The sequence below is a fragment of the Telopea speciosissima genome, chromosome 2, assembly GCF_018873765.1.
Source record: "Telopea speciosissima isolate NSW1024214 ecotype Mountain lineage chromosome 2, Tspe_v1, whole genome shotgun sequence".
NCBI classification, from domain to species: Eukaryota; Viridiplantae; Streptophyta; class Magnoliopsida; order Proteales; family Proteaceae; genus Telopea; species Telopea speciosissima.
The window spans coordinates 24,596,590-24,668,678 of NC_057917.1; the positions used below are offsets into that span (position 1 = coordinate 24,596,590).

The following is a 72,089-nucleotide window of genomic DNA, read 5'->3' on the forward strand; positions in this document are numbered from 1 at the left end:
CTGACTTTGGGGAAACTCACCCTTTGGCTTTTGGACACTATAGGAGGTTGGGAAATGACCAAAAAGCCCTTCCCCACATCTGTTTATGGTCAAGGAATACTTTGGAACCCTAGTGGGCCCCGCAGGTGAAGGAAACCCTACTGTGCTTGGTCATGCAGCATAGGCAAGCTGTGGATAGCACTGTGGACCTGGTCTGACCTAGGGTCAGGTACAACTATTGAAAATGACCATATTACCCTTGTGCCACTGACACTGGATAATGCACCGGGACATGGGTCTAAGACCCAGTGCAAGGCCCAGTGATCCCAAATGAGTACCAATCAAGCACCGGGTCAACCCAGTAAGCTTAGGTTAACCCTATGAGTACTATGATAGGCTAAAAACTTAATATGACAACTTTTGATTTATATCTAGGAATTGATTCCGCGCTCGAGGTCAACAACCAGACTGCTATTGGAGCTGAGTTTGCAATCGAGTATTTAGAACCAAACTCAGGTGAGTGAATAATACTATCATATGTGCATGTGTAATTATGATGTTATGCCGGCTAATAAGAATTGAATTATATATACTGTGTTATTTACTTGTATTCAAATTACTCAAATCACCGCATAATGACTGTCTGTTGATCAACACTGTGAATTCTTATATGATGATTGTGATTGTTAAACTAGATGCCATAGTCGGCTTGGAAATGAGGCCTGTGGTAGCCCGTAGAATGGGATGCGGTTGACACCACCCGACTCATACGATGCCATATAGACATGGGGTTAGAGTTTCATCACCCGTGCTACGCACCCTTGACAATAGGGGTTTAGGTGTTGGATGCTTGTGAGGGTGACCATATGTATATGAGAAAAGAAATGAAAAGAAATGAAAGAACACCGGAATGGTGAATGAAAAGAAATGAAAGAACACCGGAATGGTGAATATGGGATGTAAGCTAAAGAAAAGAAAAGAGGAAAGAAATGGATTGCCCTACAGGTTAATCACAAAGGGCTGGTCGGGTTGACCTTGGTGACTGATGCGGGGGCTGACTGGTCCTCTCCGACAACTCAATGGGTGTATCGCGGGAAGGGGTTAGAAGCCCGCACTAGGGATACATGTATTGGGGATTGTAGTAGCACTGACCTAACTTAGTTGTATTGTTAGAAGGCTAATAAATAATTTGGACTTGCATATCATGTAGGGACATATGAACTATGAATTATGATTGCATATGCATGCATGATTGATGTTATTTGCTCATGAGCTCAGTGGGGCTCACACTCTGTTATACATTGTTTTTCTTAGATGATTTTGCAGATAGATGTCAGTGTGGCCTGGAGGGTTATCTCGAGGAGGAGAGTCCTGGTTGTTACGATGATGTTGGTGTGGACCTCGACGGAGGTCATACCGATCCTACGTACTTTCTCGGTGGTCATTGATGAAGACCGTTGAGAAGTGCTTCTGATGCTTTTTGTTTTGGGGACTCCTTTTTGTTTTTGCTAGGAGTTCATCCCCGTTCTGACTGTGGACCGGTTGTAGTTTTTACTTTCTTTTCTTTTTGGGGTTGAGTATGCTCACCCTGTATATATATGTGTATATATTGGGGATTGTCAGCTTTGTTTTCTACTTTGTGGGTGGATGGGAAATGTAACAAAACAATCTTTCTTATGTATAGACTATCATCATTTCCCCGTATCACTATGCTTCCTTTATTTATTGAAATTGTAGTTTTACTGCAGCACTCTGATCTTACTTATGGTGATGAGATGAATGTGGTTCCAGCACTGCTTCTAGATCCGTGGGATTTGGCGGATTGCCGTTATGCAATTCGGTTCACCTACCCAATCCTCTTAGGGGGTGGTTTGGGGTGTGATAGGTCACTTCGTCCTTTTAGGCCAAGATTCTTCAATGATTAGGAATTGATCCCTACGGACAGAATCCATCCTTAATCTTGCATGTCCTTGCTCGGTAGATTGCCCAAGAAACAAACTTTCATCCTTATGCCCCATCATCTTGGATAGAGATTGCCCCAATAACAACCCGATTCCTCTTCTGGTATTCCTCTGGTCACCTTGCTGGTTAAAAGGGCAAGCATACTGCTGCTGACATTCTGCATCATAAATTCTCTTGATCTTGGTAGAAAGTTTCAAACATTCCTTTTTTTTATCACTGGGCCGCATCAAAGAGAGAGATACTGATGAAGAAGAGGGTAGAGTGGAAATATGGAGAATAGAAGAGATGGAGAAGTAGATGGACAGACGGAGGATTGTACATGTGGGAGGACCAAACTTGATTGTTCTTTTATCAAGTTGTCTACGTACCCTAATTAGGGATCAGGTCAAACGTAGTTCAGGACAAAGATGTCCCAATATCAAAGCCTTGATAATTAAGTTCCATCATAGCCAGGTGAGCTCGAAGCTGTGGATGAGAATCTCATCATTATTTAGACCGAGAGGACTTTACTAGGTTGTAATGGGGCTTAGGACTGGGTTCCAAAGGATGGTAAAGGCTCAAATGTGCCCCTAGGATCCAACCATGACTTGACACTTCTGCTCCCAAAATTCTACCAGGAATCCGGTAATCGAATTCTCTTCTTTTTTTTTCTTTGGGATTTTAACAATTTTTCTTTCTAGAAGTGTAATCGAGAAGTTAGGTAATCCTTCTCATTTTAACTGAGGGCTTTACCCTCGAAGATTGACTGACAATTTTGACAATATTGTCTCCAAAGGAAAAGTGGCAATTTTTACCCCATAGTCTAATTGCTCCCAATTGTTTGCAAGATCTTGAGCCAATGCATCCTCTCTTTTTCAAAAAAAAATTTCTCTTATTTTTTTTGCTCTTTGTTTTTTTTTTTAACTTTCATTTTTTTTGCTTCTCTTTTTCTTTTGTTTTTTTTCTTTTTTGAATTCTCTCTTCTTTTTTTTTTTGGACTCTTTCATCATTTCCTCTTTTTTTTTTTTTTTTTTTTTTGAACTCTCATTTTTTATTTGGCTCAACTTTGGTTTTGGAGACGGAGCTTCTTTTTGTTTTTTTTATCCTTCGGATACGTACGGCCTTTGGCCCTTGTGACATCTTTCTTCAACACGGTGACTCCTTCCGGTTGGACCCTAGAAGCTAGTGGGGCATTTGATGAGCAAGAGGATACATGGATAAAGAGGTGTAGGTGGGCGAAAGTTAGTTTTTTTTTTTACAGAAAAGGCTAAGGCTCAACTGGGGGACTGACGGATTTTGATGTCTCAGGATTTATTTGGGATGACTAGAGGCCAAAGGGGGCCTCCCTTAATAGGCTTTATAAGATGAAATCTTCATCTAAGCTTCCGGCTCGTTTGAAGGGGATCAGATGTATGGAAAGCTCAAGATCTTTGACCATCAAGACTTTGATATTGAAAAAGGGGTAACGGATTTTTTTTGGCTTTTTAACTAACAGCATGAGATCATCATAAACTGCCATTTGAATGAAAGTGAAGAGAAAGAGAACGAATTGATGGACAAGAAAACATATTCATTGGTAGCTAATGGAAAACACATGGTGGATGAGATTACAGAAGCAAATTTGACTGAATGAAAGACCTAAAGACCTAAGAGATACAGACCTAATGACGTCTTTAGTGCGATCCTATCTACACAAGAGTTAGGTATTGTCGCTGCTTTGTCACGGGACCGTGCAGTTTGTACCACCTAGAAGTGCCCTTCTAACTAGAGCTAGGTACTAGATCCATTTTAAGTCGGCCAACGAGACTGATGCTCATCAAGTTAATGACCGTAGTTTAACACCTTTGGGTGATAATGATGACCTCAATTAGTATCTGCCCCCGATTTAAACTTCCCTGCTTCCGGTTGGTCCTGGATAGCATGCCCGAGTGCAATGCATTCATCAGTAGGGTGCCCCTTTTGGGTGTGATAGTTGCAGTAGTGATCCGGGTCATACCAAGATGGTGGAGGATCTCTTACGGGTCACGGTTAAACTGTGCTCAAAAGCCCTAGTTTCTTCAATTCAGCATATGCCATAGACCTGGTGATGCCCAAATCAGTGAACTCACGCTGATTTGAATTTACCATATTCACCTCCGTGTTTTGGTTCTGATTTTGCATCATGTAACTATCTTGATCGTGTGCATCTCTAAACAATTTGTCTTCAATGCGCTTCCTTGTGGTCATGAGCGCTTCAAAAGTTGTGAGGTGTTGACAGTAGAGACAATCATGATATTCTCCATACAGTTTCTCTAAGATCATCTCCACCTATTCTGCTTTTGTCGGGCGCCTCCATATTTTTGCGGCCTTCTCTCTAAACCTCATGATGAAATTGGAGAACCCTTCATTCGGCACTTTCCTTTGTGTCTCCAGCTCTCGTCGTGTGATATCCAATTCAATGTTGTAAGAATATTGTTTGGTGAACTCCTTTACAACTACCGACCATGTCTGGGTTTGAGCTTCATCTAGTTGTGTCAACCATTGTAAAGCTGATCCAGCCAATGAATAGTGGAAGGCTTGGCCCATCTGATTTTCTGTGAGATTTCAAGCCTTGGCCACGGTGATGAAGATTTTCAGATGGGCTTTGGGGTCTCCAGTTCCTTCAAATTTTTCAAGCTTCCATTTAAAGTCTTCAGGTATTCTTCCTATCGGAAAGAAGACCAAACCATCCTTTGGTTTCACAACTGCCTTACCCTTCATGGCAATTTCCAGTTTCTTGACCTTTTACCTCATTTGCTTTTCCCTTTCAGTCTCAAGCGGATTCTGTAGGGTATTGACAACCACAACCTCCTCTTCTTCTGTCATGACTTTGGGCTGCTCCCTAGGTACCGTCAGTGTCATCCTAGGTTCTGCGGAGGTTTGTGCATTATCTCCTCTAAACTGGCTCTGCATCGTTTGAACCATTTGCGTGACCTATTGTTTTATTTGTGTCATTTCCTTCAGCATGCTGACCATTTCCTGATTCAGTACTTCATTTGATAGACTGGCATTTGACGGATCCATGGTGCCCACACTAGGTGATGACCTTACTAGACTCTGCCTAAGTGGAGGAATGGAAGTATGTAAGACCTCTAGGGATTTAATTGGACCAACTCATGTTAGCCCATTATCATGACGGGCCCACATGAGTAACAAGAATATTTCTTGTCGTGGATTGTGCTTTACAGAACTTATTTTAGGACTTGAGAAGATTTTTTTTTACATTTTTTTATTTATTTATACCAGAAGATATACATAAACAAATATATACAAACAAGGTTAGTCTGCGTAGCAATTTGCCTTTGACCTCTTGGTTCCATCTTACTCAGGTAATTAATGGTGTATTTATATCGACACCCAGGGTTAATCAGGGAAGGCCCTTATAATCTCAAAATTGATGTAGTGACACCATAAATCCTTCATTGTTCGATGGTTTAGGTCAAATTGGAATCGTTACACAGTAGCAAACAAAATGGCCTAATTGAGAATCTCTCAGCGGTCTATCCTTTGCTAATACGGGATGCCTCGTACCGCAAGATGATCAAAGCTCTATCATTGACATACCATACTAGATAGCGTATCATTCTTTGAGGGACAATCGAGGAAACTTTTTTTTTCGATACACTAGCCCCGATGGATATGTCATTTTTGACGAGGGACTATCGAGGGACGGATAGAGCCCCTCCTTACGAAATGCAATCCATATTAAGAAAGGTAGACCACCGAGAATCTCGTTTTCATCCCTACTATGTTAGTTTATGGTGTATCCTAATCGTATATGGTCTAATTTCCTGCATGATGCATGCAATAGGTAGGCTAATAGGATAGATCAAGGTTACCCTTGACAGAATCGATATACCTATCGCTCGTGGTTGTGAATTGTGGGTACGTGATCCTTTTGATATACCTGGGGAATAGGTCATGCGATCTCAGAGTAATCAGTGCCCTTTTTGGGTAGCGAAGTACCCTATGGTACACTAGTGAATACCCTCGTCGGTGATTCTAGATCCATACATTAAATATCAAGAGTTGTGGCTTCACCATGAGTTACCCATGACTACATATGGGGTCCAACGACTAACCACGAGGCTGTGTGTTTCCATGACGTGCGTGTGTACATGATAGTGGTGCAGGAAGCGGCTATCATCCAATCTCAAAGTACTTAGTATCATGTGCCCCACCTCCCCGAGGTAGAGGCACAATAGGGAGTACCCTCGTCGTTTGATTTCACTTAGAACACGATGCATGATGCAGTTAGTACAACAAAAGGGGTTAGCCAAACACATTACCAATCAAACAATGTGGAAGGAAGAATATTCTTATGTTCAACGGTAGTACCTAGTATCAAAAGCTTGACCATCATCCCCAGTGGAGTCGCCACTGTGAGGATCCATTCTGGAACCGCACATTCCCCGCTTGGTTCGGAGGGTTATTATGGTCCTCTATTGGAGAGAGAAGGAATGCGTCTTCTTGGGTATATGTCAATTTAGCAGGGGATGGGGGTCATAAAATTAAATGAAATGGAGTCGCCACCTAGGATTAGGGCCTATGACCCATTGGTGTAGCCCTGTAAAGGGCTACGGGACTTCGTTTGGTCTGGTCAGAGATCCGGGGTAAGTGGTCAGGTTACAAGAGTGGGAAGATGTTAGGTACCCACTTCGTCCAGGGGAACCGTACTAGATGCTTATTTTTGAATATTCTCCCTTTTTTAAATGTCCTATTCCCATATGTATGGCTAAAATGATGTGCAAACAGCTTAACTAATATTAATCTAATTACATTAACTACTGTACACTACACGAGAATAATTTAAAAGTCTACATTGTTATGTAATTCAAGGTTCAATGAAGAAAATAAATTATTGTTTGCTTTAACCCAAAACAATTATGCGAGACGGACCGCATCCCCCAGCTCAGGTGGAGGCAAAAGACTGGCTTTATCCTTCGTTGGGCAGAGTAACGGCTTATGGGTGTCAGGTGCAAGGACCTCGTACGGAATAACGGCGTCAGATAGCTTTGGAGTCCAAACACTCGGGTGTTGGGCAGAGTAACAGCTTACGGATGTCAATTGCTAAGACCTCAGACAGAGTAATGGCATCGAAAAGTTTTGAAACCCACACACTCGGGTGTCGGACAGAGTAACGGCTCACGGATATCAGGTGCTAGGACCTCAGACAGAATAACGATGTCAGAAACATGTATTTTGGACATCAGACAGAGGGGCTAGGCCATGGAGGATTCCCGGGACTTGGACAAAATGTGGTCGGGGAAGGTGGATTTGGGTGACCCAGACTTCGGAAAGAGGGACTAGGCTCGAAAACCAAAAATCGGATTGGGGAAAAGCCCCTAAACAAGGTGATGGGACAAAGAACCTAGCATCGCGAGAATGAGCTAGAGGGGTCGCGAGTCAAGAACTAAGACCGTGCCTAACTAAGTGCGAGCCTGCGAACTCTTGCGGCTCGAGTTGGATGCCAAGCTATGAGCAACATGCAGAGCGGGGAGCCTGGTCGCGCTCTAGCCCGTACTGCTGCTAGGGGCATCGCGCTCGCCCTCAGACGACAACGACCTTGCCACAGCCAGGTGTGCGAGGAACGACCTCCATACTTCGTGTAGATAACGCAGTGATTACTAGGGGCCAGCATGGCCCGAGATTCTCGCCCACGGTGCGTGGGAAGTTATGGATAAACATTATCCCACGCATCACTCCTAAATGTACTCACTCCACTCCGAGAATCTAGGTTTCCTATTCAGCCACGATTCTACCCCTCAACCACCTTAAGTAAGGGAGGTAACACTCATCACATCTATCTGAATTCTCTTTGAATCATTTGTTGCTCAGAGATCTAACTTAAGCATCGGAGTGAGATCACAGGCTTCTGCTAATCTTGTCTTGCAGGAGAGATCACTCCAGCAGGTTTCTTGACGCAATAGTTTGGCGTCGTCTATGGGAACGATAGTTGTATAGCCTTAAAACTTCTACCAGCCACCCAGTTCCAGATCAGGGCCGGCGAACAAAATGTTGTTCCTTCCAATACTGAAGTTCCACCAGCCGTGGAAAACCTGGTAATGCATCGGGTAACCAAGAACACCCGCGGTGGGGGACAGGCCGAAAAGCAGACCTTACGGTGAACCAACACTGCACCGATCGGATCCCAGTTACCAGCGACAAGAGTCGCAGCAGGGTCACAGCCGTCGGTGATCAAGACGGCTAGATAAAATACAGCCCGAGATCAGGGTCAATCCAGCCGAAGTACACGGGCGCTACCACCTCCACCTCTGTTACCTGAGGGATTTACCCCTGCAACCATAGATCTCAATGCACTGGCCAATGTGGGTCAGATCCAGGACCTGCAGTGGCAAGTTCTCCACCAGAACAAGTTCCTTAGGGATGTGGTCAAAGAGCTGCAAGCTTTAAGAGCAGCCAACCAGATAGCCGCCACAACCGCTGGCCTACCTCCAGTACCAGTCCTGCCCCCAACGCCAGCCAAAGATGACGCATGGACAACAGGGAGTAGGGTCGGATCCTCACACCCATCTAGGAGAAATTTACCTCCACCGAAGATCGTCCGTATCGAAAACCTGCCCACTAGAAGCAGGCCCTCGCGCATAGGGGAGCACTCAACGTCCACCAATCGGAGGACCCATAGAAGAACGGAGCGAACTCGCTCCAAAGCCTCCGATGTATGGACTGAACAAGTCAGCCAGCAGAGGTCACCCTGACATGACCTCAGGGATGAGTTGAATGCGCGACGCGCACGCGCTGACCCCACCACCAACCAGATCGTGGAGAGTGCGCTTGACCGTAAGCTCAGAGAGATGAATACCAAGATTGAGGCCCTAGAGAAGGGCAGCACCCCTGAGGAGAGTTTCAGGCCCAGCCAGGATCCCTTCACGGCCAAGATCAGGAGGGACGAATTCCCTAGGGGCTTCAAGCCTCCAACCTTTGAGGCTTATGATGGGAAGGGTGACCCTAACGACCACATCAGTTACTTCAATGCCATGATGACTGTATACGGTGGGTCTGATGTCGTGTCGTGCTGCTCCTTCCCAACCTCCCTCAAAGGACCAGCAACACTCTAATTCGCCAAGCTGAAACCCAACTCGATCAAAAGCTTCATTGAGTTGACCAGGGCATTCATGAGCCACTTCCAGAGCAGCGTCAAACAAAAGAAGACCGCTGCTAACCTCTTGGCAGTAAAGCAGCGACCTGATGAGTCCATCAGGGATTATATCACTCGCTTCAATGGAGAAGCTCTGGAGATTAAGGACCTGGATGGTGCTATGGCCTTCATCGCCTTGCATAACGGGGTCACCAACCATGACTTAGTGAAGTTGCTCGCCCTAGACCCAATCACCACCATGCCACAGTTGTTGGATTGCTACTACCAATACGCCAACATGTTCGATATCATAAAGGCACGAAAGGCAGTAGATACAAAGGCCACAGAGAAGAAGAGAATGAGCGAGAAGGATGAAAAGAAGAAAGCACCAAGAGGGTGAGGTCAGACCGAGACCAAAGCCTGGATTACACTCCTCTCAACACTAGCAGGACCAAGATCCTGATGGAAGTATATGATCGAGGCTTGCCACAATGGCCCAGGTCAATGTTCTCTAGGCCTGAGGACAGAAATAAGAACAAGTACTATAAATTCCATAAGGATGTCGGCCACGACACCGAAGACTATAGGCAGCTGAGGAAAGAGATCGAAGACGTGATTCAGAAGGGCCATCTGAGACGTTATGTCAAAGAGGATGGAAAGGAAAACTCCAGAGGTCGTGAAGCCATGAGGAAGGACCCTAGAAGAGATGACCGAGCCTGATGAGGAAATGACCGAGATCATCGAGAAGACCAGCACGACGACCAGAGGGGGGACAGGAAGAACCCAGACAAAGCTAATACCTCCACGGCACTTGCCATTCTCACCATTCTGGGAGGCCCAGGATAAGAGTCATCCCAAAAAGCGAAGGCCAAGGCATGGTTCGTGGCAGTGGCTGAAGTGCCCAAGAAAAAGGTATAAAAAGAGCCCCTAATCACATTCTCCAATGATGACATGGAGGGGCTGAACTAGCCACACAACGATGCTATCGTGGTTTAGGCAGTTATAGCCAACCAGCCCATTCACAGAATTTTGGTGGACACAGGGGCATCAGTTGACATGCTGTCATATGATGCCTACTTGCAATTCGGGTTCAAGCTAGGAACGTTGAAACCAGAGGCCGCACCATTATACGAGTTCTCTGGAGCACCCGCCCCGATCAAGGGGTCGGTAGAACTCTTGATGACAGTGGGGACCGCCCCTTGTCAAAAAACCATAAAAGTAAATTTTATGGTGGAACGAGTCATGATTGCCTACAATGTCATCTTGGGCAGGCCAAGCTTGAACGAGCTAGGAGCTGTGGTCTCCACCAAACACTTGAAGGTCAAGTTCGCTACCCTTAACGGCATAGGGGAATGCCAAACAGAGCAAAAGAAAGCCTGGGAGTACCACGCCGCCTTCCTAAAATAGATCAAGGGCAACTGTAGGGGAATGGCCTACACTATGGAAGTCGCGGATAACTGAGAGGGCAACAAGCATTATCAGCGAGGAGAGCCCGTTGAAGAACTTATTAAAGTCACAGATAACCGAGAGGGTGACAAGCATTATTAGCGAGAGCCCATTGAAGAACTCATTGAGGTCGCGCTGGATGACCAGGACCCTACAAGGATGGTGAAGATTGGGTCGCTATTGAAGCCGGAGGAAGCAAGGGAGCTCACCTCGTTCCTCCAAAAAAATAAGGACGTGTTTGCCTGGTCAGCAACTGACATGCCAGGCATACCACGCCACATTGCAGAGCACGCCCTGTACGTGGACCCAGCCAGGAAGCCAATCCAACAGAAGGGAAGAACTTTTACCCCGGAGAGGCAGGCCGCGATGAAGGAAGAAATAGAGAAACTCAGAGCATCTAGCTTCATCAGGGAAGAGTAGTTCCCTACCTGGCTCGCCAACGTGGTGATGGTACCCAAGCCAAATGGGAAATGGAGGATGTGTGTAGATTACACCGACCTCAACAAAGCATGCCCAAAGGACGAGTACCTGCTGCCAAGGATAGACCTCCTGATAGATGCGACCGTTGGACACGAGAGGCTAAGTTTCATGGATGCATACTCAGGGTACAACCAAATCCTGATGAAGGAAGGGACCAAAATATACACTACGTTTCACTCGGACCAGGAAAATTTTTGCTACCTGGTCATGCCTTTTGGCCTAAAGAATGCAGGGGCGACATATCAAAGGATGGTCAACAAAATATTCAAGGCCCAGATCGGTAAGAACATGGAAGTGTACGTGGACGACATGTTGGTCAAGAGCGTAAAGGCAGAGGATCATCTGGCCAACCTCGATGAGGCGTTTCAGACGCTATGTGCCCACCAGATGAAGCTGAACCCGGCTAAGTGCGCCTTTGGAGTTAGCTCTGGCAAGTTCCTGGGCTACATGGTCTCCCAGAGGGGGATCAAGGCCAACCCAACTAAAATTAAGGCCATCCAAGAGATGAGCCCACCCAGGACAGTTCGCGAGGTACAGAGGCTGAATGGGAGGATAGCAGCACTGGCACAGTTCGTGTCACAGTCAGGGGATAAATGTCTGCCATTCTTCAAAACTCTGAAGAACTTGAAAGACATCAAGGGCTTCGCATGGACCAAAGAATGTCAAAAGGCCTTTAAAGATCTAAAGGTATACCTGGCCAATCCACCCCTATTGGCATGGCCAATTCCTAAAGGAGAACTGCTATTATACCTAGCCACGTCGCCCGTAGCAGTGAGCGCGACCCTGGTGAGAGAAGAAAATGGGCTACAGAAGCCGGTGTACTATGTCAGCCATGTGCTACTAGACGCTGAAACCCGCTATCCGCAGATTGAGAAGCTAGCGTTCGCTCTGGTGAAGGCAACAAGAAAGCTGAGGCCGTACTTCCAGGCCTACCCAATTACGATAATGACTGATCAACCACTAAAGAAGGTCCTCCACAAGCCCGATGTGTCAGGGAGGCTGATCACGTGGGCAATTGAGTTGAGTGAGTACCAGATCGAGTATAGGCCCAGGACAGCCATAAAGGGCCAGGCCTTGGCTGATTTCGTAGTCGAGTACACCCAAGGAGAGAATGAGCCAGAGCAAGAAGATTAAATGGAAGTGGAGAACGTTCCAAAACCATACTGGACTATGTTCATAGACAGGTCGAGCAACTCAGAAGGGTCTGGGGAAGGTTTTATTCTAACAAGTCCGGAGGGCTTCAAAATCCAGTTTACATTGCGCTTCAAGTTCCAGGTGTCCAACAATGAAGCGGAGTACGAGGCGCTAATAGCAGGCCTAAGAAAGGCCAAAGCCATCCAAGTCAGGCGACTGACAGCTCGTGCCGATTTGCAGCTGGTCATGAATCAAATAAATGGAGACTAAGATACTAAAGATGAACGCATGGCAGCCTACCTGGCCATAGCCAAAATGCTGGTCAGCTCATTCAAAAAGTTTGAAATGAGCAAGGTGCCAAGGGGCGAGAATGAAAAGGCCGACGCACTCTCACGCCTATAATAGAGGTGCTAGCTCAGTTGGACGGGTCAGAATACGTCGAACAATTATCTGAGCCCTCCCACCAAGTTTGAGAGGTCACGTCGATCAAGGTAGAACCCAGTTGGATGGATCCAATTGTCGCCAACCTAAGGGACGAGATCCTCCCCGAAGATAAGATCAAAGCACGCAAGGTTCGAGGTCGCGCAGCGCAATATACCCTGATTGAGGGGGAGTTATACAAAAGACCAGTATCTGTCCCACTGCTAAAGTGCCTGATGCCCACTCATGCTTTAAATACCCTGACAGAGGCACAGGGGGATATGTGGTAGTCACATGGGAGGGCCTCATTTAGCTTACAAAGTGCTAAGGGCGGGGTTATACTAGCCTTACATGCAGAAGGATGCTATCCAGTACGTGAAAAGGTGCAAGCAATGTCAGAAGTTCGAGTCCATTCAGCGCCAGCCCGCCACAGAGCTAGCTTCCATAGTTAGCCCTATACCATTTGCTATGGGGAATGGATATACTGGGAAACTTCACCCCTGCCTCAGGAGGAAGAAAATATCTGGTTGTCGTGGTGGATTACTTCACCAAATGGGTAGAGGCAGAACCGATAGCATCGATCACGTGACAACAGATGGAGAAGAAGTTCTTTAGAGACTCGGTCATCTACCGGTTCGAGTTGCCAAAGATACTGGTGACAGACAACGGCCTTCAATTCAACAACCCGTAATTTAGGGCGTTCTGTGCCCAGTACGACATTGAGCTCAGAATGACCTCAGTAGCCTTTCCACAGGCAAATGGCCAAGCAAAAGTCACCAATCGCACCCTACTGGCCGGATTAAAAAGAAGGTTGACAGAAGCAAAAGCAAGGTGGGTGGATGAGCTCCCTAGTGTCTTATGGTCGTATCGAACCACTGTTCGAATGCCCACAGGGGGGAGAGCCCATTTCGGCTAGCCTATGGAACTGAAGCACTAACCCCAGGTGAGGTGGCAGTGGGCTCACTGAAGAGCCTTAACTTCAATGAGAGAACGTACCAGGATGGGCTCAGAGCAAATTTGGACTTCCTTGACCAAGTCAGAGAGGACGCTTTAAAGAGAAACGTGGCCTATCAACAAAGAAAAGCTCACTACTGCAACTCCAAGGTCAAGGAAAGGACGTTCAGAGCTGGAGACTTGGTACTATGCAAAGTAAGTGCTTCCCAACCACAACATCAAGGGAAGCTTTATGCGAACTGGGAAGGACCATATGTGGTCTCCAAGAAGATCAGGCCGGGCACATATCGCTTGAAGACCCCGAGGGGCAACAAAATACCACGACCCTAGAACTCAAAAAATTTGAAATTTTTTTACCAATGATGTAAGAGTTGCTCACGACATTATTAATACAATCCAGTTCGTGTTCATGGATTTGTAAGTTGCTTCCAAAAGACTAGCTCATAAGGCTGGCACAAAAGATCGACCTCTAAGGTCGGCATGAAAGACCAGCTCATAAGGTTGGCACAAAAGACCGACCTCCAAGGTCGGCACGAAAGACTGACCTCAAAGGTCAGCACAAAAGACCGACCTCAAAGGTCGGCACGAAAGACCAACCTCAAGGGTTGGCATGAAAGACCGACCTCCAAGGTCGGCACGAGAGTCCAACCTCAAGGGTTGGCACAAAAGTCTAACCTCGAAGGTTAGCACAAAAGCCCAAGGTAAAAGACCCGACCCTGAGAGAACGATCTCTATGGCTGGCACGAGTTAGTAACCTACATGCGCTCACGGCCTAACAGAATCTAAGGATTAACGGGGCGCGCACAGGCCAAGAAAGACGAGCTCCAACACTTTGAAAAAATTCTTTCATTGATGAGGATATTATTTACATTTCAAAAAAAAAAAAAAAAAAGAGAGGTACAACATCTTCATTTTTTGGCTGGTGGGGGGAGATCGGAAGCAGAGACCACGGCGACTAAGGTAGAATCAATAGGAGGAGAATCCGAAGAAGTGGTCGCATCAGCAGTGACCGAGACGGGAGCAGGAGGGTTGACTGGAGCAGGGGGTCACCCTCGGCAGCCTGGTCTTTGGGCATGGGAGCAGCAAGCACTTCTAGAGTCGCGGGCACAGGAGGGATGTAGTACTTGAAACCCGAGAAATCATAGCTCGGGGTCCCCTTGATGACAAATTGGACAGTGTCATTCACTCCCTCCTGTAGCCCGCGCGCGCCTGCTTCTTCACGAAGTCCTTCAGCTCCTTTAAAACTTTAAACTCCTCCATGGCCTTCTGGACGGCCTCCTCAATCAGCTTGGGCTGTCGCGCCTGGAGATTGAGTAGATCCTCCTGGATAGTCCCAGTCTTCCTCTTCTCCAGGTTTAGCTCCCTCTCCCTCTGCCCTAGTTGCTGCTCCAACTGGCCCATGCGGTCTGTGAAAGATTTGATCATCTCCACATGATCCTTGGCCGCAGCCTCCAGTGTAGAGATCCTGGTCGTAGTGTTTATGACCTACTCCTCCGCGACCTTCCTCTTTTTCTTCTCCTCCCGACATGCGGCGGCCAGGCTCTCCATCCTGCGGTGGATCTCACTCGCCCCCCGAGTGACCTGAGAAGATAATGCAATGTCAAAAAATGTCCTACAAAGGAAAAGGAAATAAAGGAGCAAAGGTCGAGGCTTACCCAGGCAAAGTCCAACGCGAACGAGTCCACCAACTCGTCGTCTGAGAGGGCGCGGACAGCCGCCACGTCTCCAAGGGGCCATGGTCCATCAACTCCTTGGCCACCTGCGGAAGTGTGAAGCCTGACTCACCCTCGTAGACTTCCCACTGGTAGCAGAGGCATTTTTTCCCCTTTGGAGGGGCCTAGCCCCTACCCCCAGCAATACCCCCTTGGCCTTCTTTGGGGGCCCGTCAAGGTCCACCACCTCATCTTGGCTCCCTTCATCTCGGGGTCTTTTCTCCTTGGGAGGGCCTTTGGCGGCAGGGACTTGTTGGTCTTCTCGACCTTCTCTTTACCCTTCGTGGAGGGTGCCACTTTCTCCTTCAAAGGGGCGGAGGATGAGCCCCCTATAGTGATGCCCATTGAAGAACGGGTCTGCCTCTTGGACTACTAGTCCAAGGCCTTCTGCTTCTCCGTCGTTGCTTCTTCGCAGAACTCGTCCAAATCCAGTTGGTAGTCCACTGAAAAGAAAGCAAATGCAAGTCAGAAGCTTAGCTCGCGAGTGCACAGCAAAAAAAAAAAAAGGAAAATAAGACTACAAGGGAAGGAACTCACCCCACGCAGAGCTCAGCCCGTGCTGGACCAGCAGAGCCTCATTCTTTAGCTCGTGCACGTCGAAGGCCACACCCTATAGGCACAAGCTGAGAGGCCGTTGGTCGTATTGGCTCAGCATGGGCACCGAATTCACAGTCTTCAGCTGCATCCCCTCCCACTCCGCCTTGAACTGGTTGTTAGGGATCCTCACGTAGAAGAAACAATCCTTCCACTTCTTTGCAGATTGGGGCATGTGGCTGATAAACCCCACCGACGACAATGACCCCCTCATGCTGCGCAAGGCCATATAAAATCACTCATCTGTGGTCTTCTTCAATTGGAAAAAATAAACGAAGAGCGCCCATGAGGCCTTACGGCCAAGCTGGGCAAAGAATAAATAGAAGCCGAAGAGCTGCTTCCAGAGTTCGCCACCAACCGGCCTGGGGTGATGGTGTAGTGGCGGAGCACATCCACCATAAACTGGTGGATGGAGAAGCGAAGGCTACACTGGAGTGCGACCTCATACAAATACACGGTATTAGGCCGCGGGGTGTTTACTCTCTCCTCTCTGGTGGGCACCCACATCTATACCTCCGGAGGAAACCAATACCGAACCCTCAGAGCGGCTAGAGATCATTCGGTCATGGTGCTCTCCCAATCGGCCACGCTGGTGGGCCTCACCAAGACCTCCTCCTCATCATCATCATGAGCGCTACCACCTTCGGCAGTGCACTCCACTAGGCCCTCGACCGAGGCTTGCGTACCCCCACTAGATTGGATAGAAGAGGCTTGGGCCAAATGGCCAGCCTGGGCAGTAAACTTCTTGGACCCAAAGTGTGCAGAACACTCCTCTTGGGTCCTCTCATAGCTGACCTCAGGGTCAAAAACCCCACTCAGCCTGGTAACACCACCGGAGACCCTATCGAGCTCCGCCTGAGATGAAGCCGAAGGCATGGTCGAAGAAACTTATTGACTGCAAGATGGTAGAGGCCAGAGACAAAAGTTGAATGAAGAGAAGAGCATGGCTCGAGCGGAGTACGCAGCACGAGCTTATGAGATGCTTGAATGCCGTCGGAGAAAGCTTCAGTTATCGGAGCAGAACGCAGCAGCAAAGAGCAATGATCAGAAGAGGCAAAGAAAACTAGAAATTTTGAATTCGCAAGGTGGCAGTAAAGGCTGCAATGGAGAAGACAACCCCAATTTATAGGCTGGAAGGGGAAGGAGAACCGCTCGAATCCGACGGTTAAAAATAAAACCCATCGTAGAGCCAGGAATGGTAGACGTTGGGCATGCCTGAGGTGTAATAAAGGCTTAGGCCACATGTCCGAGTATCAGTGGGTGCCATCGTGCGACAGAGATCAAGCAGTCATAGGATAGGCCTAGGCTTCATAATGCCTGCGGCCACGTGACGGATAACGCGTGGGACATCAAACATCGTTTAGGCGAAGAGACGATGGTTCGAATTGAGGCGTCCTTATGGTCTAACCCACGTGTCAATCGATCACTGGAACGCCAAATCGCGTCCAGCTATCAATGCGTCAGGCCTGCACATGCAAGAACAGACAAAAGAATTTGAATCGATTCAACTCCCCAGGACGACAACGTCCAAGGGAGTGGGGGGCTCATGATGGGACAAAGACCCTAGCGCCACGAGAACGAGCTAGAGGGGTCGTGAGTCAAGAAGTAAGATCGCACCTAACTAAGTGCAAGCCTGTGAGCTCTTGCGGCTCAAGTTGGATGCCAAGCTGTGAGCAACATGCAGAGCAGGGCACCTGGTCGCGCTCCTGCCCGCACTACTGCTGCAAGGAAAGATCTCCATACTTTGCGTAGATAATGCAGTGATTACCAGGGGCTAGCATGGCCCGAGATTCTCGCCCACGTTGCGCCTAATCAGGCACGTGGGAAGTTATGGATAAATATTATCCCACGCATCTCTCCTAAATGTATTCACTCCACTTCGAGAATCCAGCTTTCCTATTCAGGCATGATTCTACCCCTCAACCACCTTAAGTAAGGGAGGTAACACTCACCACATCTATCTGAATTCTCTTTGAATCATCTGTTTCTCAGAGATCTAACTTAAGCATTGGACTGAGATCACTGGCGACGCCCGATACTCTCTTCTAATCTTGTCTTGTAGGAGAGCTCGCTCCAGTAGGTTTCTTGACGCAACACAAGGAAAATAGGAAAAAACAAAAAACGGAGCTCTAGGGGGTGCCCCCTCTCCCACAACTTGGAACTTGTTGAAATGAGGGGTGAAGGGGGGCTATTTATAGGCAAAATCGCGCCTGGCAGCATTGTCGAGGGTGCACTGCAGTGCTGTGGGGGAGCAAAAAATGAAAAAAGGGGTTTTGGGTGCCCGTAGCACTGCGTGGTAGCGTCGCGTAGCGTCGTACAATGCACGTAATGCTGCACAGCAGTGCCATGGGGCACACCGAGCAGCGCCGCATAACACACGTAGCGCTGCATGGCAATGCTGCCTCACAGGGCTGCTGCCATGTGCGGGGCTGCTATGCAACGCTGCTACCATGGGCAGGACTGTCGTGCAGTGTTGCTACTGCGTACGGGGCTGTCGCGTACTGCTACTGATGCATGCTGAATGTTGGGTGCACTTTTCGAGGTGAAATAGGGTGGTGTCTTTTTGAATGGGTTTTTGAAGGGTATTGCCAGTCTTTTGCATCCGGTTGTCATCATCACTGGGGGTGGTGACAAAATTCAGCGTCTACACCAAGTATACTCAGATGGTCCAGTGAAGACCATGCACTGTGGCACGAGCCTCCTCACAACTTCCTGTCGATCCTACACACCCAGCTCGAGAGACTCGAAGGGTTGCCACACCACCTGTCAACATAACAACATCCAAGTTAGAATCAGGCCAGAAATCAAATAACAAGATCAAGCAATACAAGACAATTTCTTACCTCCCGAGGGGAGAGCCGGTCCAGCATCTCCCTCACCACCAACACTGTTACCTTCCTCTCCTTGGGGTGGGTGTTGTCAGACAACCATATCCCTGCCTTAGAAAGAAGGAGTTGTCCCTAGATACCAACCTGAGGGCCCGTATTTTCCCAAGTGGTCATAACACCAGCACTGCAATTAAGACAACAAGCATTAATACAAGCAGATACAAAGCAAATACAGTACAAGGAAGGAACGACAGATTACCTCTGGTACAAACCAAGTGCCACCAACGCATTGGGTGTGCCGCATGGCCAAGGAATCCAACGTCCTCAGCATATTGGTGTAGCCCGCGCCAGCCTAGTCAAAGGTTTTCTCCTTCGACAAATCCCTGAGGTACCACACCATAGAGATGTGGATCCTCATACTATTGGTACTAAACAATGTGTTCCCCAGGAGGTAAAGGATAAAGCATCATGCCTGCTGGTCCAGCTTCTCACGACTGGACGAATCAGTTATCGTCTTCTTATCCCATTCTCGACGGAACCATTGCAGTGCTACATACGAATTGGGGGGAAGGGAACCCAGAAGCCTCTTTAGGTCCTCATCCTCATACACCCAACCACCAGGGCGTCCGACCACTGCCTCACTGCCAAACAAAAGACCCGTATATAAGAAGTAGAAGAGAGGTGTGATCGTCATCTCGCCATAGGTAGGTGAAATATATGGGTGGTAGACCACCATCTCTTAGCCAGGGCTTGTGTTAGGGATGTATCAAAGGACCTAGTCTGGAGAAGAGCTAGATCCTCGAAACCCGCCACTACGATCCGTTGCTAAAAAGCCCCACATAATTGACTGTACCAGCTTAAGACGATAGAACGTGACCCATACTTATGGTAGGTCACGGGTTTCTGCACATCAAAACAACACAACAATTCCAAGATCAGTAAAATCCCCAACGGGTAAAATCAATGCAAACTGTTTAAAAAGGGATTGATCCTATATAACATAGGAATCCATATAATAAACCCTAAGCCCGGAGCATTAAGGAACATCAGAGGCATCTAATCCCCAGTAAACCCAATCAATCAAAGATGCGATCATAACATTGGGCATCATGCAGAGAACTACACAACTACACAGAAGCCTAATGGAATTGATAGAGATTAACGCATGGCACTACAATCAAGAATTCATATGCAGAGCAAGCAACACGATATCCTGATTCAAAACAAGGAATTCAAAGGCTTACCTTGGGCGGTTTCCAGGCATTGCTATAGATATGAGACGACATATCCCTGAGCAACCGACCCTCGTAGCATGAAGCGCTCGAGGACTCTTCGCAATCACTAAGAACATCCTCATCAGGATTGATCTCTGGATGGCAGACGGAGTCATATCCTTCCCATATCATAATACCCAAACTCCTCGGCCTCTTGGGAAGAGGGGGTGTGCCATCGGACCCCATTGGTCTCTTGCCTTTGTCTCTCCTAGACATGGTGAAGAACACAAGGAGAAGACAAGAAAATAAAGAAATCTAAGGAAACTTGGGCTTTCCCCAAAAATCCACACGGATGGAAACATAGAGGAAGGAAGTACAATCGGTTCAAGCCCTAATACGTGAGATTTGGTGCACAATAGGGCTCACACGGACTCAAATAGCACAAAATCCGCTTTGGGTCCCTAAAAATATGAAATGACAAGATTTTGAAATGGATTTGAAGAATGACTCTTCGTATTCATAACAACAGGATTTTTTGCCCAGAATCGACATCGTAACAGGGAACCCTCAACATTGACACATTGTCGAATAAAGCATTCGATGTCGACGCGGGCTTTCATTGTCAAAGAATCATTTTTCACTGTCAACCAGCTCAATTTGTCGCCAAATTTTGGATTTTGGACAAGTGGGTCCACCCCCGTGGTGACTTAGCACCCCTAGCACGCCAATGCTCACCTTACACGTGGCCCATGCACGCAATCAAGTAAGATTCCTGATCTCCAATCACGCCCACATAATCGACAATTACCAATTTGGAATCTCGATCAACATATCATGCACGCCCTTGCTTTGGCAAAATTCCCAGCCTGCCCTCACCATGGCCAGAGCTATAAAAGCCACCTGCGACAATTACCAAAATTATCCATGCATCTTACCCTATCAATGGTGATTAATCCCCAGTAGTGCCCAAACTATCGGCAACCCTTTATAAGTACACCATGCCTTATCAATGGCGGATTACTCCCTAGAGCGCCTGAACTATTGTCGATCCTTACAAGCACCCTTGCCCTATCAATGGCAATAGTCTCAGCACACCCGTGCCATGGCAGATACTATTTACGACCTTAACGAAAGCGCCCACACTATCAGCCAGTCTTGTCACCCCAGCCAACGCAGCCCAAACTATTGGCCGCCCGAGCACTACTACCAATTCAATCAAAGGAGCTACCTGCGCATGTATGCCTCTATCCCCCACACTCTAGCACCCCTAAGTAAGGCACTGGCAAGTTTTTGCTCAATCTAACGAGACGAAGTGTGCGTAAAATCACTTCTTTGACTTAGAACTATACACAGTCTCAGTCAAAGAGGGGCATTCTATAGACACCTCATTTTGTTATTTCCCCCGGAGGATTCCCGTAACGATGATGAGCACCCTCCAAGGCCTAGAGCTGGTGTATCTGTGGATGTAGCGTCAGTGTGCACTGCTTGAATTCATTTACCGATCGTCCATCCCTTACAAGAGCCTAAGCCAGAGCCTCCAAGCCCTCTAAGAACCCCTAGAAAGGCCAGCCCTGTCCCAGACCCCTTGGAACCAGCCTAGACTAGTCCAAAGCCTGGCCCAAACCCTAAGCCTTCCTATCGACACTGGAACCCACCTCAACACTCAAAAGCCCCGATTTGACATAGAATTAACCTTCCATCGACATCGAGCCATACCCCCTCACTATCGAACAGTACCCTCTTACTATCTATCCCACTTCGACATTCAGCTAATGGAAATTGACACTCAAAAACAAACCTTCGATGTTGAGTCCTATTCATCGACAACCATTCTATGTCGAGTGTACCCCACTTTAATGTTGAGTCGGGCACTTTCACTGGCGAATAACAACAAATTCGAGAAGCCCAAACCTTCCATACTTTGCTCCGATTGTGATACCTTTCGCATCATAGCCAATTTTTGGCACTTTGGATCTAAATCTTGGCTCCCTTAGGCCCCAAGAAACACTCCCTAAGGTAACTAAACATATGCCACTCACATGGTCGTTACCTTGACTTTACACCCACCGTTGATGTAAACACACCTCTGTTGGTCGATTCGGACTAATTCAACCATCCCTCCAAGAATTTGGGAGTGCACACACCTCTCTACATCTATAAATACACCCTCTCTCATGTGGAAGAGGGTTACTAAGCCATTGCATGAACTTGGCATAACCTTTCCTTGGTGATTCCTTACCTCTAGTGCATTGAGACACCCCCCATCCATGCTTAGCCTACATTCAAGAGCTTTGAACCCTATCACTCCCTTCACCTCTTGAACATCACAACCCTATTCGTAGACCCCAAGATCAAGGCTAGGAAGCACCAATCAGGAAATCTCAGCCTGGCCAATGAACCATCCGAGTCTGAGAGACAAGAGAAGCCACAACAAGAGGTGAAACTTGCTCCTACGTACAAATCTCCTGAGTTACAAAGGGGAAACCTCCACATCTTTGGTCTTTTCCTCTCTCAATAGGTAAGAGCATATTCTTCCTTCACATTTTACTTGATTTCTCATTTTTAATCTCTGTTTTGCATCTCCTGAAGGGGTGTGATCCCATCTCTCTAGATGGTGACCGCATCCTCTATCTCCTCTCTCTCCTTCTTCATTAGGTCATGCATATTACTCTTTTATTTGTCCCTCATACATGCATTTTTTGTATGAACCCCATCCCTTATAGTTTAGGACTCCCTCATGCATTTATTTTACGAGTCTTCTCACACGTCTACATGCTTTACTTTCATTTTCCACGCTTCACCATGTGCACAAGCCTAGCCATCATCTTTGTCTCTCTTTTTATCAATTTTTCATGCCTAGCCTATAATCGACCACGCTTAGGTTATATAGGTCTTGAGCTTTATTTTTTACATTCCAGTATATTGACCTTTGTTTTACGCCGAACCTCCGGGTATGTGTATCTAACTCTTCCCAGTGTTTTACTTCTTTACATTTCTTTTATGTTGTATTATTTTTGAAAGCATGTTATAACCCTGCCTAGCCAAGTAATAGAAAGACCGGCATTCTGGGCGGACTGGGGTGCATAATACCTTCCCCGGACTGTAGCTCGACCTGTACCCAGACCAACAGATTATTTATCCCCAAAACAACATTTTATGAGGGTCATTACATTACAATCTTGGGTCCTAGACCCTCCTCTAGGTGGCGACTCCAGCATTCAATTCACCTCTCTTCTCCCCAAAGAGGGATGAGGTGGAGGACACGTGGCGATCCTCCGCCATGTCATTGTCCTCACAGTTGATCCTTAGGATTCAGTAATAGATGATTTTACAGTGGTGCGCAAAATCCTACAGAAGGGTTGGCTCCCCTGGGATGTCGCTCGTCTGAAGTTCATTCCTAATGGCAAATTCACCGACTCTGCGTATAAGGATGTGGCCACGGTCGGTCCCCAATACTTCTATCCTTATTATCTTTTTATTATTATTATTTTGGTATGATATTTATATCGGTATGTCCTTCTCAGGGTTTGCTCACATCTTTGGAAGTCTCGTCTAGAAGACTTCCTTGAGATGAACCAAACGCTAGCCCATAAGCTGAAGGAAGTGACTGAGTATGTAAAGACTCTGAACAAGAACAAAATCAAGGCAGATGCTGACCTGGCCAAATCAAGAATGAGCTTTCTCTGTCGATGACGCAGAATGGTCAACTTTTGGATGAACAGATTCATCATAATGATAGTATGGCAGAAGAACTGAATTTGATCAGGACGGAAAAGGAAAAGCTTAAGGAGGATTTTGGGGTTGAGATGAAAGCCATTGGGGAGAAGGCCATTGAAGTTTTCAAGTTGTCGAAAGAATTTGAGCACTTGGTTTATGAGTATAATGGCGAGGCCTTCTCTCTAGGTGCTAATACCACCTGCAACTGGGTTCATAAGGCCGATCCTAGGTACAACTTCTCGGGTTACAATCACTATGATCCCGAGCTAGCAAAGGAGGTAGCTGAGGCTGAAGCGAGAATCCAGAAGGAGGAAGTTGAAGCGGAGGATGGTCAAGTGAAGGAGGATGATGTTGACGATCATCAGTGTCGATCCGAAGCCACTGCTCAAATGGAGGACCTGAAGAGCATAGACCCCGAAGTCACCTCCCGAGCTCCTGCTGCTGAAGCGTCCAAGTTGGCCATTTCTAACCCCAAATCGGAGAAACTCAATGAAGAGGCGAACATTGTTCACTGACCCTATAAGGGGTTTTTTTATGTATTTTCTCGGGAATGTCTTGAATCCTCTCCCTATCCCACTTTTTCTTTTTATGTATGATGTGATCTTTTAAATTCATGTGATATACATTCCTTTGTATCTTTTGAATGTCTCCCTCGTCTATTTTTTTATATGTCATTTTCCTCTCTCTTGGATGGGGTTTTATCCAAACCATGAGGTCAGTATTGCTTATCGAACCTCATGGATGAGGTCTTTTAGGCCTCATGGGTCAGGGCTTGAAGACTTTTTGTGCCTCTCGAGTGAGGGCTTTCCCGACCCTGAGGTCAATAATTTGCATCACGGATGAGGTCTTTTGTTCCTCACGGGTGAGAACTTTCCCGACCCTAAGGTCAGTAATCTGCCTTATGGATAAGGTCTTCTGTGCCTCATGGGTGAGGACTTTCCCAACCCTGAGGTCAGTAATCTCCCTCACGAATGAGGTCTTTTGTGCCTCACGAGGGGAGGACTTTTTTGACCCAGAGATCAGTAATCTGCCTCACAGATGAGGTCTTTTGTGCCTCATAGGTGAGGACTTTCCTGACTCTAATGTCAGTAATCTGCCTCACGGATAAGGCATTTTGTGCCTCACAGGTGAGGAATTTCTCATCCCTAAGGTCAGTAATCTGTTACAATAATATGTGTAATAAGACACGTAATTCTACATTGTAATCTGAATATTCTTTTTGCTTTTGTAGTCGGTACGAAAGATGTAAGTAGTAGAAAATCAGAAAAAATTTTACTGTGTTGACAAAATTTCACCAATAAGTAGTGGATTAGCTCAGATTTTACTGATAAAATTTCTTTAAGTTCTCAGAATTCCATGGCCTTGGTATTTCTTCACCCCCCCAGAGTTTTTAGACGATACATTCCAGGTCGGATCATTCAGGAAACTATGTACGGTCCTTCCCAATTTGGAGATAACTTGTTCACGTTTCGTGGTCGGATGCACTTGCTTTGCAGAGGACCAAGTCTCCTAGTCTGAAGGTTCGTGGTCGGACTTGGGAATAATAGTACCGAGTTGTTCTCTGTTGATATGTAGCATTCCGTAGTAAAGCCTTTTCTCGTACTTCATCTAAAAAATCCAAATTTGCTCTTAGCCCATCTTCATTCACCTATTTGTCAAAGATCAGGACCCGATGTGATGTGGCAAGTACTTCCACTGGTGTTAGGGCCTCCGTGTCATATACTAGTTTGAAAGGAGTTTCGCCTGTCGGAGTCCAAACTGTGATCCTGTAAGCCCACAACATGCTCGGTAACTCTTCTACCCATTTGGCTTTAGCATCGAGCAGCTGCTTCCGGATACCATCTAGGAGAGTTCGGTTCGTCACTTTAACCTGACCATTACACCGAGGGTAGGCCATAGCAATATTTTTGAACTCAATGTGGTAGTGAGCGCAAAAAACCCTATAAGTTGTGTTGTCGAACTGCTTCCTATTGTAAGTGAGAAAGACCTGAGGTAGGCCGAACCGGTTTATGATTTTATCACGAAAAAACTTCTCCATATTTTTCTTTGTGATGGTTGCTAAGGGCTCGAATTCCACCCATTTTGTGAAGTTATCGATAGCAACCACTAAGAACTTCCTATTTCCTGATGCTGGGGAGAAATTCTCGAGCAGATCCATTCCCCACATAGCAAAGGGTATGGGACTCAGGATTGAAACCAATGGGGTAGCAGATCGGTGTGGTACTGGAGCAAACAGTTGACATTGTTCAAAAACTTTTACGTAGTTCATGGCATCCTCTTGTATTTTAGGCTAATAAAAACTCTAACCTTGAACACCAATGCTTGGCCTCCCATGTGACTACCGCAAATTCCCTCGTGAACTTTAACTAGTGCATACTGGGCTCCATCCGGCCCGAGGCATTTCAAGAGTGGCGTGCTGATCGATGTTTGTAGAGCACTCCATCGATCAGGGTATATCGAGCCGTCCTTCTCATTACTTTCTTCTCCTCGGCTCAGTCAAAAGGTAAGACACCATCTCTCAGATATGCCACAATTGGGTCCACCCAACTTGGGCCTTCCTCCATCACATACACTTGAGCCTCTTCCTTGTGTGATGGCTATTTCAGGACTTCACTATATACAGTTCTGTCTAGGTTTGAGCAGCCTGTCATGGCCAACCTAGATAGCGCATCGGCTGAGCTATTCTCGCTCCTTGGGACCTGCCTTATCTCAAAGTTGGTGAAGGTTGAGGTCAAGTCACGAACTTTCTTGAGGTATTTTATCATTCTTTCCTCCTTCGCTTCATAGTAACCTTGGACCTGGTTTACCTCCAACTGAGAATCGTTGTGAGCAATCAGACATCCGACCTGAACCGATCAAGCTATCCTGAGCCCAGCCAACAATGCTTCATATTCTGCTTCATTATTTGAGGTTGGGAACTCGAACCGAAGTGCATATTGAATTTTCAACCCTTCTAGGCTTGTCAATATTAAACCTGCCCCACTCCCCGCTGTACTGCTCGATCCATCTACGAATAACATCCACGAGTTCAGGCCATTCCCCTTTTCTTCTGCTTCCTTATTACCATGAGTAAATTCCACCATAAAATCAGCTAGGATCTGTCCCTTGATTGCCGTATGGGGTCTGTACTCGATATAGTCCTCACCGAACTCTAACGCCCAACCTACATCTCGGTTGGGTTTGTGCAGAATTTTCTTTAAGGGCTCGTTTGTGAGTACAATGATTGCATGACTCTGAAAATATGGCCTGAACTTTCAGGCCGCAATCACTAGGAAAAATGTCATTTTCTCAATTTGTGAATATCTGGTCTTTGCATCTAGCAAAACATGGCTTACGTAATATATTGGTTGCTAAACTCGTGAGTTCCCATCTGTTCTGATCAGGGTTACGCTAACCGTAACTTCTAAGGTGGCCAAGTACAATTGTTATTCTTCTCCATGTTCAGGTCAGAACAGAAGCGGTGCGTGCTCAAGGTACCTTTTTAACTCATCAAATGCTTGCTAAGATTCAATAGTCCATTGGAAATCTTTTGGACTCTTAAATTTTTAAGGGTATTGAAGAATGGGAGGCACTTGTCCCCAACTCGGGCGACGAATCTGTTGAGTGTAACAACTCTCCAAGTCACCCTTTGAACTTCTCGGATGGTTCGAGGTGGTTCCATTTCTCAAATTGCCTTGATCTTTTCTGGATTGGCCTCAATTCTGCGCTTCGAGACTATAAATCCTAAAAATTTTCCCGACATCACGTTGAAAACACACTTCACAAGATTTGACTTCATTTGGTTTCATCTCAAACACTCAAAGGTCTCCTCTAGATCGGTCAAGTGATGGTCGGCTTGGGTACTCTTCATTAGCATTTCGTCTACATATACCTCCCTGTTTCTACTGAGCTGATGTTTAAACATTTGATTGACCATTCTCTGATAAGTCGCCCCTGTGTCCTTTAAGCCGAAAGGCATCACCTGAAAGAAAAAAAAATTTCTGTTCAGTTTGGAAAGCAGTATACTCCTGATCTTCTTCACTCATCAGAGTCTGGTTATAGCCTGAATAGGCGTCCATGAATGTAAGCATCTCGTGCCCTGCCGTAGCATCTATGAGTTGGTTGATCCATGGCAACGAATAACAATCCTTAGAACATGCCTTATTCAGGTCGGTAAAGTCAATGCACATGCACCATTCGCCATTGGATTTTGGGACCATAACCATATTTGCTAGCCAGGTCGGGAATTCAATCTCTTGAATAAAACCCGAATCCTTTAACTTCTGAACTTCAATCTCCATTGTTATGAGTCGCTCAGGAGTGAAATTTCTTCATTTTTGCTGAACTGGTTTATGAGTTGGGTCGATGTTGAGCCGATGTTCAACAATATTCCTTGGTATCCCTGGCATATCAGTTGTCGACTAGGTAAAGACATCTGCGTTTGTCTTCAAAAAGGCTACGATCTCCTCCTTTTACTTCATCTTCATCTAGCTTCTGATCTGTACAGTTTGATCCAGATGATCTTCATTGATTGGGATGGCTATTACATCTTCAACTGATTCTCCTCTTTGCTCTCTAAGTTCATCTCTCTGGTCGGGTACCTCTACCCCCAAAGCCATTCCTCTACAGTTGTTCTTGTTCTTTATAAATGTCGCTTAGCATTACCTAGATTTTTCTGATCGGTTTGGCATTCTCCGACACCGTTAGGGGTCTGGAACTTCATCTTTAGATGTTTCATTGATATGATGCTATAAGCGCATTTAGAGCGGGTCATCCTAGAATTGCATTAAATGCCGAGACTGACCTTACAACCATGAAGTTTACCATGATGGTCACCTTATTTGGATATTCTCCTGCTGTCACAGGCATTTTTATACTTCCTTCAATCCACACTGCAGCTTTAGAAAATCCATGCAAGTTTGTTCCATCAGGCGTCAAACTTTCATTGCTTAAGCTGACCTGCTAGAAAGCTTGATAGGAAAGTAAATCAACCAAAGCTCCTGTATCGACCAAAATTTTGTGGACGGGTCAGTCATGGATGACCATTTGTAATACGATTGCATCGTCATGGGGCCAGCTAACACCCTCTATATCATCATAGGTGAAAGTAATGGCCTGTTCGGTTCTCGCCATCTTCTTGGTTGCCTCGGCTACACCAACAAACTTGGCATGTGCTTTGGACTTCTTGACTAATTCCTGGCCGGGCCCACCTAGAATGGTCAAAATTGGTTCCCCCATAGGCCTACTTGGTCTTGGTACATCCTTGATTGGCTCTGCCCACCTTTCTTTACGTCTTCCTTTTTCTCTGTCGATCCTTCTTTCATCTTCTTATCATCTCTTCTGTCTTCTCTCCTTCTATCTCGACCTCCCTCTTTATGGTCGGGTCGGTAATCTCTTTTTTTGTCAACATATCGGGTCAGGCGCCCTTCCTTGATTAAGTTCTCGATCTCTCTCTTTAGTTGTCTACAGTCCTCCGTATCGTGTCCCGTATCTTTGTGGAAGCAACAATACTTGTGGGGGTTCCTATCCTCAACCTTCGAGAACATTGGCCCAGGCCAATTAAGGAGACCCCTATTCTCTATCTGCATCAGGATGTCAGATCATCTAGTGTTTAGCAGAGTGTACTTGGGAGTGGGAGCCATATCAGTTTGGGGCCTCTTGTCTTCCCTCCTATCTGCCTTTCTTTCTTTTTTGCCTGCGCTCTTCTTTCTTTCCTGGACCCCGTTCGCTTCGTTTTGAGCAGCAATCACTTCCACCATATTGCAAACTGGTGACAACGATTGATCAGCTCAGTCATGTTACTTGCCTTGTGCAGAATCAGAGACTTGATCAGCTCTATGTCCATTATACCACCATGGAGGGTGTTGAATGCGACGGAGTCTTGTAGGTTAGGTATGTCTAATGATTCTCGATTGAATAGAAAAATCTTAGATCGACTCATCCTTTCTTTGTTTGATAGCTAAAAGGTTCGCTACAGTTTTCTTCTGTCGAATACTACTCTGAAATCTGGTGACAAATGCTCGAACAAGCTAGGTAAGATTATTAATTGACTTTGGCTTCAAATGAGTGAACCAATAGGTTGTTGCTCCCTTCAAAGACACAACAAAAAACTACAAGATATCATATCCGACCCTTCATAGACCATCATCACCGAATTGAAATAATTGACATGAGCAATCGGGTCAGTGGATTCATCATACAGCACAAAGGTCAGCATTTTGAACCCCTTAGGGAGGTCGGCCTTCATGATTCCCTCTGAGACGGGGTGTTCATTGGACACTGTCAAGATGTTCTATCCGTGCCCAAAAATCTGGGCTAATTTGAAATTTTGATAATAAGTGTTGCGGTACCGACAACTATCGACATCGGTGACCTTGGACTGTAATAGTCAAGGATAAAATTATTGACAGAAAGGACTGGAAATACACTTGCCATAGTAAAACTATCGGCTACCGTCTGTGCACGTGTTGTGGTGTGGAGTCAGTCGGGAGGGGGAACCCGAATCCCCACTTAGATAATTAGTGGTAAGTGGCTAACCATGAATAATCAACTTCAACCGTGCATGGTAGCTAATGACATTTGATGCGTATGATCCATAGCATTAATGCCCTTGAAGGTGTACGAGTGTACTGGAGAAAGTCCCGGCTCGATCCGAGTCAAAACGGACCATTTAAACTTTAAAAACTAAATTAAATGAATGTAGGCCCACTTAGCCCTAAGGAGAACCTACCCCTACTTAATGCAAACCTAGTCTAAGGGTATTAAGGTTAACCTTAAATGATGCTTGTAATGAAGGTTTATAGGGGTTATTGATCGAAGTGTATGCATATACGCTACCTAGACCGAGTGGGCCCTACCAACCTCCACCTTACACTGACTTGGGCTTAGGGCCATAGAACCTTTCTTGTTTAAAATTAGAAACTGGACTATGGGTCTAAGTGGGTTAAAAGGGCCAATAATCTAAAGGGCCCAATAACCTAAAATGGACTTAAGAGTTAGTGTTTAACCAAACATGCCCTAGTGGCTTAGTAAAGTAAATAGGGGCTACTACAACTATCCTCTTCACATTCTAGTAAACCTAAATCGTTTTGGAGGAGAGAAAAGGAGAGAAAGAAGAAAAAAATAAAGAAGAAGAAGAAGAAGAAGAAGGAGAAGAAGGAGAAGAAGGAGAAGAAGAAGAAAGAAGAAAGAAGAAGAAGAAGGAGAAGAAGAGAAAGGGAGGAAGAGGATCTCACTCAAGTTATCCTACCTTGGTTAGTATGATCCTCTCCTACCTCTATTCCTTTCTCCCTTATTGTAATCCATTTTTACTTAGGTTGTAAACATCCTACCATTATTGGTTTCACCAACCTATGAAGGAAACCATCAATGGAACGTAGTAATGTCTCCTTTGAAAAGATTAAATGAACCTATGTTGCCTTTTTTCTTATTTTCCATTTATTGTTCTAGACTATTTATGTAAACCCTAAACTAGGAATTAGTAAATTAAGGGTTTTCTATGAAATTGGTAGATAGCCTTCAAGGGCTTATGTTTAGTTTATGTTTGGGAACTCTAGCCCCAAACCACAAATACTACCTAGAATGACTCCTTTCCCTACATTGGTGAGTAAGCCATGTAAAAATATAGGGTTTATGAACCCAATTAATTGGAGGGCTTTAAACCCTAGTTTGATGTGATCCTCATAACTAGGAATGCATAAAAGACCCTTAGGTATGCCTTCTTTAAGCCATGAAGCAAGGATCACAAAACCAAAACCAACAATGTGAATTTTATGAAAAATGGAAGATACAGTTGGGCAAAAAATGGTAGAGTGTGCCCAAGACCCTATCTACCATTTCAGCAGGACACATCTACCATGTTTATTCTTCTAAGAAACGGTTGATAGAAATGCTACATACAGTGCCAGAATACATCTACCATTTTTGGCAGAATGTACCTACCATTTTTCCGACCTTTGCCCACTGTTTTGACCATAACTTGATCAATAGATACTCAAACGATGCAATTCAAATTGCGTTGTACACTAGATTTAAAGGGACACAGTTCATATAAAGAGACCTTTGGCCAAATCTTATGGGAAGGCCCTTGAAATTGGGTTCAAAGATGACTAATGTGCATTGATAGCTTTACCATAATCGAATTTGCTCCAGTGACCTCGCCTACTTCGACAATGTCTAAGTAGAGGTTTTGAAGGATTTTAATAGGGGTTGTCTACAAGTATTAATAACTTCTAAAACATATTAAATTATGTAACTACAATCGTCCGGAGGGGCCGTACGAGTACACGTGCAAATTAAATTTTGGTTAGAATCATCGGTTTGAAAAACAAGGTGAGGAAATTGGATACTGAAAAAATAAAACAGAAGAAAGTTGTATAGTTGTTTGGATTCAGCCTATTCTTGAAATAAACAACTCGCACACACACTCTTTCCAAAACATCAATACACTAGGCACTACACTTAGATTTATTTGATTAGTTATTAAAATATTGGTGTTAAACCTGAAACTCCCGACAGATAGCCTGTAACCCAAGGAAATGAAAGAATCGGTTTCATTTACTCCCAGATTGGTGAACGGAATCCCTCCTGTTCTAAACAAACTGCCCCCGGTATCGAGCGACTGCAAGCGTGGAGTACTGGTTTTTTCTTGATGGCGTTGGGAAACCCAGATCTACGACTGCCCTGCTTCTTCATCCTGACCTGTTTATGAGGAACCAACATGGAAGGTGGAATCACTACATGGCAAAGAGGAGTTGAAGAGGTAATAGCAATCCTAAGGCCTAGAAGAAACTGTCCCCCGTCTGACACTTCTCCTTAGAAGGGTCAATGAACATTGGGGCTACGTTTTAAAGGCACGCCCGCTCAAAAATCTTGTAGATGAGCAAATCTGTGGATATAATTCTGGTAAATTTACTCTTGCTCAAATCAATTATCTAATTTATGAAAAAGAAATTCTTACAATCGTAAATGCTTTGCAACGATTCAAAATTTACCTTATTCCTAAAACTTTTCTTATTCGCACTGACAACCAGGCTGTAAGAGATTTTCTTAAATCTAAAAAACGAGAAGAGAATTCTCGACGGATTAATTGGTACAACACCATTAATCAATATACCTTTGAAATTGTTCATATTAAAGGCACTGACAATTTTTTGGCTGATTATCTTAGCAGAGATGAATCCTCGTCCCCCAGACAAAGGAAAAGCACCTCTTTGGAATAAGCAGAAGAAATCCTCAAAAGGAAAACTACCCTTTATTCTATGTGATTGACTTCCAACCCCAACGAGGAACAAGGTCCACCCTTCTTGAGCAAAAACAGATCTAGTGTAAATGGGTTTTGATTAGGAGTGGATCCCCTATTTCTCAGGAACAGACTTATGGATAGGCTTGATGGGAGTTGCCTTCTTGCTATTGATGGTGCACGGTTGGAATTGAGTAGTCTACAGAACCAAAATAGGCACAGATATTGCAGTCGGAGCAACAAAGAAGATTGTCCGCTAATAGATGGGCCTTAACTCATCAAGGGTAGCAAGGACTTCCCTGTATTGTACATATGGGTGACCATATTAATAATTTTGTCGCTACAAAAATTGGTCGAAGCTGTGCTTACAGCCTTACACACATAGTTCAGCCAAGTAGTATTTAGAAAGAAAATTAAAAGAAAGACATATTTCACAAGGGACCCTCACATGATTTTCATCAGCAGAAGTATTTACAAAGAAAGAGGAGTAGTGTTAACAAAATGAGATTCAAGAAAAAGAACTGCCATCACATCTTAAGAAGTGCTCCCATATCAATTTCAAACTGTCTTCAAGCAACTTATTGATTGGGCCTATTTCCACCATTCGATCCTGAAATTTTCAAGCATTCAGTGTCATGAAACCACAGAACCTAAATAGAATGATCAAAATGGAATAAGCACTATGTTATCAGCAAAAAACGCCCAGAAAGAAATAAAATGGCACCAACCAAGCATACTCTGAAAATGGAACATAGTTGGGAAGCTATATTTCCTTACTGAAAACAGATTTAATGTAGGTACACCAATCTGAAAAGTAAAGCCAAAAGAGGACATATTCCTTGAGGGAAGACACGTAAGCTTCTGACTCAAAAGGTTAAACAATATTTAGCTGATCAATCCTCCAACCTAGACTGCTCCTTTTTGTTCTTGATTTCTTGGATAAGGCAGTGTGAATTGTGAGAGATGACTAGTTCACTCTCCTCACCCTCCGATGTTTTGACAATGAATGTTCTAGGTTCATGGAGTGGCAACAAAGTCTATGAGATGATACAGATCGTGGCTAGTTCATTGAATGCCCCTCCCCTACCCGGTGTTTGCCATTTGAATGGTCTAGTACAGAAAATATTGATCCAGATTTGAGGCAGAGTGGTAAGAGACATTCCACCAAGTTCTTTATCAGGAGAGGAAAAACAAAGTCATCCCACCAAGTGTAGGAAAACGTAAGAAAGCTTCATAACTTGATTGAATGATCTAAATACATGTCACATCCATAATAGATGAATCCGTAAGGACAAGGTTTCCCTTGCTAACTACCAAACATACTGCATACATGCAAGATATTCTCCTGACGCACCATTAAATCATCCTCCTCGTAAGATCTCTATGTGAAAAATAATAAGCTAATAAAAACAAAATAAACTGTGAGGATTGTAGACCATCCAACAATGAGACATCATTCTAAGAATTTATCTGTTCACTTTATCTTCCAACCGACCAAAATAGTGGATATATGAGATAATTAAGATCATCCAACCAGAGATTTTGTAATTCATTAATAAGTTAAAGAGCAACAGGCAATTTTGTTATGAAAAACTGGACTTACCCGTAATAATGTACTTATTCCTGTCATCCTCAGACTAACTTCCTTTGAAACTTCCCCAGTTGAAGCCATGAAATCAAACCGATCAGCATCTCTTAACTTGATTCTCATTGATGAATTCCTAAAAGCTTTAGCTTTAGTGTGCCAAACACCAACAACAATGTATCTGTCCCCAAAAGTCTCTTTCCCTAGTGGCCATCTCAATCCTCCTTTCACATTTTCGTCTATAATTGCAGAAGCAATTAATTTTTTTATTCCATCCATCTCATCATGCTGAAATAGACAATACATAGTTAGCATGCTAAACCATTTCCCTGTTTTCCATATTTAATTTTTCCTACAAAGCACCCAATTTCTTTCAGGTTTTATTGTCTAAATGAAGAAAGGAAAATACACATGGTTATATATTGACAGATACAAATACTTCATAAAATTTAAAATTAATGAAAACCTTGATGAAAATATCATGTTGTCTCCCAATAATACAGCACAACTCAAAAAGCCTTACTCCCACTATGTGGGGTTGGCCACACAAATCCTGTTTCACCAATTCCACTCTATCCACTATCCACCTTCATATTTCACATGATGAACTCTAGCAGCAACATCTAGTTGGGATTTCAATGACAGAAGATTAAAGGATATAACAAAAGTTGACTGAAGAAAAAAATATTACTACTTACAGGCAGTTCCTTCAGAATCTTTTTAGCGGACAGCATCAACCTTAGGTCTATATCCTTCTCGGGGCATGACATATCCACTACCAGTTGGCGCAGATTTATTTCAATCTACAGGATATAACAAGACAGATATCAACTTCATCTGCTAAAACAGGTTGGCTCCTCCAAGCCCTTTTTTGTTCTTCTTGAAATTCCACATGAGACAACATGTTGAAAATAAAACATTACTTTGAAACACTTTATTCAACAAAAAGAATGACATGAGCAAAACCTCTGAAATTTATTAATGGAATAGTAGAAATATTTCTGTGGATCATCCAAATTGTTTTGACCATTTTAAATTTGCAGAATAAAAAAATGTAGGGTCACAGAAACCACCAATTACAGCCTCACTATAATAATACGTTGCCTAGAAATTTCTACTTTCCAGGCAATGTTTGGATGCCTGTTACTTTACACTAGGCTCTTTGAGTTCCAGTGGAAATATTTTACAAGAATTAACTTAAAAGGAAAAAAAATAGTATAAAAATTAAAAATCAGAAATTATTTTACTGTAATTTAATACAATAAATTGGAATGGATGTTATATGGTACTTTGTCCCATACAGTTTTTTTGTCCCATACAATTTTCCCAAAAAAAAAAAAAAAAAAAAAAAAAAAGAAGGGAAAAGGACAGACCACAAAGCTATAAAAAATAAAATCCATAACCACAAGCTGATTTCATAGAATATTATCCACTGAAACAAACCAAACCTAAATATATAGAGGAAATGCATTGCAGAAGAAAAAAAAAACCCAATACTTAGCAGATACATTGATGTCAAATGTAGAGAGAATCTGTGGCAAACTAAGACTAAAGAAACTAGCAGAAGCTAAGCACCTTAGAGTTATTCCAAAAGGGGTGACTAGACAGTGTAGAGATAACTGCATCTTGCATTTAATAAGATGTGCTAAATGAGTGTTAAAAAAACAGATCCAACACCATCTAAATTTCCAAAGCTGCAATTTACATGCTCCTACTTAGGAGCCAGGTCTAAATCTATTTGAACAGGAAATGTCAAACTGCAGAAGACAAAGACCAGCATGGATGTCCAACAAGAAGATAGGAAAAAGCATCCTGCTTCTGACACATGTATTATTAATAGTATATTATTAATGTTGTTTAAATGCTATTTCTTGTTTTCCTTTCACTCTTTCTTTACCCTTTCATACCAGTGTATTTAATTACATAAAGGCATTTCATGGCATACAGCCCAATAGAAGGTTGCAAAGAACTTGCCTTGCGGAGTTCTAGTTTTCCCTCCATTTTCATTGCACTGCATTTGCATGACAAGGTTGCATGAGGTCGGCATTTGTCAAAGACCCACATGAAAGATGGAAAGTTTGAGAAATGCACACCCAACTGAAATAATAAGAGAAAACCATGAGGCTATAAGCAGCGAAAAGAATACCTTCACATGGTAATACTCTTTCTCTTCATCGAAATCAACTCCAATCTTTGGTATGACACCATGTAGAATGTACTCAGCATATGAGCTAGGAATATTTGTGTAGAATGATCTTTTCACTTGACTCATAGCAGTTTCAAGAGCTGATGTTTGGCTGATTGTGTCCAGTTGACTAGATGGCCTCCTGAAACATTTAAATATTGCTATTATTTGGATGAAGAGAGATAATACAAATCTATTCATTAAAAACCAATTTAAATAGTGCTAAGTTAAAATTTTAAAAGCTACACTGCCATAGCATATTAAATCCCAGGGCAGACATGCAAATAATAAAAAAAAATAGAGATAATCTCTTTTAAAATCAACATTACAATGTCATTTCAAAGTTCAAACAGGAGCAGAGTGAGCCAGAAAGTAATTCCTTATTATGAAAATATTTGAAAACTCTCTAGTTTGAATATTATCATTATATTAAGTTTCACAATATATTAAAACCCTAAGCCTTCCAATTCGGCAGTGTTTTGAGTCTGAGTACTATAGACATAATACATTGGTCTTTCAAGTGCTGTATCCTCATATGCAGGAAAAAGCACTGGCTTATAGTCAAATGAAGCCTATCTGAGAGACTTCCTTCAACAGAAATCAGCATCTCAAAATGATTTTCAGTCATCTGATCTGTAAATTTTCACTGAAAGCTTGATGGAATGTTATTATCCGTTCATCTTAACAAATGAAAGAAAATAAGGTATGCCATGATTCACTAATTTGAGGAATGCATGTACTAGAAATGATAAGTTATCAGTCAACCATAACACCGTTTATGCTATGTTACTCAGACACAGCAAAGAATAGCAGAACACATCTTGGGTGAGGCAAAAATTCCACATCTTGCATTTTAATCAGCTTATATGAAGTTTCAGTCACAGGTACAACACTTCACTTGAAGTGTCCAGGTAACATAATGAATACGTAGATATGTAACTCTGCAATGACATATGTCAAAATATCAGTTGGGAAACATGTGATGAAAAGATACAAGGATGATCTTACTGGTGGAAGTGAATTTTTCCAAATCTAGCTACAAAGGAAGGCTTTACTTCTTCAGACTCATGCAAATCCATTCCATTCATCATGTTTTACACAGATGTTTGTAGTTCATATTGTATCTTCTCTGTGATAGAAACCCATGGGTTTCTTTCACAGCTCCTTGTGGGCTCAACAACTCCTAGGAAAGTAAGACAATGATTACCATTAAATTGAATACTCATCAATAAATGGGGCAAATATTAATAAGTTGCAAAAGTTAATTGGCAGTGTCGTAGAAACCTTTTGCTGCATGGACACTCACTAAAGCCAGTGGTTTTTCACCAGTTTTACGCTGACAGGATTCACAGGAAATCGGCTCCAGCAGGAAAGCAGGAATGTGATCATCTGCATAGCCAACTACCCACCATCTAGATATGGCTTGAGGTGCATAAATTATCTTTCCCCCTGACACTACCTCTTTACCTTTCCTCCTCTCTGAATTATACCTGGTTGACTTCAGATTCAAGTTCCTCTCAAATTGAGGAACAAGCAAATCTGGAGTGGGCGATGCCCTCTCTGAATCTTTTAGATGCCTCTTGTGTGGTGGGATGTATGCCATTGGTAGGAATCCCAAACCTATAAAAATTTAACACTTTTTGTTAAAAGATTAACTTCTGGAGAATAAATATCTTATTCTAAGAGCCAACTCCCCCCCGCCCCTTCCTCTTAAAGAAAGAAGTTAATGAAATGATATCATTGAAAATATAGAAAGTATGATAAACCAATTTGGATCGCCAATCCTAGAACAGGGGAACCAAGAAGCATGAACAAAAACATAAAGTCAAAGGGCCACCAAGAAAAGAATGTGGGAATACTACTAATATGGTAAGAAGTAAGAACTAGTCCCCACCCCAAGTACAAACAAGGAAAAGGAGATTAAGAAAGAAAAAAGGCACCAATGTAAAAACCAACTTTTAGCTCATTGACTGATCTGGGCCCTGATTAAACGAGGAGTTCAGCCTGGATGTCCAGACTTCCAACCAACACTGTTGAAGTCTCCAATGTCATGTCACTGAATCTGTACTCCAAGCAGTAATAGTTTAATGATAATCAAATGCTTCATTCCAATCCTCTTTCAAAAGATTTTAACAAGACAAGCACCGATAATGCATTTCACCAAGATTACATTTTCACCATACCAACAAGAGATGGGGGATTTGAGGGAACATACGAAAACAAAGAACCTGGACAAATTAACCAAGAAAAAAGTGTGACACAACAAAGAAAGTGAGTAGTACTGGAACAAATAAAATGCAATTAGAAAAGTCAAAATGCTATATAAGCTCAGGTTCCTTCTACACCCCCCACAACAACAACAGTCATAGCCTTATCCCAACTAAATGGGGTCGACCACATGGATTCTTGATCTCCAATCAGCTCTATTCAACGTCATACATGATACTAGGCCTACACTATGCATGTCTTTCCTCACCAATTCTCCTATGGTTAGTCTAGGCCTGCCCCTGGCTCTTTTAGTCCCTTCAATCTGAATCAAATCACTCTTCTGTACTGGTGCATCCCAAGGCCTCCGTTGGACCACACACCCCACAAACACAAAAAAAAAAACATGTTGAATTTTACAAGCCATTCATTAACACGCATGGAAATCAGGAAAAAGATTCAAAGAGGGGGGGGGGGCACTATTGGGGGTGTATGTCATTATTTGTTGAACCTTTAGGTTTTTCCTCACGTACTTAACAGTCTACTTTTATTCTGCTCTTTGTTTTAAACCAAGAACAATACGGCAAACCCCATAAAAAGTAAAAATTAGCAGGATCACCAATCCTTAGTGAAATTGGACACCAGAATTATGCCCACCATTTTCTTCTTATTTTACATTTTAGGATCAGTAAGGTAAAACTGTTATCCACTAATCAACTTCAGCACTCCAGACATCAAGCTCAAATTCCCCAATGATTCTCTCACTTAACATATCTCCCACAGCCAAAATCAATCATGTGCTCCAAGCACGAGAAGGATCATATTCCTTTAGAAGGTCAACGACAATAAGGACCTATAGTATGATCAGGTCCATTGAAAGCAATATCCAAACAAAGGTTCAACCAGAACATAAATCTAAAAGAATGTTAATGTCCTCTTTTGTCCTTTTCGCCATTCTTTTGAATTAGTGAGTTCAACTCCTCCAAAGTATCCAAAAGTTTTGCAGCAGGTCAAAATTCATGTCACTTGCTAAATACTAAATACTCACAAACGGAGCTGTTTGGTAAACAACCCACATAAAAACAGAGAAAGAGATGGAGAAGATTAAACCTGTTCACAACCCAGAAAAGGATGGATCTTAACAGAAAATTTTGTTTATGTAAATGCAAATGTGAAGTCATCCCCAACCACTGAAATGACACAAGACTTGGTCTTCAGAAAAAAACAGTACTGCTAGAAGATAGAATAACACCGTCACAAAAAAAACTTTAAATGAAACAAGGTCTATAGTACTGTCCTGCAGCCCCCTTAGAACCCTCCCCCCCACCCCCCCAAGGTCTTTTGGACTCCTGCCATATTCAATGTTCATTGACTATCAGCTATTGATGTCGAGGTCACCTTCCCTCCCGATGACTTTAATTGGTAATTTAAATTAATTAGTGGGAAACCCTTTCAAGGAAATCTTACTTCAGTTTCTTCCTTTGGGGATTCAGAAAACTAGGGAAGCAAGCTGAAACCCATAATTATTCAGAAGAATCAACCACCAAAGAATTACTACAGGAAGAGAACCAAATTATAGTGATGATACAATGACAACAAAAGCATGAAAATTAAGAAGAACTAACAAGACCCAGAATAAATTTCAAAACAGTTACTAAGTAGCAAAATAAACGAACATACCAGGGAATTCTGTGACAGGGACAATTCACCTTCCGGAGGAGTGACGGCTTAGGAAATGCGAACAGAACTGATTGTTCAGTGTCTCTTCCACCCAGACAGAGAAAGATATCTAATAAAGCCGGAAAACTGGAGTTCTTTTCTTGATAGCCAAGAAAACAATAGAACTTTTTGTCTTGAGCAAAAGCGGAGCCGTCGATCCGCAGACAGTGAAACTTCCATAATTCTCAAATTTATTAAGAAAAAAAAACAAAAATAAAAGAGAACGCTACCTGGGTGCTTGCGCCTTGCGGTTTCTAGGCGCGCGAAAGGCAGAAATTCTCTCGGGGGCATAGCAGTCATTCGCGCCCTGTGTCTGTGTCTGGGCACAGGGGCAGGGACAGGGGCAGAGGCAGGGGCAGCGCACTACGCGCCCAGCCGCTCAGATAGCATTCTTTCCCCCAAAAAATTAAGGGAAATTATCAGCGACAGCCCTTCCGATAGCCCGTTAAATTAATATCGCCCCGGACTAAGCACCAAAATATCAATTTTGACGAAAAATAACGGAAAAAGCCTTTTAACTCTTTAATTAGTGATCTCAACAGGTTATATTTTTTTAGTAGAATATTCTACCCTTATTAGTGTATGAACCACCTATTCTACCCTTCAAATAAAAGAACAAAACTCATCCCTTCTTCCTCCCACTCCTTTCCCCCACACCCACCTCTCTTTTGTACCTTACCCTTTTCCAACTCCACCTCCACCATGCCCTTCCGCCCCTTTCTTCCCCGATAGTTCTATCTCACTTATATTAGGGTTGCAAAGTTACAGATATTCCATTTTGAAGAAGTGGAGCAACAACCAGTTAATAGATCGCACTCACAGGAACGGACCAGCAAACCCAAATCAACCTTAATTGGTCAATGTAAAGAAGAAGCCCTCTCTAGGTAGTTCATTATTATCCAGATCCTGGAATTTTTGGCCAAAGAACTAGGGACAAAATGCTCTTGCTCTGGTTGGAAACCTCTGTTTTAGTGTCTTTGTATTTGAGCGTTCACAGAGAAATGCAAGCAGACTAAAATCTGCAAAAAACCCTATAATCTCTTCTTAAGTTCATTGTTTGCTATAACCAGTATTTTTTCAAAATATTCTTATACGTCGTTGTAATGGCGAATTTCCCTTATATAGTATTTTAAAATGTCTCCTTTTTTTGTTGTTATAATGCTAGAATAAAACTTGTAAAAATAATACAAAATTCCCTTTTTAGCCATCATAAAGCTAAATTTAGGATTTCCCAACATACATAATCCCCTTTTTAGCCAAAAAGATCCTGTCCACCACTCTGCCCGGGCTGCATGTGCAGCGCCGGACTGAGTGAGGCGTGAAAAGACCGCCTCACCTTTGAGCAAGGGTGAGGTGGTCTTTTCACACCTCATTCTGTCCATCACTGCATGTGCAGTCCGGGCAGAGTGCTGGACAGGAGCCAAGTCCCCTTTTTAGCCACTGTGCTATTGAATTGGGATTTTCAAAATGCTTATTATTATATTTAACGCCGTTATGATGGCCAAATTTTCAAGAATAATATAGAATCAGTTTCTTCTGAAGAGGATACTCCTTGTTGTGCCTCAACCTCTAGGGAGGTGGGACACATCATACTAAACATTCTAAGTTCAGTAGATTCTGTCGGCCGATCTCTGGCCCCAAAACAAATCTTTCTCCATAGGAGTCCAATCGACGCATAGTTAGTTATATCTGACTCTATTTGCCAATAATAGATATTCAAAGGCCATAGATCCTCCATTTCAAAGTATGTCTAGACTATTTCCTCAATATGAGGATATGTAGGCAACTTGATTAAGTGATGCTCAAGTTGAGAGTCAAATAAGAGAGGCTCAGAGCTTACGCAAAACAACAAGAAGCTTCTTATCGATGATGACCTAGCATTTTTTGAATTTTGAGTGGTAATTTTGAATTTAGCGTAGCACGATGGCCGCTTAACCCCAGGCCGCAATAGAGGATCCAAATCCATATATTAAAAAAAAAAAATCCAAAAATGGATGCCATTATCTATAATTGATTATTCTTATTAGATTAATTTTTCTAAATTTCAAGTACTGCTTCGATCAACAGTATTATTAGTTTTCCTCTCCACATATTTGGTGGCCCAAAACAAATAGTTGAAGAACCTAACAAGGCCAAGGATGGCTAGCAACCAATAGAAACGGTCAAGATGATTGTGGTTCAAATCGTTTCCTCCCAACCATCCAGTTTCTCCGGGGTCATGTGCGGTGTATTTGTTGACTAGTTCCACAAGAGTAGAGCTTAACAAGGATGACAAGCCAAGTATACACCAGAAAATGGCAGTTCCCAAGGACTTCATTGTTACGATCTTGCTGTCCCACTCGAGAGTAATGAACTTTGGTGGGTATCCCACATCGAAGAGTAATGAACTCTGGTGTGGACTAATATAATCCTGGGCACCCTACCTACTGAACCGATTTTGTGGGCTGAGATCCAGGATCGTATCAGTGGTATCAAAGCAGGCTGCCATGTCTACGGGTCGGGGCACCGGCAGGGGCGACCTATGGAAAGGGCTACCTGGTGCTCGAGGGGTCCGGAGTAAAAGCCGCCATAGAGTGGGCCGCCGGGGACGTTGATCCGGAAGCGTGGTAGAATGTTACGATCCTGCTGTCCCACTCAAGAGTAATGAACTCTGGTGGGTATCCCACATCAGAGAGTAATGAACTCTAGTGTAGACTAATATAATCCTGGGCACCCTCACCTACTGAACCGGTTTTGTGGGCTGAGATCCAGGATCATATCAATAGTATCAGTGCAGGCTGCCATGTCTACGGGTCGGGGCACCGGCAAGGGCGACCTATGGAAAGGGCTACCTGGTGCTCGAGGGGTTCGAAGTGAAAGTCGCCATGGAGTGGGCCACCGGGGACGTCGGTCCGAAACCGTGGTGGAATGTTACGATCCTGCTGTCCCACTCGAGAGTAATGAACTCTGGTGGATATCCCACATCGGAGAGTAATGAACTCTGGTGTGGACTAATATAATCCTGGGCACCCTCACCTACTGAACCGGTTTTGTGGGCTGAGATCAAGGATCTTATCATTCATCCCCCTCGACGCCTCACCATTGAAGAACTCAAGCAAACCAACATATGTAAACACATCGATGATAACAATAGCAAAGAATTGAAATCCAAGCCACAAAACAGACATGGGCACCACATGATCTCCAGCTCCAGCAGCTACGATGATTTTCCTTTTCCTCTCAATCAGTGCAGCTATAGTACCTGCTAGTGATACCATTACGAAGCCAACACCAACCCGTTGCAAGTGGGTGATGCCAGTTCTATGTCCTGTGATCTTGCTTGCAATTGGCACAAATAAGCCATCATAGAGGATTAGGAAAATTGTTTGGAAAAATATGGGGATGGTGAGAAGAGAGACAGGAGAGACATTGATATTCCCAGATGCTAGCTTGGCGTTCATATTGCTTCCTTGTTGAATGGTAAATGTCAAAAGTTGTGGTACATGAATGTAAGCAAGCAAAGCACTGAGGAAGATTGGTACCATTCGAATTATGATTTTCATCCCCTCTACTTGGGTCACAGTGCACAGAGACCAATTATTATTAATATTCCCTGTTGTTGACCCATTTAGAATTGCAGCTTTGTCTAGGAATCTGGAAAATCAAAAATCAAAATTCATAGCTAGCTAACAAGTGAAAACTACATTCATGGGCTGGGGTGGGCATGCACTTACTTGAGACTCTTTGTCTGTGAGAGTATCTCCCCTATTTTCTCTTCACCAGGAGATTCTTGATATAATTCTGCTTCATTTTCTGGTGAGGGCAGATTTCTTTTTCTAAATGTAGCTACCAAAACCTGAAGTAGGAATTAATTGGATCGAGATAAAAATATAGAATTAATTAATTACCACAACAACAACAACTTAAAACCAAGTGAAAGCACTACAAGTCCAAGTAACATAACAGCTGAAGTTAGAGCGAGACCTAGGGTCCATCCTTTGCTGCTCTCAATCCATACTATCAGGGTTAGACCCATGACGGATCCACCCGAAATGCAGATGTTCATCCAGTTGAAGTAGCTAGACTTGCGGCGGCGGCACATGTTGATTATATCATCATCATCAACATCATCATCATCATCAACTGGTCTGCACCAAATGATGGGAGGTTGGCTCTTAAACTGCCTTCTCCTATCGCTATAGTTTATAAGGCTATATACAATACAACAACTTTGGGGCCATGGACTTGCTTGCACTCACTTTGTTGCCCAGAACCAGAAGTAGTTGTATCGTCGCATGTTGGTGGTCTTAGAGATGGAAGATATGCTTGCAATGTAAGCATCACAAAACCCTAGAAAAAAAACAAAAAAACCAATAATCAATATATTTTCCCTGATGATGCCAGGCCCTTTCACACTTTCACACTGTGGGAGTTGGAGGTGTAATGGACCGTTTCATTAAATTTTTTTTTCTTTCATACTTTAAATTTTTTCTCATTCCACCACCTCCTTCTCCAATTACATGGATTTGACTTTTTGCTGCTGCCATAATGGTGTGGAGAATAGCTAGGCCTCCTTGCTATCTACCCCAAGTAAGGGTACAAATCGGTTCAGTTCTGATTCGGTTTCAGAGAGTGTTGGTGTGAATCAAAATTGAACCAAATTAGTTTTGAAAATCGAAACTCAAAGTGAATTTGCTTGGTTACTATACTTATTTATATATTATAAAATATTATTATATTAATATACTATATATATATATATAATTTCTTTTCCTTTTGTGTGGACTAAGGGTGTCAACCTGTTGCGCTCGATCGGGCCTAGCCGGGCCTCACGGTGCTTAAAGCTTGCATGGTAATTAATATATTAATTTTATTTTTTTTATCCTTGTCTTATTCCCAAAAATTATTTGATGAAACTTTTTCAATGAGTCTAAATTTATCATTTCACATAAGAATTGGATTAAATGAATTTCAACTCTTTGGATTTTTTTTTAAAAATTTTTGGCATTAAGTATTATATTAAATAAATTTTAAAAATAAAACAATAGACAAAAAGATAAGATTATAATTGATTACAAGAACCAGATTTTCAATTTAACAAACATGCATGAAATATATCAAACATAATGTTTGCCAAAAAAAAAAAAAAAACAAAAAAGAAATATACCAAACATATAATAAATAAAATGTGAGGGTTGATAATTTCAAATAGGTGGGAATCATAAACGTTTCTCGGCCCTTATCGATTCCAATTCCTTAAAAGGTGCTCCTTACTTGATGGGGCCGGGTCCTATTGTGATATATAATGAGACTAGCTCAGGTTCACATACAAGAAGAGAACCATCTGGTATGCCTCTTAGGGGGCTTTTCATTTTCTCAAATGCGGTGCACTGCCCAGTACACCACATTTAAGAATTCAACCATAAAATCATGGGCAGTGATGTCTTTTTATCCTTTCAAGTGTTTGATAGACGATTGAATTCTTTATTGGTCTTTTTTTTCTTTCATGACCAATATAAGGCTAACTTACACAGGATCGTTACCTAAGGATAGCTGATCGCCACATGTCTGTCTCTCCTACAGGCGTTACAAGAAAGCTGTTTCAAGAACCCTCTCTGTGCCTACTGATATTTCATTGACAGCTATTTACAAATGGTAAGATCAGAAAGGTTCCAAACAGCATTTGGGGCCTGGGGGGGGGGGGGGGTTTGAATCTGAACAACTAAACCAAGAAAGAAGAAGAATTAATCCTTTGCCTAGGAACACATCACATCTCTCCATCATCCAAGATGGCTTTAAAAAAAAAATTTGCAGAGCTTTTGATGATGTTTCTAGTAGATCTTCTTCTTCTGATGAAGTATGGGCAATGGGATTGCTCTTCAAGAGTTTCCAAATAAGTTGAGCTAGATTAAGAAGAGAGAGAGAGAGAGAGAGAGAGAGACTTACAAGGATAACTAGGGGAGCAAAAAGAAGCAAGGTTTTGAATCTAGTGAGATAAGAGTCGGAGATGAAGGCGCCAAGCAAAGCAAAAGCGCAGGTAGTACCGAAGAAGTTAGTGACAGTGGCAACATCCATATGCATTGTACCACGAAGATATGTGACCAAGTTTAGAAAGGTTGGTGCATACGACATGTTTGTCATCAACACCATAACTGCAACAAACAACAAAAAACCAACAACAATAACGTATATAAGAAAGAAACAAAAAAAGGATCTGATTTAATTGGGTTTAGATCGAGGGCTTTCGCACCTTACAGCAGATGAACAATGCAGCTTTGGCTCCACCATGCCTGTCTTTATTGATGGGGTTGCCCTTCCAATCCATGAAAACCTGGACACCCATGTTGGTATTGGTGTTGGTCTTGGAGAGATGTTTTTGAGATATATATATATATATATATGCCTCAAACTTTTTTTTTTTTGAAAGTATAATCACAAAAGCTAGTTTATATAATAGGAAAGTACACATGAACATTTCCTCGAACACCACATACACAACCTAAAGCTAGTGTTTTTGAGATCAAAAGAAGAGGATTTATGTACAAGAATTTTCATAACACTATATATATCAATTACATTAAATAAATCTAGAAGGAATATGGAAATAAGCAAGTATTTATAAGACATGTTTCTTATACAATGCAAAAACCCCAAATTTAAACTCTAGGTTTAGAACAACTAAAAAGAGTAACCATGACATTGGATTCTGATGTTTGCATTATTGAATTGATGTATGAATCATGTTTATAGTTACTAGAATCTGTAAGGAATGTATAGAAATAGGAATTTATGTAAGATTTTTGCAATATGTATGAAAGGAAATAGAGGGAACAAAGATTTTCATGAACTCACTCAAGAACACAAACAAATAAAAATTTTAATAGAATAACCTACCTTAATATGAATTCGAGTGATAGAATCACGTTGTCGAAGCACAGAAAGCCAACCCTGTGTCCCGAACCTTTCATGCACTTTGTAGGATGTCAGGTCATCAGTGTTCACTTCCCTTCTACATAGTACAACCTTGTTCTCAAATCTGGGTCATGAAGTTGCGTGCCTCCATGATCAAAATAACTCTCATGACATTAAGTGGAGGAGGAGGTGCCTCCCTACCCCTGCCTCTTCCTCCCTCTTACATCCTGCCTCTTCCTCCTCCTTGAGCACGGGCCCTGCCTCTACCACGACCTCTACATGTATCTCGTGGAAGCATGATGATACCTACGCACACCAAAAGGGGAGAAATAAAAACAATCACAATAAGGGAATGATTTGAAAGAGAATATCAATATGGATTAGGAGCAAGGGCACATGCATGACGGTGGGTTAAGGATAATTAACCCTAGAATTTAAAATTTTCAAAGCCAATTAGGCAAGCATGTGATACTTGTATTTACCATATACAAAGCAAGTTGTATGGGTATAACATTAATCAAAGGATCCGACAAGAAAATAGATTATAATTAGTTCACTTAAACAAGGGAAAGTCCACAGGGGCAATTCCAAAAAAACAAAAAAAAAAAACGTCTTGCCTACACAAACTAGAGCATGTTCACTGGGAGCCAAAGAAAGAGGGAGTTTGTACAAAACTCATGATAAGATAATGTACTAATATAAATCTATGAGAAATCATTGAAACAAACAACTAATAATCAATCATCACACTAAACAACATAAAAACCCTAAATTCTAATGGGGCAATAGAAAAATTTTGAAATTTTGTGTGGGTATGTGTTGTGTGGTAGTTATGCTATGTATAGGAGCTAGTAAAGGTAGAAAGGCATGGGGTTTTGTATGGTTTCATAGCCTTAAGTGGAGAAGGAGTGAATCATCAATGTTCATCCAAACTTAAAAAGAAAAAACAAAAAAACAAAACAAAACAAAAAAAAAAAATTAAAAGAAGAAGAAAATTTTGATTTTATGGGGGAGACTTACTTGATTAGAGATTTGGTGGATTAAATATAGTTGGAAGAGCCATGGAAACTTTGGGGGATGGAAGGAATTCTCCCCTTGGCAATGGTGGAGCCCTTTCCAAAAAGAATATTTTGTTTTGAAGTAAAAGTTTGTGACATTCAAAAATTTAATGAAGGGTTATGCCTGCCTTACATACTTGTCATGCATAATACACAAGCAGAACGTGTTACTTATGATTCAAGTACATGTGATCATGTCTACATGGTTCCTCTCCAAGAATCAAGAATGGTTCACACTCGAAACCAAACTGGTGGAGACCCGCCATCCCCACCAAGGGAGGTAGCCGGGACATCTAACTCTACCATGCCTGTGGCCCAACCTCCCCTCACCACTCATGTCAAACCCTGCCCCCTGACTGTCTGGAATCTGACTGAAGTGTAGGAACCCCTGGCCAGGCCACCAGGATCACTGTGGAGCATCACTCCACTCAATGAGATCAATGAAAATGCTCTGAACATGTTTCCCTATATACCTATTAGAAGATGGATAGCAGACCCCTGCACTTGCACAGCTCACAGACTGATGTATGATTCGAATCCCGGGTAATCTCTCTCCTCCCTAAAATGGTGGGACCCACCTCTGAAAAATCATGTGGGCATGTGGGGACAATACCCTGACCTAGGGTCAAACCCCTGTGCAATCCCCCTTCGATTTCAATTGCTGGAAATCACTGGGTCATGCACTGGGCGATGCAACAAGGCCCAGTGACATCGCCCAATGGCTGTTTTTGCATATATTTAATTATTATAGTTATGGGGATCACCCAACTTGACCATGGACACTCTCCAGTGATAAAGGGGACTCTGAGGGACCACCTCATACCCTTGGTTCAGTGTGGACCCCATCTGTGCACCCAGAACTGAACAGAATCAGTTTAAAAATGAGTTTTTAAAAGAGTCCTAACCAAACAAACAGACCTCAGTGGGCCTTAAGTCTATAAATAGGAGGCCAATTGGTTCATTTAGAACCCTTGGCTGTACCTGAATCCGAAAGAGAGAAGAGAGGGAAGAAGAGAGAGAAAGAAGAGGAAGGAGAAGGAGGAAGAAGGAAGGAAGAAGAAGGGTTGCTGCCAGCTCCTCCCCTAGCTCATCCGAGCTTCTTCTCAGCTCTGTTTTAGGTATAAAATTTCCTGTATACCTGCTGTTCACCATTCTTTCCCTTTGCATACTCTGTTTTTCAACCCTGGGCAGCCCAGAACAGCTTAGGTTTGCCTAGTCTTGGTCCAGATCAGCCATGCAGACCTTGTGCATTGTGAATCTGTGATCTATGTAGAAAAATAAAAATCTGATATGCTGTTCCCTTGGCCGAATTCTATTCATGCATGCATGCACAGCCTTGACCCCCTTCTGGCTGCTGGATTAAAGCCCAGACTGCAAGCTAGGGCTGCTGAGACCTAACCCTAGGTGGGTACAGTCCTGAAACCCTGTTTGGCGTATTGCTTCAGCCTTGCATGTGGCTGAAACACAAGATTTTATATCTGCAAAACCCTATGCACTATTCATCAGGGTATTCTGGACAGCCAGATACAGCCTGCCTGGAACCCTGATGGTGAAATGGATTGGACCATAAGGTAGACCACCACTAGGGCTACTGGACCATCCCAACATGCAGAGGATCCATTAGACCCTTGGCCTTGCAAAGCCCAGCCTTGGAAACTCAGCCCTGCTGTCGATTGCAGGCACTGGGCGATGCAGCAAGGCCCAGAGACATCGCCCAGTGAAGGAATCTTTTGATACAAAAGGGTAAAATTGTAAATTCCTATGGGATTTGATCCCTGGACACTGTGGGATGTGGGAAATGACAAAAATGACCTTCCCCCACATCTGTCCATATGTGAAAATTGGTTGGAACCCTAAGTGGGCCCCGCAGATGACTGTGCACTGCTGTGTTTGGTTTTAGTGCACTGTCCTGAGTTGGACAGCAATATGTTGTAATGTAAAATGTATTATGGACTAAATCTGACTTAGAGGCAGGTGTGGGCATTGTAAATGACCAAATTGCCCCTGTGCCCTAGGCTTTGGCCCATGCACCGGGACATGACCTAAGGCCCAGTGTAAGGCCCGATGTTCCAAATGAGACCAACTAAACCCTGGGTCAACCCAGTAAGTTAGGGAAACCCTAGGGCACCAGTGTAGGGCCAATAACTGATAAAACACTGTTTGATTCTTATGTTTAGGACTTGATCCTGTGCTCGAGGACAACAATCAGACAACAGTTGGAATTGAATCTGTGACTGAGTACCTAGAGCCATGTACTGGTGAGTGAATAATACTATCATATGTGCAAATGTAATTGTGATCTGATGCCGGCTATTAATAATTGAATCTTGTCTGTTATGCCATTTACATGCTTACAATCAAAGTTACTCAAATCACTGCATAATGACTATTGTTGATCAACACTGTGAAATGATTATGATGATTGTGATTGTTAGAATAGATGTCGTACTCGGCTTGGAAATGAGGCCTGCGGTAGCCCGTACTATGAATGCGGTTGACACTGCTTGACTCATACTATACCATATAGACATGGGGTTAGAGTTTCATCACCCGTGCTACAAACCCTTGCCAGTAGGGGTTAAGGTGTTGGATGCCTAGGAGGCAATTATTAGGGAGTGACTAGGATCGGAACACCGAAAGGTGCAATTATCAGAACACCGGAAGGTGCATATATCGAAACACCAGATGGTGTATAGATTCGGAACACCTATATGGTGCATGAGTGAAGAAACGGTTGCTTGCCAGGATAATCATCAGAGGGCTGGTCGAGCTGACCTAGGAAGGGATGCTGGAGCCGACTGGTTTTCTCCGACAACCCCATGAGTGTATCATGGGAAGAGGTAACCAAGCCTACACCAGCGATACATGCATTGGGATTGTAGTAGCACAGACCTGACTCAGTTGTAATGATAGGTGGCTAATAATAAAACTGGACTTGCATATCATGTAGATCATGTGAATCTGTGGATTGTGGTTGCATATGCATGCATGATGGATGTTATTTGCTCACGAGCTCGGTGGGGCTCACACTCTGTTACATGTTTCTCTTTTCTTAGATGATCCTGCAGGTGGATGCCGCTGTGGCATGGCGGGCTATTTCAAGGAGGAGAGTTTTGGTGGTTATGACGATGTTGGTATGGACCCCGACGGAGGTCATACCGATTCTGCGTACTTTCACGGTGGTCGTGGATGAAGACCTTTGAGGAGTACTTCTGATGTTTTGTGCTGGGAACTCCTTTTTGTTGTGTTAGGAGGTTTCCTATTTTGATTGTGGACCGGTTTTAGTTGTTTTTCTTTCTTTCTTCTTTTGGGGTTGGGTGCCCTAACCCTGTATATAATCATGTATGTATTGCTGCGCCTATCAACTTATGTTTTCTTTTGTTGTGGGTTATGTGTGTTGAGGAATGTAACAAACAAGTTTCTATATGTATATATTAGCACCATTTCCCGTATTGCTATGCTTCTGTTTATTTCTAATAAATTGTAGATGTCTTGCATTACTCTGATCTTACTTGTGGTTAAGGTGTGGATTTTGGTTCATGAATCTAAGCACTGCTTCTAGATCCGTGGGATTTGGCGGATTGCGGTCGTGCAATTCGGGTCACCTACCCAATCCTCCTAGGGGGTGGTTTGGGGTGTGACAGAGCTTGGTATCAGAGCCTGAGGCTCTTCTTACATTCATGACGTGCAGACTAGGATTAACAAGATATAACTCATAAAACACAAAATAAGTAAAAGCTACAAGGGAAGTAGATGCAATTAAACAAAGACATGGAATTTTCATTAAATTAATAAAACTTACATAAGATTGATCGCATAAACTGCAATTCAACAAGTGCATAAGCTAAAAAAAAAAAAAAACCTAGACTAAGTACATTAGGTAAAGGATTAAAATACATAAATTACTCAAAAAAAAAAAAAAAAAAAAAAAAGAAAAAGAAAAAAAGATGAGCATAATCATGTAGCCTCAAGTGTCTGGAAGATGCTAGGAGCTACTCTGTAGGAGGCAGGTCATCAATAGGAGGCTGAGGCTGGCGTGAGTCAACACAGAATTAGCGGTCCCAGAAGTCTAGTCTCTGCTCAACTGCACCTACTCTGCCGCCCAAAGAAGTGAAACCCTGATCAACTCTAGACCCCAGGTCAGACATCTGTGTGCCGAGGCTCTGAAGCTGTGTCATCACCTGAGCCCAATCTGGAGGCCCTGGAACCTGCGAACTGGTGGCACCGGTCGTCTCGTAAGCAGGTAAGTCCGTAAACTATGTGTCAAAACCCTCGAGATCATCTGAACCTAACCACTGCTCCTCTGTGTACATGCCCTGAGCGCCACCCTCGATGTCACCCTGCTCCTCTCCAATCTGATCCACATCCTGTGCATCACCACCCCGTCCCTCGTCCTACTGCATAGCCTCAGCCATCACCTGCTCCTCATCCACTACTGGATCTTCACCAGGCACCTTCATCTTCAGAATAGAAGTCTTGTCTATAGGCCTGGATTGAACCCTGTCGATGTACTCGCCCTCTAGTGGAACCCCAAAGTATCGGAAGACCAAGGCAAGAAACTTCCCATAAGGAAGGTTACCATTGGCTGGATTCCGCGCATGGTAAAGCATCACCTGGAGTAATAAATATGGGAGGTTGATGATTGGACCCCGCTGACCAGCACCTAGTAAGCAGTAGGTGATGTATGCCCGCATCATAGAGATACTACCCTTGTTGCCGCCCTTTAGGTAGATGTTATAGGTCACACATCTACTAATTACCCTAACACTAGGCTTGTAGGTAGTCTCAGACTTGGGAGTGTCCCCTGAACCTGTCAAAACCCTGAACACGGTCCTCCTAGTCTCGAGGGAGAACATATCGGAAATGTCTATGTGGGGTTGGTAATAAACCCTATCACCTGTGTTAGGTAAACCCAGGATCTCTGTCAAGAGGGTAGTGGTCAATCGGATATCCACTCCCTTGACCCTACTCTCCACCCAGAACTCCTGGGCACTAGAAGGCCCCAGGTTACTGTAAAAGTACCGAACCAAGTTGGGATAACAAGGCTCGGTAGGAGATAACATCGATGTCCAACCTAGAGCATTAAACTTGGCAAAAAGGCCATATTGGTGGAAGTCCTCTACTCGCACCACCCGGGCATTCACTATTTTTACGGAAATGAAAATTTTCCACTCCTTAGCGTACTCATACCTAGAGAAGAGATGGTGGTCGAAATCAGGTTGCTCTGAAGATGAATCCTCTCTAGGAGATGGAGGAGGAATCTCTGAGTAGGAAGAATCCTCAGATTCAGCCCGTAGCCTCTTCTGGGCTACTGACTTCCTCGTAGTACGCCGACTCGTAGACATTTTCTGCAAAACAAGAGAGAGAATACCAAGTTTAGGGCAAGTAAATCAGTAAAACCTAACCTAGGTAAAGAAGAAATGGAGAAAACAAGTAAAACATATAGAGAAAAAAAAAAAACTTACCTAGGCACGTGCGAAGTCGCAAATAGGCCAAGAAAATACTAAGACTTGGTGTGGAAGTGGTCCCCTTACCCTAAGGTTTGGAGAAGTTTGGAATGGAATAGGGACCAAATGGGGCCCTCTCAGACTTAAAAAGCCTGAGCCCGATTCTCTAGGTGATGGCACTGGGCGATGTGGCAACGCCCAGAGACATTGCCCAGTGATGGAATCTTGCTGGAATTTCAGTATTTTCGCATGGGAACCTCATATTTGGGCAAAATAACCTCATGGGACATGGAAAGGAAGGATAAAAAAAATAATAATAAATAAAAAAATATATATTTATTAAATTAATTATTGTTATCAAATAAAAAAAAATATATACGAGACAAATTACAACAAGATGGAATCACAACTTGAGGACATAGGCTCAAAAAGTAAAATTTCATAATTAAGGACTAAGAAGGAGACCTATATGACTAGGTTTTAAATAGATGTGTACTATATGCTAATGAGAATAATTATATATAGTTTATGATATAAATATAGACTATGGTGTGTATTATAAGTATAAAATATACTTGGCTGTTGCAGTGTATGAACCCAATTGTAATGTTGTGATGCAAACTGAACATAGCTACATAGGTATGTTATGTTACGTGCGTGGTACGTGTGGGAAGCATAGGTCTTACCCTAACCAAGGTGTAGGATAGCTGAGAGCAAGATCTGATAGGTTGTCTAGTCAATCGAATCCCTAGACGTTAAGGTACCTTGAGCCAACCCAAGAATTTGTTATGTTGGTCTTATGGTTAATTAAATTTTCATAGTTAAGTACTTAATTCTTTAAATTAAGTGTGCCCTCATGCCTAGAGCCATTTTGTGTGATAGGACCTATTACCTCATTCGACCTGGAGACCCCAGTACCATGCTTATTATTAGATATCTATGTAAGAGACTGAGGCGGATAGGACTAGTATTACCCTGGGCCGAAAACGTACTGGACTTGTACTTAACCATTGCAGCCATTAGTGGACCCGAAGAGCAAGAGCATTTTTTGAGGTTAGCTGGAGAGGTAGTAGCTGACATAGAATTTTTACGGGCATTGGAGTTCGAGACCTGGAAGAGGCTGGAGATGCTTGCCTACTAGAACAGGTAATTAATTAAAAGTCTTTAATTAAAAGCTTGGAATTTTATATAGCACCATGCATAGCATATTGACACCTAAAAACATGTAAGCAAGAGGAAACACAAAGCATTTTATGAAACACATCACCTAATGAACCAAGATAATGAATCTAATAATCCACCTTACTGGTATGACTAATGTTACTCATTGGAACTGTGTACTGGATTTGACCCTGCTTAAGTTAGAAAACAACTATTTGCCCACATAGATGAAATTGGAATATTGAACACGCTCCTCCTTTTAGAGAAGCAACAATGGTCAACACTAGAAGTACTCGTGGAGGTCGTAAGGGTAAACAACCTAGAATTGTACCGAAGGTTGAACTTCCCAACGGAACAGAGGTCCAAAACTCTGAGGCATCAACTGCTTCATCAGAAGCACCAGCAGCTGCACAAGCTACTGCAGCAGCACCTCAGCCAAGTGTGGCAGCCGGCGATGTGACTGTGTTCATGACCACGATGATGCGAACCATGCAACAACAACAGGAGTTGCTTGGTCAGATGTCTACACAATTTGCAACTATGATGCACGAACGCGCTGCACCACCACCACTACCTAATTGACCCGTACAGTTTCCACCACCTGTGGTTCAAAGATCTGTTCCACTTTGCTCCAGAGCACTTGAAAAGGGAAGTTAGTAAGGTCAAGAAATTTGAGAAGGGACTCAAAACTGAGATTGGATCAGTTTTGTCAATCATGGATATTCGGGATTATGCTCAAATGGTTGATAAGGCAAAGACAATGGAGGATAGAATCAAGGAAAAAGAGAAAGAAAAGACTGTGACGTCGCCTAGTTTGAACAAAAGGTCGAATAATTTCCAAACCTATGGTTGGCCAAATAAGGTTTACCGGGGAACAAGTTCAAGCCCTACTCCAACTCTGTATTGTAGGCCAAATGTAGGTCAAAATTCTTTTCGCCCTGCATTTACTCGACCTGCTCAACCTACTATGAGTCAAGTGACGACAGCAGCTTTGCCAAGCCAACCAGCAGTAAGTCAAGCGAGCAAAGCCACGACACCTGGAGCTATACCTTTCAAATGCTATCTGTGCAATAAGGAAGGGCATATGGCCAGAGATTGTAAAATGCGTGAATATGGCAACAATTCACTTAATCAACCCTAAGCTAGGCCATTTCAACCACGTGACAATCGGACGCAGGGAAAGGTGTACGCCTTGACCAACGAAGAAGCTGAGGTGAACCCCGACGTTATGACAGGTAAGTGGTAGAACACTATAAATTTTAGAGAAATTGGTTTATGTCATATAACTTAAATTACCTACAAACCCTAGGTACCCTGAATGTCTCAACCATACCCGCACGAGTATTATTTGACTCGGGTGCAACCCACTCTTTCGTCTCCTCAACCTTTACGAGTAAGATGGAAGATCCACCAAGAGACATTGAGCATGAGCTAGTAGTCAGCACGCCAACAGGGAGTGTCATGAGTTTGAAGAGGTTTATGACCCCTGTTAGATCGAAATCTGTGGGAAGAGACTAACCGCACGATTGATAAAAATGGAAATAAATGATTTTGACGTGATACTAGGCATGGATTGGTTGTTTGCCTATGGTGCAAACGTCATGTGTGCGGAGAAAAAGATAAAGTTTAAACTAGAAGATGGGTCCGAATTCACCTATCAAAGTAAACCGAGGAGGAAGTCTAAGCGAACAACATTATCCGCACTTCAGGTGCAAAAGTTGCTCGATGATGGATGCTAAGGCTTCTTAGCCACTGTACTTGATATGGAGGCAAAAATAAGACCTTTGGAAGAACTCCATATAGTCAGAGAATTTCCTGATGTATTTCCAGAAGATTGGACACAGTTGCCACCAGACCGTGATATAGAGTTCGCGATTGACCTGATCCCTGATGCAGCACCGGCATCCAAGGCACCATACCAAATGGCACTAGTCGAATTAAAAGAGTTGCAGATACAACTTAAAGATCTGCTAAAGAAGGGATTTGTTCGACCCAGTGTGTCACCTTGGGGAGCACCTGTGCTATTCATAAAGAAGAAAGATGGAAGTATGCGGTTGTGTATCGACTACCGCGAGTTGAATAAACTGACAATCAAGAATCGATATCCATTGCCGTGTATCGACGACCTTTTTGATCAGCTACAAGGAGCAAGAGTTTTCTCCAAGATTGATCTTAGGTCAGGATACCATCAATTGAAGATTAAGAGCGATGACATCCATAAAACGGCATTCCAAACTCGGTACGGACATTATGAATTTTTAGTCTTGTCGTTTGGACTAACCAATGCCCTGGTAGCATTCATGGATATGATGAATAGAGTATTCCATGATGTGCTAGATAATTTTGTCATAGTGTTCATTGACGACATTTTGGTGTACTCCAAGAGTGAGGAAGAACACGCGCAACATCTTACATTCGTGTTGCAGCGACTGCGGGAACACCAGCTCTATGCCAAATTTAGTAAGTGTGAATTTTGGCTCAACCAAATTGGTTTCCTGGGGCATATCGTCACCAAAGACGGCATCAAGGTAGACCCCGACAAAGTGAAGGCAGTTCTCAAATGGGAGACTCCAAAAAATGCCACTGAGATCCGAAGTTTCTTAGGATTGGCCAGTTACTACCGCCGATTTATTGAGAACTTCTCACGCATTTTGGCACCTATGACAAAACTCACGAGGAAGGGAACTAAGTATGAGTGGAATGAAGCGTGCGAGAAAAGCTTCCAGGAATTGAAGAACCGATTAGTGTCTGCTCTAGTTCTGGCCATTCCAGATGGAATCGGAGGAATGATAGTGTATACGGATGCATCTAAAATAGGCCTGGGCGGCGTCCTGATGCAGAGAGGTAAAGTAGTCGCATATGCCTCCAGACAATTGAAAGAACACGAGAAGAATTACCCTACTCATGATTTGGAGTTAGCAGCAGTAGTCTTCGAATTAAAAATTTGGCGACACTATCTCTACGGTGAAAAGAGTGAAATCTTCAGTGATCACAAAAGTCTGAAGTATTTCTTCACCCAGAAGGAGCTTAATATGAGACAAAGGCGGTGGTTAGAACTAGTAAAAGATTATGACTGCGAGATCCAGTACCACCCTGGCAAGGCCAATGTTGTGGCGGACGCATTAAGCAAAAAATCTCAGACTGCGTCTCTCGTATCTTTGGTCGTAAGTGAGCAATTAATAGAGGAAGCTCGAAAATTTGATCTAGAGCTCGTGATCGATGAAGCAGCTGTGCAGCTAGCAGCACTAGATCTGCAACCATCGATACGAGAAGAAATAATTGTGAAGCAACCAATAGATCCCGAGCTGGCCAAAATAATTTGGGAAATTCAACAAGGTGTCCACAAAGACCCAGATTTTACATTGGCCCAAGATGGAGCATTGAAGTTTCGTGATAGATTGTGTGTGCCTGAGGATTTTAATATTCAAGATCGGATTCTTAAAGAAGCACATAGCTCACCCTATACCATCCACCCTGGAAGTACAAAGATGTACAAGGACTTGAAGAAATATTATTGGTGGATTGGAATGAAGCAGGCCATAGCAATCTACGTGTCCAAGTGCCTTACCTGTCAACAAATAAAGGCGGAAAGACACCGACCGTATGGACTTTTGCAACCACTTCCCATACCAGAGTGGAAGTGGGAAAGAATCACTATGGATTTCGTAACAAACCTGCCCAACACTAGGAAGGGCATGAATGCAATTTGGGTGATCGTAGATGGACTGACAAAAGCAGCTCACTTCATACCGATAAAAATAAGTTATCCGATGGAAAAGCTTGCCCAGATATACATTGACAACATAGTCCACTTACATGGCGTGCCTGTCAGTATTGTGTCTGACAGAGATCCTCGATTTACTTTAAGGTTTTGGAGAAGTCTACAAAAGGCATTGGGATCTCAATTGAATCTCAGTACAGCTTTTCATCCGCAGACGGACGGACAATCAGAGAGAACCATTCAGACTCTGGAAGACATGCTTCGAGCCTATATTTTAGAAATGAATGATAGTTGGGATGCTCACATACCACTGGTGGAATTTGCATACAACAATAGCTATCACTCCACCATTGGCATGGCACCGTTCGAAGCACTCTATGGCAGGAAGTGTCGAACTCCGCTTTATTGGGATGAAGTTGGTGAGCAGAAGTATCTCGGACCTGAGATGATATAAGCAACCTGCGACAAAGTGGATGTCATAAGAGAGAAGATCATGGTAGCCCAGTCGAGACAACAGAGTTATGCGGATAATCGAAGGAAGGATATCGAGTTTGAGATCGGAGAAAAAGTATTTCTTCGAGTATCCCCAACCAAAGGACTGCTACGCTTCAACAAGAAAGGCAAGTTGAGCCCAAGATTTATTGGTCCATATGAAATACTCAATAGAGTGGGACCCATAGCATACCGGCTGGCTCTATCGCCATCTTTGTCAAGTGTCCACGACGTTTTTCATGTGTCAAAGCTACGAAAGTACATAAACAATCCGACGCATGTTTTATCAGCTGAACCCGAACAGTTGGACGTGGCTATGACTTATGAGGAACATCCCATGGAGATATTGGACAAAAAAGAGCATAACCTCCGAAACCGCACCGTCGCTTTCGTGAAAGTTCGATGGGGAAATAACCCAGCAGAAGAAGCTTCGTGGGAGCGTGAGGAAGAAATGGAGAAGTATCCTCAACTCTTGGGATTACTGGGTAAGAAAATTTTGAGGATAAAATTTTTGCAAGGAGGGGAGAAATGTCAAACCCTGCCCCCTGACTGTCTGGAATCTGACCGAAGTGCAGGAACCCCTGGCCAGGCCACCAGGATCACTGTGGAGAATCACTCCACTCAATGAGATCAATGAAAATGCTCTGAACAGGTTTCCCTATATACCTGTTAGAAGATGGATAGCAGACCCCTACACTTGCACAGCTCACAGACTGATGTATGATTTGGATCCCAGGTAATCTCTCTCCTCCCTAAAATGGTGGGACCCACCTCTAAAAAATCATGTAAAAACCCATGGTGGGTATGTGGGGACAATACCCTGACCTAGGGTCAAACCCCTGTGCAATCCCCCTTTGATTTCAGTTGCTGGAATTCACTGGGTCATGCACTGGGCGATGCAACAAGGCCCAGTGACATCGCCCAGTGGCTATTTTTGCATATATTTAATTATTATAGTTATGGGGACCACCCAACTAGACCATGGACACTCTCTAGTGATAGAGGGGACTCTGAGGGACCACCTCATACCCTTGGTTCAGTGTGGACCCCATCTGTGCACCCAAAACTGAACAGAATCAGTTTAAAAATGAGTTTTTAAAAGAGACCTAACCAAACAAACAGACCTCAGTGGGCCTTAAGTCTATAAATAGGAGGCCATTTGGAACCCTTGGCTGTACCTGAATTCAAAAGAGAGAAGAGAGGGAAGAAGAGAGAGAAAGAAGAGGAAGGAGAAGGAGGAAGAAGGAAGGAAGAAGAAGGGCTGCTGCCAGCTCCTCCCCTAGCTCATTCGAGCTTCTTCTCAGCTCTATTTCAGGTATAAAATTTCCTGCATACCTGCTGTTCACCATTCTTTCCCTTTGCATACTGTGTTTTTCAACCCTGGGCAGCCCAGAACAGCTTAGGTTTGCCCAGTCTTGGTCCAGATCAGCCATGCACACCTTGTGCATGGTGAATCTGTGATCTATGTTGAAAAATAAAAGTCTGATATGCTGTTCCTTGGCCGAATTCTGTTCATGCATGCATGCACAGCCTTAACCCCCTTCTGGCTGCTAGATTGAAGCCCAGACTGCAAGCCAGGGTTGCTGAGACCTAACCCTAGGTGGGTACAGCCATGAAACCCTGTCTGGCATATTGTTTCAGCCTTGCATGTGGCTGAAACACAAGATTTCAGATCTGCAAAACCTTGTGCACTATTCATCAAGGTATTCTGGACAGCCAGATACAGCCTGCCTGGAACCTTGATGGTGAAATGGATTGGACCATAAGGTAGACCACCACTAGGGCTACTGGACCATCCCAACATGCAGAGGATCCATTATACCCTTGGCCCTACAAAGCCCAGCCTTAGAAACTCAGCCCTGCTGTCAATTGCAGGCACTGGGCGATGCACTAGGCGATGCAGCAAGGCCCTTTTGATACAAAAGGGAAGAATTGTAAATTCCTATGGGATTTGATCCCTGGACACTGTGGGATGTGGGAAATGACAAAAATGACCTTCCCCCACATCTGTCCATATGTGAAAATTGGTTGGAACCCTAAGTGGGCCCCGCAGATGACTGTGCACTGCTGTGTTTGGTTTTAGTGCACTGTCCTGAGTTGGACAGCAATATGTTGTAATGTAAAATGTATTATGGACTAACTCTGACTTAGAGGTAGGTGTGGGCACTATAAATGACCAAATTGCCCCTATGCCCTAGGCTTTGGCCCATGCACCGGGACATGACGTAAGACCCAGTGTAAGGCCCGATGTTCCAAATGAGACCAACTAAACCCTGGGTTAATCCAGTAAGTTAGGGAAACCCTAGGGCACCAATGTAGGGCCAATAACTGAATAAAACATTGTTTGAATTTTATGTTTAGGACTTGATCCTGTGCTCGAGGACAACAATCAGACAACAGCTGGAATTGAATCTGTGACTGAGTACCTAGAGCCAAGTACTGGTGAGTGAATAATACTATCGTATGTGCAAATGTAATTGTGATCTGATGTCGGCTATTAATAATTGAATCTTGTCTGTTATGCCATTTACATGCTTACAATCAAAGTTACTCAAATCACTGCATAATGACTGTTGTTGATCAACACTGTGAAATGATTATGATGATTGTGATTGTTAGAATAGATGCCATACTCGGCTTGGAAATGAGGCATGTGGTAGCCCGTACTATGAATGCAGTTGACATTGCTTGACTCATACTATACCATATAGACATGGGGTTAGAGTTTCATCACCCGTGCTACAAACCCTTGCCAGTAGGGGTTAAGGCGCTGGATGCCTGGGAAACAATTATCAGGGGGTGACTAGGATCGGAACACCGAAAGGTGCAATTATCAAAACACAGAAAGGTGCATATGTCGGAACACCGGAAGGTGCATAGATTCAGAACACCTATATGGTGCATGAGGGAAGAAACGGTTGCTTGCCAGGATAATCATCAGAGGGCTGGTCGGGCTGACCTAGGAAGGGATGCTGGAGCCGACTGGTTTTCTCGAACAACCCTATGAGTGTATCGCGGGAAGAGGTAACCAAGCCTACACCAGGGATACATGCATTGGGATTGTAGTAGCACAGACCTAACTTAGTTGTAATGATAGGTGGCTAATAATAAAATTGGACTTGCATATCATGTACATCATGTGAATCTGTGGATTGTGGTTGCATATGCATGCATGATGGATGTTATTTGCTCACGAGCTCGGTGGGGCTCACACTCTGTTATATGTTTCTCTTTTCTTAGATGATCCTGAAGGTGGATGCCGCTGTGGCATGGTGGGCTATTTTGAGGAGGAGAGTTTTGGTGGTTATGACGATGTTGGTATAGACCCCAACGGAGGTCATACTGATTCTGCATACTTTTACGGTGGTCGTGGATGAAGACCTTTGAGGAGTACTTCTGATGTTTTGTGCTGGGAACTCCTTTTTGTTGTGTTAGGAGGTTTCCTATTTTGACCGTGGACCGGTTTTAGTTATTTTTCTTTCTTTCTTCTTTTTGGGTTGGGTGCCCTAACCCTGTATATAATCATGTATGTATTGCTGTGCCTATCAGCTTATGTTTTCTTTTGTTGTGGGTTGTGTGTGCTGGGGAATGTAACAAACAAATTTCTATATGTATATATTATCACCATTTCCCATATTGCTATGCTTCCGTTTATTTCTGATAAATTGTAGATGTCCTGCATTACTCTGATCTTACTTTTGGTTAAGGTGTGGATTTTGGTTCGTGAATGTAAGCACTGCTTCTAGATCCGTGGGATTTGGCGGATTACGATCGTGTAATTCGGGTCACCTACCCAATCCTCCTAGGGGGTGGTTTGGGGTGTGACAACTCATGATATCACCACCATAGTGGGTGATATGATGAGAAATTTTTTACTGCAGCAAAATAAATATATGGAGGATATGTGTGCTTCCATGAGGAAGCAACAAGAAGAGTTCATGGCTAACATGAACACATGGATCCTAGTGGCATAACAGACACAAGTCGTGCTTGAAAATTCCTCCGTACCTACTACTCTACCTGCAGTCGATACACTACAAGGCCAGCCAGTAATGCCATCTCGAACACAAGAGTCTAGGAAGAGACCTATGAATTCACAAGAGTCTATGGAACCCAACAAGAATTCTAAAGGGCCTATCCTGATTCAACTCCGGCGCAGTCTAAGAGATGAAATGCAACTCAGCCTACTCGACTGTCACAATCCACAACTACACCTCAGACACATAACCCGAACATTCATTGCTTCAGTTGCCACGAGCAGGGGCATATATCTAAGACTTGCTAGTACCGTAGGCCCATGCGTGTTTCATATCGACAGGCCATCGGTCCCATGCAGCCACAATGAGGTAGCGAGCCCCTGGGGAGTGTGTTCACTATGCCTGAAGGAAATGCAAAGTCATCATCGGGCGTAATGATAGGTACCTTACTTAGCTCCCTAATGCCTTGCATACACTATTTTCCTTACATTTCTAGCGTGACCTTAAGATAAGTTTCATTGTGTTAGGTACCTTGTGTTTATATCTACTAGATGTGCATGCATTATAAATTTTTTAGAATTGAAGACTCAGTTTAGTCGCCCACCATCATTAGTAGGGATTTCAATTTACGTAAATCTATTGTTGGTAACAAACTCTCCGAAGAACTTTCCACGTAGTCTAGTATTAAATGAGGAATTTTTCCTCATTCCTCTCGACCTCAGTAGTTGACTTGGGCTTTCTTGGAAGCCACTTGGAGTTTGGAGTAATGGTCCCGAGTGCTCTTGGGTGAGCCTATGGCCCATGTGTCTCTCGGGGATGCCATCCTTAAAACTCATTAGTAACCTTACCTGAAGTGATAAGAATGGTCCCAAGTGCCCTTGGGCTTACCCATCCTTGGCCTTGTTCGACCCTGAGTACTACTTAGGAGTGTTAGATGGAGATTTTGATATCGGTCCTGAGCATTCCTCAGGAGAGTTGATTCTTAAATCTTGCCTGGCCTTGAGTATCACTTGGGAGAGTCGATCGAGTTTGAGCATTGGCCCCACATGTCTCTTCGGGAGTGCTATTCTTAGAATTCGTCAATGACTATGGCCCCACGTGTCTCTTGGGAGTGCCATTCATAGGACTTGTCGGCAACCCTACCGGGAATACTGGGAATGACTTGGTATATGGGCCCAGTATGGACCTTATCCTGTAGGATCCCAGATTCGTAATTAGATTATGGAGGGGCGGTGAAAGACTATAGGCACGTAGTTGAGACTTAGTACGGTTGATCACCCACAACCGAAGATGATTAGAAGAGATAATTCAAACCAGAGGCAAGGGAGTGGGGTAACTCTGGAGGTTGCAGTTGGTGAGAAGTATTATACCGGGTGTTAGTATAGTCAAGTGTAGCCAAAAAAATAGAAAAATGGAAATGGAACTGAAGGATTTGAAAAAACTTTGCTTAACGATAGATATGGGTGCAGTAATGGATCATAGAATGTTCCCTCCATTATGGGAGCGAAAAGTAGGGATTCCATCAATATTCCAATTCATTCTAAAGTTAAGTTAGGTATTGGAGAACTGGAAGTGAAAGTCATCATAGAAAAACCCAGGTAAGCAAAAGTTGTACAACCTTGTACCATTCAACCCAAAGTGTTAATTAGGAGTATAGATAATGGAAGATGTGTATGGAAATAGTTAGATCTTTCAATTTCTAGTGATATATGCTTGGTGTTTAATTTTCACCGGGTCCTTATACATACTGAGCTTTATATTAACTGAACCTAGAATTAAATTATACCATCGTGGAAGGTGGATATTATTAGAGGACAGGTCAATACAGTTTTGTTCAAGTAGAATTTCTAAGCAGATTCGAATCGAAAGTTGAGCACAACCTTAGTTTGACTCTTCTATCCGGCACAAGGGAAAATGACTGTCTATAGTGATGCATTCAAGCTGGGGCATAGCTGTGTATTGATGCAAGATGGCAAGTAGTCACCTAGTTGCCTATGATTCTAGGTAATTGAAGGGTTACGAGAAGGACTATCTCACCCGTGACCTTGAGTTAGCAACGACGGTATTTACATTGAAAATATGACGCCACTATCTACATGGCGAGAAGAGCGAGATCTTCAGTGACCACAAAAGCTTGAAGTACTTCTTCACCTAGAATGGAGTTGAACATGAGACAGAGGCTGTGGTTGGAACTTATGGAGGATTAAGATTTTACCATCCACTACCATTCGGATAAGGTGAACGTGATAGCTGATGCACTTAGTTGGAAGTCACAGACTCTATCCTTAGCTTCCTTGGTCGTTAGTCGACAACTCATTGAAGAAGCAAGGAGAATGGACTTGGAACTATTAATAGAGGGTACCACTATGTCACTTGCAGCTTTAATGGTACAAACATCCCTGGTAAAGAGGATCAAAGAAGCACAACTTACCAATGCAGAGTTATAGAAAGTAATAAAAGGCATTCGGAAAGAGAAATAACAGGATCTGAACCTTACGGAAGAGCTATGCCGACTTGAGATAGGAGGGCTATGAGTTCGTCATGGGCGATTAGGTTTTCATATGGGTATCACCAACTAAGGGAATAATTCGCTTCGACAAGGAGGGCGAGTGTGTCCATGTATTCTACGTATGGATGTTGGGAAAGTACACCCCTACATTGATATTGTCTAGAATATAAGCCACATCAGCTTGTCATAGACTGACATATGAAGAAGTTACCTGAAGAGAACTTTGATTGTAAGGAAAACAATCCCCATAACCGAACTATAACTTTCGTTAAGGTTCGGTGGAGTAATCGCACCAATTAAGAAGCATCTCGTTTACAAGAAGATGAAGTATGGTCGAAGTAACCTAACTTATTTGGATCCCCAGGCACATCAAATTTCGAGGATGAAATTTCTTATAAGATGGGGGAATGTTATATCCGTGCCCAAAAATCCGAGGTAATTTGAAATTTTGATAATAAGTGTTGCGGTACTGGCAGCTGTCGACACTGGTGACCTTGGACTGTAGTAGTCAAGGATAGAATTATTGACAGAAAGGACTGGAAATACATTTACCATAGTAAAACTGTCGGCTACTATTTGCGCACGTGTTGTGGTGTGGAGTCAGTTGGGAGGGGGAACCCGAATCCCCACTCAGATAATTAGTGGTAAGTAGCTAACCATGAATAATCAATTTCAACCGTGCAAGATAGCTAATGGCATTTGATGCGTATGATCCGTAGCATTAATGCCCTTGAAGGTGTACGAGTGTACTGGAGAAAGTCCCAGCTCGATCCGAGTCAAGACAGGCCATTTAAACTTTAAAAACTAAATTAAATGAATGTGGGCCCACTTAGCCCAAAGGAGAACCTACCCCTACTTAATGCAAACCTAGTCTAGGGTTATTAAGGTTAACTCACCCTAAGTGGTGCTTGTAATGAAGGTTTATAGGGGTTATTGATCAGAGCGTATGCATGTACGCTACCTAGACTGAGTGGGCCCTACCTACCTCCACCTTACACTGACTTGGGCTTAGGGCCTTAAAACTTTTTTTTGTTTAAAATTAGAAACTGGACTATGGGCCTAAGTGGGTTAGAAGGGCCAATAATCTAAAGAGCCCAATAACCTAAAATGGACCTAAGAGTTAGTGTTTAATCAAACATGCCCTAGTAGCTTAGTAAAGTAAATAGGGGCTACTACCACTATCCTCTTCACATTCTAGTAAACCCAAATCATTTTGGAGGAGAGAAAAGAGAAAAAGAAAGAAGAAGACGAAGAAGAAGCAGAAGAAGGAGAAGAAGAGAAAGGGAGGAAGAGGATCTAACTCAAGTTATCCTACCTTGGTAAGTATGATCCTCTCCTACCTCTATTCCTTTCTCCCTTATTGTAATCCGTTTTTACTTAGGTTGTAAACATCCTACCATTATTGGTTTCACCAACCTATGAGGGAAACCATCAATGGAAGGTAGTTATGTCTTCTTTGAAAGGATTAAATGAACCTACGTTGCCTTTTCTCTCATTTTCCATTTATTGTTCTAGACTATTTATGTAAACCCTAAACTAAGAATTAGTAAATTAAGGGTTTTCTATGAAATTGGTAGATAGCCTTCAAGGGCTTATGTTTAGGAACTCTAGTGAGTTCCCCAAACCACAAATACTACCTAGAATGACTCCTTCACCCCTTTCCCTACATTGGTGGTTAAGCCATGTAAAATCATAGGGTTTATGAACCCAATAAATTGTAGGGCATTAAACCCTAGTTTGAGGTCATCCTCATAACTAGGAATGCATAAAAGACCCTTAGGTATGCCTCCTTTAAGCCATGAAGCAAGGATCACAAAACCAAAACCAACAATGTGAATTTTATGAAAAACAGAAGATACAGTTGGGCAAAAATGGTAGATGTGCCTAGGAGCCTACCTACCATTTTAGCGAGACAAATCTACCATTTTTATTCTGCCAAGAAACAGTAGATCGAAATGGTAGATACAGTGCCAGAATGCATTTGCCATTTTTGGCAGAATGTACCTACCATTTTTCTGACCTTTGCCCACTATTTTGACTATAACTTGGTCGATACATACTCAATCGACACAATTCAAATTGCGTTGTAAACTAAGCTTAGAGGGATACATTTAATATGAAGAGACCTTTGGCCAAATCTTATGGGAAGGCCCTCGAAATTGGAATCAAAGATGACTAATGTGCATTGACAGCATTACTAGAATCGAATTTGCTCCAGTGACCTCGCCTATTTCAACAATGTTTAAGTAGGGGTTTTGAGGGATTTTAATAGATATTGTCTACAAGTATTAATAACTTCTAAAACATAATAAATTAGGTAACTACAACCGTCTAGAGAGGCCGTATGGGTACACGTGGGAATCAAAATTTTGGTTAGAATCATCGGCTCGAAGAACAAGGTGAGGAAATCGAATACTCGACCTTAATGTGGAATGTTTTATATCTCATTGTGTGATTGGCATACATGTGCATATTTGTTTAATGGTCGAGAGTGTATGACTAATAATGCTTATTTTGTTAGAGATAATTTGGTAGAAATTCTTCCTTGTTGAAGTAGATGCTAGGATGTATTTTACCTTCGAATTACTCTTGTGATGAGATTTTGAATGAGAACTTAGTTGTATGATGAGACTGAGAATTTAAATGTGATTGAATGATGAGATGGACATGTGCGATGAGAATGATTATGGTTATATGTGTTGAGATTAAAAATGGTTATGTGTGTTGAAAATGGATATGACCATGTGTTGGAATATGAGAATATGTGGTGAATGCTAGATATGTGAGATTAATGTGATCCAAGTGCCATAGTGTGCACCGGACTTGGGATCGATAATTGAAATTTACTATATGTGCACATGTAATCTAGAGGGGGCGAGAGGATAGCGAGTCCGACGTTGAGGGACTATGGATTCGACCTCTGGCCTACATGTGTACGTACCCTAATATACATTTAGATGCATATGGTTAGGATCATACTTCCCCAGTGCTACACCCCTTACCACAGGGGGTAAGGTGTTGGATAACCGATGGTGACTTTTGACGGACTGGGGTACCATTCTCAATAGATTGATTTTGTAAGTGAGTGTCAGAATCAGGTCAGAGCTAGGGTTATATCAGGGGTTTGCCGTACCAGACGTACATGTGTATGGCAGGCTCCTAACCACAACTCGGGTTTGACATTGCCGGATAGGCCATCCATGTTTTAGAGGTGGAGGGCCAGGGATGTTACCTAGGATGTTGCAGTAGCACTATACCTGACTTGTACGTACTTTAATATGCATTTAGATGTATGCTAGTTAGGATGACATTGTACCCAGTGCTACGAACTTTGCCAACAGGGGTTTACGTGTTTGATAATCTCCCATGGGAAAACCAGCGATTCCGACTGAGGACTGGAGCGGCGATTCCGACGTGAGGACTGGAACCGTGGCAGTGGAATTAACTTCGAGGTTTTTAGTACAGGATGTGCACATGTATGGAAGGCTCCCAACTGTTACTCAGGTTTGACATCGTCGGATAGGCCATCCGTGTGTGAGAGGTGGAGGGCCGGGGATGCTACCTAGGGTGTTGCAGTAGCGTTAAACCAGACTTAGGCATTTATTTGTTAGGTGGATAATAATAAAATTGAACTCATGTTGCATTATTGTAAATCAGACCTGATGTACGAATTATCCTGGTGGTATGGGACACTGTGGGATTTGTTTATCATATTTGGTTTGCAACCTTGTGATTATATTTATAAATATTATAGCCAATTGCAACGATTCCGATGTGAGGATCGAAACCGTGGCAGTGGGCTTAACTTCGGGGGTTTTCTGTACAAGACGTACACGTGTATGGAAGGCTCCCAACCATAACTCGGGTTTGACATCGTCTGATCGGCCATCCGTGTGTGAGAGGTGGAGGGTCGGGGATGCTACCTAGGGTGTTGCAGTAGCACTAGACCAGACTTAGGCATTTGTTTGTTAGGTGGAAAATAATAAAATTGAACTCGTGTTCCATGGCTGTAAATCAGACCTGATGTACGAATTATCCTGGTGGTATGGAACGCTGTGGGATTTGTTTATCATATTTGGTTTGTGTCCTTGTGATTACATTTATAAATATTGTAGCCAATTGCATGATTTAATTTGCTCATTGGGCTCAGTGAAGCTCATTCCTCGTTGAAACCTCATTTTAGATGATGGTGCAGGTATGGTAGAGCTGATCGGCTCAGAGTATGATGTTCCTGAGGGCATTAGCGATGGCTGGTGGACTCCTGAGGCTAGGGAGCATGGACCGAATTGCTATTGTGACGCTTGCTACTAGGGGGAGTAGTAGCTTGGGCCGTGGGCCACATTTTGATACTTTATATTTTGCTACATTGATACCTTGCTACCTTATTATTTTAATTTTCATCATGAGTGATGTGTTATCTAAATATTATATAATACATAAGTCCTAATGGGAATGATCGATAACTGTTGATATCTTGATGTGATGAAATGATAACTTTGGATAAACTGCCATAGTTAATGTATTCATGTTATCACATAGTTTCCGCTACTTTGATTATGATTATGTATATTTCATCTGCTGGTCCTTTGAATTATCACTTGTGGTATGGATGAGTTAGCTTAAATACTGCATTAGTGATCCTGGTGGGAGTATGGAGTGTATTTATACGCTCTGGTCATGGATTCCGATGGTACAAGAATCTGGGCGTGACACAAGATGTCCTCGATTGCTCTTTTACCCAGACTCTGGATTCTTTCATCAAGATCCTTCAATCGTAACCGCAACATATCTTCCTCAGGACGGAGTGGAAAGCCATTCTCCACTCGAGATTGTTCTCGAAAGGAACCGTGCCTACTTCTAACAGGTGACGGACTTTGTCTGCCCCAATCCATGCTCCTCCGAGAATGTTTTGAAGTGGTCCTTTCCCATTCCCGTCTTGGACTTATTTTGGGTCGGGATGGACGTGACCGAGATCTCCTCCTACTATTTTTGGGATTGTTGTGTTGCATTTCCTGACTGAGCCGAGGTGGCGATCGTCTCCTCACATTCATCGTGTTGGCCCTACTCTCAGATTGGTGAATTGGCCGACCCACTCTTTCGGGTGCAAGCTGGGGTTGTTGCTGCTGATTTGCTTCAGATTGCATCAAACAGGGCCTTAACAACGCATTATTCTCTAACACTTGGAGCCATAGATCATGCACTTGTGCATTGGTCGCGGGTGCGTTCGGGTCGAGATATTGCATCCTTGGAATGGCAAGTCTAGGTCCTGGTCTGTCACCCTGGATTCCTGGGATTGGTAATAGAAGCGGAGGCCGAGATTTTTCTCAATCAACGTCTCTATAGGTTGTTGCACTTGTGGTGCCACACCTGATGGTAGAAGTAAGGCTCTGGCTGCCTGATGTGTGACAGGTCCTCCATCCACCCGACTCCCGCCTTGTTGAGAATTTCCTGTTGCAAAGCTGTTTGCTAGTCGAGAATTGTTTGTTCTATCTATAACCATAGTTGATGGATTTTATGTAAAGTTTCCCAAAGACGACGCCAATCTGTTGCGGTGAAATCCGAGCTGTCGTTCACCTAGCCGAGCTGATCTTCATAGGTAAACAACATAAGAAAAAAGAGTGCCGGCCTGAGCCGGTTAGTACACTTCGATGCCTTAGTCAGATCTTTGCAACAGATAAAATTCTCAAATCCAAAGAATAGGAAAATGAGAAAGACAAAGTCCCCCTTACCTGGGATAGATGTTACTATTTATAGGTTCGAGTTACTAGATTGGTATAGGAATTACCCGTTTGGAGATAATAATTAGTATCTCATGTAACCCTAGGTGTCATCTTTAGGATATGACATCTGTTGGGTTGGGAGTCATGAAGAAAGTGTGACCTTAACCAGCCTGGGCATATGGTTAGATTAATTAACTTTGTGGGTTTAGGTATTCAGAGTCCTGAGTCTGATCTGAGCAGACTAGGTCGATCTTCTGCTCGGCTGGCGATTGATAATCTGCTTGGGTTAGTTCGCACTGCCTAGTTGGAGGACCTGGTTTGTACGTTATTTGGTTCATTTATGTCTCTCATGGTTCGGTTTGGGTTCCTGGATCGATTCGGCAATCGATCGGTCTGCTACGTGTCACTTATTGATTGGTTGAATCCAATTATGGTTCATCACACCCCATATGGTCTCTATCAACTCAATCCAAGCCACTTGCGATAGGGTTCTCATGACTTACTCCATCAACATTGATTTTGATTAAGCCTTGAGTATGGGGACCAAGAGATTCAGGCGAGCATGGAGGAAGCTTTCGGAGGTCTTATGTTTAGAAGAAATTCACTCACAAATCTTCTTGCCTTAAAGAGAAAATCTCGAGTAGAGATCGAGTGCCTCTAAAA

The 72,089-nt window shown here is 43.3% G+C and overlaps 3 protein-coding genes across 3 annotated transcripts; all 3 read right to left on the bottom strand.

Moving 5' to 3' along the window:
• Nucleotides 1-24,524: 24,524 nt before the first annotated feature.
• Nucleotides 24,525-25,694, bottom strand: LOC122650581. Its single transcript, XM_043843982.1, has 2 exons — nt 25,227-25,694; nt 24,525-24,695 (listed from the first exon to the last, which is right to left on the bottom strand). The coding sequence occupies exons 1-2, from the start codon at nt 25,692-25,694 to the stop codon at nt 24,525-24,527; spliced, it is 639 nt and encodes a 212-aa protein (XP_043699917.1).
• A 7,477-nt stretch (nt 25,695-33,171) lies between these two features.
• On the bottom strand, nt 33,172-37,928 carry LOC122653250. Its single transcript, XM_043847219.1, has 7 exons — nt 37,811-37,928; nt 37,535-37,709; nt 36,488-36,668; nt 36,316-36,399; nt 35,040-35,144; nt 34,360-34,629; nt 33,172-33,366 (listed from the first exon to the last, which is right to left on the bottom strand). Exons 2-7 carry the CDS (start codon nt 37,615-37,617, stop codon nt 33,265-33,267), a joined length of 825 nt encoding a protein of 274 aa, XP_043703154.1. The 5' UTR covers nt 37,618-37,709; nt 37,811-37,928; the 3' UTR covers nt 33,172-33,264.
• A 5,533-nt stretch (nt 37,929-43,461) lies between these two features.
• LOC122650582 (protein NRT1/ PTR FAMILY 4.3-like) lies at nt 43,462-46,772 on the bottom strand. The gene is made up of 6 exons (XM_043843983.1): nt 46,685-46,772; nt 46,474-46,581; nt 44,689-44,779; nt 44,376-44,577; nt 44,164-44,285; nt 43,462-44,083 (listed from the first exon to the last, which is right to left on the bottom strand). The coding sequence occupies exons 1-6, from the start codon at nt 46,770-46,772 to the stop codon at nt 43,462-43,464; spliced, it is 1,233 nt and encodes a 410-aa protein (XP_043699918.1).
• Nucleotides 46,773-72,089: the final 25,317 nt, after the last annotated feature.

What these genes read in the sequence shown, in the direction of transcription:
- LOC122650581 (XM_043843982.1), bottom strand. Translation starts at nt 25,694, where the DNA reads ATGGATCTGCTCGAGAATTTCTCCCCAGCATCAGGAAATAGGAAGTTC. An exon ending in AGGCCCTAACACCAGTGGAA is followed by an intron (nt 24,696 to 25,226) that starts GTACTTGCCACA and finishes TTATTGTAACAG; the next exon opens with ATTACTGACCTTAGGGATGA.
- LOC122653250 (XM_043847219.1), bottom strand. Translation starts at nt 37,617, where the DNA reads ATGATGAATGGAATGGATTTGCATGAGTCTGAAGAAGTAAAGCCTTCC. An exon ending in GGAAAAATTCACTTCCACCA is followed by an intron (nt 36,669 to 37,534) that starts GTAAGATCATCC and finishes TAAATGTTTCAG; the next exon opens with GAGGCCATCTAGTCAACTGG. An exon ending in GAAAACTAGAACTCCGCAAG is followed by an intron (nt 35,145 to 36,315) that starts GCAAGTTCTTTG and finishes TATATCCTGTAG; the next exon opens with ATTGAAATAAATCTGCGCCA.
- LOC122650582 (XM_043843983.1), bottom strand. Translation starts at nt 46,772, where the DNA reads ATGGGTGTCCAGGTTTTCATGGATTGGAAGGGCAACCCCATCAATAAA. An exon ending in CACTGTCACTAACTTCTTCG is followed by an intron (nt 44,780 to 46,473) that starts GTACTACCTGCG and finishes TTTTTTTTCTAG; the next exon opens with GGTTTTGTGATGCTTACATT. An exon ending in TCACAGACAAAGAGTCTCAA is followed by an intron (nt 44,084 to 44,163) that starts GTAAGTGCATGC and finishes TTGATTTTCCAG; the next exon opens with ATTCCTAGACAAAGCTGCAA.